At 43.3% G+C, this 66,635-nt stretch overlaps 1 protein-coding gene across 1 annotated transcript; it reads left to right on the forward strand.

Annotated features, from left to right (window-relative positions):
- Window positions 1-12,734: 12,734 nt before the first annotated feature.
- mlxipl (MLX interacting protein like) lies at window positions 12,735-52,749 on the forward strand (the record flags this gene model as incomplete). Its single annotated transcript, XM_083641567.1, has 17 exons — window positions 12,735-13,072; window positions 15,116-15,222; window positions 17,694-17,776; window positions 19,637-19,726; window positions 21,727-21,768; window positions 29,685-29,862; window positions 33,004-33,084; window positions 37,581-37,732; window positions 38,537-39,131; window positions 39,238-39,311; window positions 41,264-41,528; window positions 42,966-43,078; window positions 43,479-43,601; window positions 44,127-44,254; window positions 46,285-46,408; window positions 51,469-51,598; window positions 52,583-52,749. The coding sequence occupies 17 exons, from the start codon at window positions 12,735-12,737 to the stop codon at window positions 52,747-52,749; spliced, it is 2,790 nt and encodes a 929-aa protein (XP_083497693.1).
- Window positions 52,750-66,635: the final 13,886 nt, after the last annotated feature.

Consider the following 66,635-nt stretch of genomic DNA (forward strand, 5'->3'; position numbering starts at 1 on the left):
AACCCCCTCAAGGACCCCTGGGGGTCCCCAGACCCCACTTTGAGAACCACTGTTTTAGAAAGTTAAAAGCACCAGTTTTTATTGAGTTTTTTTTATATACAAGTAAAAGTCAAGCGACTTATCTTGTTGATAAGTTATTTTATTAGACTGTTAAAGTTGCTGTGACTTTGGAAAATTAAAAGATGATTGGTTTTCTATGGCAGAAGTGTGATGACTTGCCAAGGTCAACAGCCCTTGCAATGTGCAGGGAATAGCAAATTGATTTGGTAAAAACTGCAAATCACTCTAGGTCAAGAGGCTGACTTTTATTATGCTCCCTCCTATTCATAATATTCCCATGATGTCACAAGCATTTTCCTACCAATATGGCGCTACAATACACACAGCTCATTGGCTGTTTGTGTCACTTGATTGTAATCCACCTGTTAATTGATTACAATCACCTGTTATTTTCCTACCAAGATGGCCGTGTGGTGATGTAACAGAACACTATCAATTTATGACCAATTTGATGCTTTCTTTACATAGTGTACACTTGGATGCTTTCTTTACATAGTGTACAAGGTGACTGAACTGCTCTAAAAGTAACAAACTCCTTTTATGTTTGAGGTCAAATTGCCCCCAGCAATTTAAACCTACAAAATAGTATTGTAATTTAAAGTGACACCCAAGTTTACACTTCTCAGCAAGTAACACATAGCAGTTAATCAATAATGGAAAAACACCAGTAAAAAGTGAGTCACTGTGATGACCCTCCCACTCTCCTGGCTCTGCATCCTGCAGGAGCCTGGTGGGTGGAGTCATCATCGAGGCTGATGGAGTGCACCTGCCTGGTGGTGAACTGTGGGCTTTAAAAGCTGGCTGAGTTCAGTGCTGCTCTCCCTCCTCACCTATGCACACCTTTTTTGTCTTAGACAGCTGTGATCCACTAGCTGAGAGGACGCCCCTCTGTCTTCGTCAGTCAGGTCCACTTCCCTCTCCTTTCTGTTTGTGAAACAAACTGATGCTCTGGGTGGCAGGAGATCTTTCTGGTGAATGATTTCTTGTTGATACTCCACCAACTGCTGTACTTTGGCCTGAACCTCCGCCTCTGCATGCTTCAGGGAGCCGAATGCCCGCTCTCGTTCGTCAAACCCATTTCATTCGGAAGGTTTGTTTCTCCATTATGGACCCCATATTTTCTTCTTTCTCTGACTTTGTGACTCTGCTTATGTCGTCATCATATGCAATCTTTTGCCCTGCAGATCTGAATTTGTAGCTTGGTCTCAGACTTTAGGTGGTAGAGTATCAGGTTTTGCTGCTTCCCATCCTCGGCCTCGGAGATGGCCAGCTGTGAGCTCACTTCTCTCACCTGGACAGAGCGCACTCTGTCCTCTTCTGTCAGCTCATCCATGTTACGCTCCATAAGTGCGGAGTCACTCCTGAGGTGAGACAAACTAACTGCAGGCATGCAGGGGCTTATTTCCTCACTTTTGACAATTGAGACTTGACATATATTTACTCTCAAATCAAATGTCTTGTCAGTCTTGAAGTTGCAGGTGGAGAGCATGTTTCCAGTAAGCTGACAGAGCAGATGTCTTATTATCCAGCTGCCTCACAAGGATATATTTTCACTGGAACACAGTGGCTGAATCATTATGCTTACCATGATTTCCGCCGGTCAGCATCAGATACAAGTGTCCAGGCACCTGAGGCACGACGCCATTTAAGTGAGTCTTCTACCATTATCCTTTTCCCTTTTCAGTTGACCTGTATGTGGAAGTGTTTGTATATTAAATGTAGGCTATGTTTGTATTTTTAATGCATTTATCGAAACATGCTAAATATCCATAGCGTTGAGGGCTTGTGTGTGGTTGCAGGAAGGCAGCATCGGAGTAAATACCTGCTTGAACAAGCAGCCCCAGACCCTGAAACGCAGGTTAAATGCTGGACATTAACATACAATGTATATCTTTTATGGGAGTAATAATTTTGTAACGAATGATTTGCTAACATTTTTGTTCTGTGTTCAATGTGTCTCCTCTGGAATTTAAGGAGGAAGAGGTGAATCAAATCTTGAAGACCTTGAAGTTAAAGGTTGCGTCTTTGAGAGAAGGGTCGACCCTTAAGCCAGATTCAGAGACAAACGGGTGAGATGCAGTATTTATAACTGACCTCTAGGGGGAGCCGCATTATAATCTCATAAGGATGCTCTCAGGAATTGTCTATGCTGCTCCAACATGGCAGCCAGCCACACTGATGCAGTGGTCCAAAGCTACAGTAATGCACAGTAGGTGTGACTGGTGTGTAGGCTACAGTAGGTGGGAGTAAGTTTCAGTCTGTGAATCTGTTCTCTCGAACACTCTGTCCCATCAAAAATCACCTCTGCATACATAGCCTATAGGTTCCAGTATTGTAAAATGACCCCTCCATCTAAGAGTCCTTGTTTACCCCTGTCTATACAGCCAACAGATACACCAGCGCAGCAGACGTCCGTTGAGACACCTGTTCAAGAGCCGAAGATCGAAAATTCACATCATCACACTGTCTCTGCCATGACTGGACTTTTCTAACATTCCATGAGTATAGAGTGCTGTCAGTGTTGCTTTTGAAACTGCCTTTATTTCATCAGTGATGTCATATTTATATGGTCACCTATTTGTTTAGTCATGTCATTCATGATTCTTATGCTAGAACATGCATTTTTGTCCTTGGCTGCAGAAGTGTGATGCACATGTCACTACCTTTGTGAATTATTTCTTAACATGTCCGTGATGAGCGGAGCACTGTAATGTTGCCTTGAACTGCTGTAATTCATCCATGTGATGGAACTTACTGTCATTTTATTTTTAATTATGTTTACGTGTGTGTGTGTATAGCACTCTTTTAAGGCTGAATAAATGCATATTTTATATGGTCAATTATTTTGCTGTCCTGTAATGCTTCAGAACCAAGCTTCATGCCGAACTGAAACATGCATTTTTGTCCTTGGTTAGCTGCAGACTGGTGATGCACATGTCATTACCTCTTTATATATATTTCTTATCAAAATGTTTGCCTTGCTCTACCTCTACTGCAAGATGACAAACATGTCATATTGCTGTACATGTAGGAAGATCTGATTGACTTTGTAATTGCTCTGCATAGTCTTATTTAGCTCTCCTGCAAAAATTTGATATTCCTATGCCAGAGGAGGCAGATGATGGAAATCAACGTAACATAATCCTAATGGCAGACAATCCACTACCAGTCCAGGGGGTAGTTTATCATTAATTAAATCTTTATTCACTCCGGTTGAGGGGATATGGTAATCCTATGTAAAGATGTCTGGAGTGATGTGTGTGTGTGTGTGTATATATATATATATATGCTATTTTATCTGCAAGGGATCATTAATCAGGATCCATTATTCCCAGATCAAGGGGATTGGCAGAAAGGGCAGCGCATAGGAGTGCAGTAATGCCACAGGCTTGTGATCGGACAGGCTGACTGGCAGTATTGGCACAGTCTGGTAGCAGCTGCGGTGTCCCTGCCCCACTGCACAGGCCTGTTGGGGTCAGAGGGCAAACGGCTCCAGATGCTGGTGTTGATGGCCAGAGCAGCCAGGCCACAGTCAGTGGACAGCACCATCTCATGCCAGCATGTGGAGCAGGAGATGAACTTGTCTTCGAACAATGACCTGAGGCTTGATTCTCAGATTCGGACTCTAAGCCTATTATGAGAAAGAAAGACTAAGAAGCAGTTACTTTTTAATATGGGACACTTTTAGCTTGGGGCAAGGCCTCTTTGGGATTTATAGGCAATCAATAAAATCATTCCGAAAGCAACAGGTAGCCAGTGTAGGGAAGGCAGAACTGGTGAAATGTGGTCTTGTTTCCTGGTCAAAGTAAGAACCTGGCAGCAGTTTTGGATGAGCTGGAGGCGGGAGAGGGATTTGAGCAGGGAGTTACAGTAGTCCAATCGACTGGTAATGAAAGCGTGAATAACATTTTCCAGGTTTTTGGGAGAAAGAAATGCACTGATTTTTGAGGCGTAGGAATTTGGAACCATATCAGTTGTTGCAGGTGAGTCTATATGACCACTATGCACAGCAATTAGAATTACAAGGACAATCTGATCTTCGTCCACGCTCAATATGTGAAAGATATGAATCATGTTTCTGTCATCTTGCAGTAGAGGTAGAGCAAGACAAACATTTTGATAAGAAACAATCCATAAAGAGGTAGTGATGTGCATCACCATTCTGCAACTAACCAATGACAAAAATGCAAGTTTCAAGTTCGGCATATGATACATGATCCCCCCCGCCTCCGCCCAAAAAATATGACTGTATAAAATATGCATTTATTCAGTCTTAAAATAGTGCTATACACACACACACTCTCGTATACATTATGTAAACATGTAATGAACAATAAAATGACAGTAAGTTAGATCACAAAGCAACATGACAGCGCTCTGCTCATCATGGAATGTTTTCTGTTTCAGAACTGCAACCAAGAGTCATGGCAGAGACAGTGTGATGATGTGAATTTTCGATCTTCGGCTCTTGAAAAGCTGTCTCAACAGACGTCTGCTGCGCTGGTGTATGCTGCACTGGTCTGGTGTATGTTGGCTGTATAGACAGGGGTAAACAAGCAGTCTTTTAGATGGAGGGGTCATTTTACAATACTGGAACCAGTAGGCTATGTAAGCTGAGGTGATTTTTGATGGGACAGAGTGTTCGAGAGAATAGATTCACAGACTGAAACTTAACTCCCACCTACTGTACACACCAGTCACACCTCTATACCTACTGTGCATTAGCTTTGGACCACTGCATCAGTGTGGCTGGCTGCCATGTTGGAGCAGCATAGACAATTCCTGAGAGCATCATATGAGATTATAATGCTAGAGGTCAGTTATAAATACAGTATCTCACCTGCTTGCCTCTGTATCTGGCTTAAGGGTTGACTCTTCTCTTCTCAAAGGTGCAACCAAAACCACATCTTGCTTCATAAATACACATTGAACGATTTGTAGATCAAAAACACTGGTACATCAATATAGATACAAAATGTTCGTGTAGTTGGTATTTTTGTGTTATGTTAATACAGTATTTTACCTGTATTTCATGGTCTTCCGTTGCTTGTTTGAGCAGATATTTATTCAGATGCTGCCCTCTAGAGTCTGGCTTCAACTTTACTGCAACCACACACACACACACCATATACAATTTCTTTAAAGAAAAGAACCCTGTTTCAATATAAACATTATATACAAACATAGCCTACATTTACACAAAAAGTAAACTGAAAAGGATATGGTCGAAGATGACTCACTTAAAAGTCCTGCCAGGATGCTTTTATCTGATGCTGACCGACGGAAATCATGGCAAGAGATGTCCTCCACAGCAGCTTTGCAGGCACACAGAAGGGTTTCTGGACCCTATACAAGAGTCAAATTGTGGCAGTTGAGTTCTCATTTGCCTTTATATAATGACACGAAAGCTTACAAAAACAAAGGCCATTCTTTACCTGATTTGCCTGCTTGTGATGTTCGCGGGGGGCATCCTTCTCCGTTTGTAACCCTCGGTTACGCATCTTCAGCCTGGCTGTTTCTTCCAACATTTGGCACACCCATTCCAAGTAGCTAAGCCCAGAACCAGGACTCCACTCCCTCTCATCTTCACCACATGATGAAGGACCACTGTACCCTGAACATGCTGTACGAGTATGACGTGGAGATTGCAACCCTAAAAGACTGCTTTGTGACTGAGAGAGAGGCCTGCGCTTCCCTGAGCAGTGGGCTGCAGGCCTATTTTTGGGGAGGAAATATATGTCAGTCTCAATTGTCAAAAGTGAGGAAACAAGCCCCTCTGTCTGCAGTTTGTCTCACCTCAGGAGTGACTCTGCACTTATGGAGCGTAAAGTGGATGAGCCGACAGGAGAGGATGGAGTGCTCTCTGTCCAGGTGAGAGAAGCCAGTTCACAGCTGGCCATCTCCAAGGCTGAGGTTGAGAGGCAGGCCGAGTGGAGCAGCAAAACCTGCTATATACAGTCTGAACTCAACCAAGCTACAAACCAGAAGGAGCGCCTCAGTGAACAAATTCAGATCATCCAGGGCACAATTGCATGGATGGAGGTTGAACTAAGCAGAGTCACAAAGAAGAGAATCATAGACTAACAAAATATGTATGGGGTCCATAATGGAGAAAGAAACTGGAGAATGAAATCATGGATTTGAGCTGGAGAAGCAGAGGTTCAGGCTAAAGTAGGCTACTACAGTTGGCAGTTTATCAACAAGAAAGAGATCACTCACCAGAAAGATCTCCTGCCACCCAGAGCATCAGTTTGTTTCAAGAATGGAAAGGAGAGGGAAGCGGCAGAGCACCTGACTGACGAAGAAAGAGGGGCGTCCTCTCAGCTAGTGGATCACAGCTGTCACAAGTCACAGCGAATCACAAGTGTCTAAGACAAAAGGTGTGCATTGGCGAAGAGGGAGAGCAGCACTGAACTCAGCCAGCTTTAGCCCACCAGGTAACCACCAGGCAGGTGCACTCCATCAGCCTTGATGATGACTCCACCCACCAGGCTCCTGCAGGATGCAGAGCCAGGAGAGTGGGAGGGTCATCACAGTGACTCACTTTTTACTGGTGTTTTCCATTATTAACACTATGTGTTACTTGCTGAGAAGTGTAAACTTGGGTTTCACTTTAAATTACAATACTATTTTGTATGGAAGAAAAAAGGTCCATAGTGCTCGGAAGTCCAAAACCGGTGTGGTGAAGGTGCTCTTTGGTGAGGATCACAAAGGTTCAAAAAAGAAGAAAGGTCCAAGGCACTATCCTGGCATAAAGTAAAAAGCCTTTATTTACTTTAGATGGCTATATAATTTAGAAAGGTTTAAAAACATAGCTAGTGCATGTTAAAAGAGCTGGGACATGACCCACGCGTAGCGGCACAAACAGCCTTCTTCAGGGTATGACTATTTTGTATGGGTTTAAATTGCTGGGGGCAATTTGACCTCAAACAGGTGAAGTAAACATCAAAGATGCTTTGCTACAAGCAGAAACTGCAGGACATAAACATAAAAGGTGTTTGTTACTTTTAGAGCAGTTCAGTCACATTGTACACTATGTAAAGAAAGCATCCAAGTGTACACTATGTAAAGAAAGCATCCAATTGGTCATAAATCGATAGTGTTCTGTTACATCACCACACGGCCATCATGGTAGGAAAATAACAGGTGATTATAATCAATTAACAGGTGATTACAATCAAGTGACACAACCAGCCAATGAGCTGTGTGTATTGTAGCGCCATATTGGTAGGAAAATGCTTGTGACATCATGGGAATACTATGAATAGGAGGGAGCATAATAGAAGTCAGCTTTTAAAGCCCACAGAGTTCACCATCAGGCCCAGGTTAGAGATCTCAACGGGCCTGGAAATTCAAACCCGAGCCCGAGCCCGTCGGGCTTGGTCGGGTCTCGTCGGGCTCAGGCTGAAACTCTGAATTCTAAGCTGTTTGTGTGCATGTGTAAGCATGGAAGAGAAGGAGAGAGAATAATGAGAGAGTATCAATCTAGCCTACTGTAAAGACTTTTTTTTCCTTTTCCTATTTTTGCACAACCGGAGCCCGACCCGACCAATTATCATAAATTGTCAGGCCGGCCGAGCCTGTCGGGCTGGGTCGGGCTCAGGCTGACACTGAGAGCTCTAGCCCAGGTGCACTCCATCAGCCTTAATTGATTAGGTTAGGTTAGGTTAGGTTAAGTTTATTTGATATGGACATCACAGAGCATTGGAGATGAAACATACATGTATGCACAACAACCAGATACAATGTTAAGTGTTTATAGCGGAACGCTAATTTTCAACACCTGTCCACAGGCGACTCCTACACCAAAACACAACCCAAAATGTACATAGCCTACCCACAAAGAAACATAATCAAAATAAAACCACAAGAGTAAAGCTACACATACAAATGTATTGACAAGAAAGTCACTAAAATACACCTCAGAGGACATAACCAAAAAGAAACATAATCAAATATAAAACCACAAGAGTAAAGCTACACATACAAATATTCAAGGATGTACATACAATACAGTACACACAATGTACACACGTGTACACACAATACAAACATAATACACAGAGTACCACCAGAGGTCTACATGGGTATTAAGTGTGAGAACACAGTTGTTTCTCTTTTAACCATGACTTAATACCCCTGTTAAAAACATTAAAATCGTGTTGTTTTCAGCTCAGTAGGTAGACTGTTCCATAGTTTTGCTCCTTTAACAGAGAAAACTGATTGTCCAAACGAGGTTTTACACATCGGGACACAACAGTCTCCGTGATGACTCCACCCACCAGGCTCCTGCAAGATGCAGAACCTGGAGAGTGGAAGTGTCGTCTTGTCACATAGACTACTACTATAGCTCGATTAACTTCTTATTCGTTTTTCCATTATTGATTAATTGCTATCGTGCTATGTGTTACTTGCTGATGTTCTGAAGTGTAAACTTGGCTGTCACTTTAAATTACAATAATTTTTGTAGGTTTAAATTGTTGGGGGTCAATATGACCCCAAACCTAAAAGGCTACTTTTAGAGCAGTTCAGTATACTATGTAAAGAAAGCATCGAAAAACACAGTAAACCCAAGTGTCTTGTTCTAAATAAATTAAGAAGATTGCTTAAAGATCCCCTAAAGTCATCTTTAAGATGTATATCAAATACTCTACTTTGAATAATAAATTGGTTTTCCCCACAAAAAAAGTTTAATTATCTTGTTAAAATCCTTAAGATGACTTCTCCTCCTTCTGCCTCATTAAAAAAATCCAAAGCAACCAATCAGGGTTATCTAGAATGTTGTGGCATTAACCTAACTAGCCAATCACAGCATACAACACAGGCTTTCAACACATTCTCACTCCCAACTACTGACAAAGTGACGACAAGAAGGGTTCCTGAGTGATCTGCAGTATATGACGAGTTGGGAGTGAGAATGTGTTGGGGCTTTAATCAGTGGTGTAGTCTAGCTTAATGTAGTGGGTATCTTTAGTTAAAACTGGCTAAGTGGGTTCCGGATGGTTAGGTTAGGTTAGGTTAAGTTGATTTGATATGGACATCACAGAGCATTGGAGATGTAACATACATGTATGCACAGTAACCAGATACACAGTGTTAAGTCTTTATAGCGGAATGCTAATTCTCAACACCTGTCCACAGGCGACTCCTACACCAAAACACAACCCAAAAGGACATACTCAAAAAGAAGCAAAATCAAATCTAAAAAACCACATGAGTAAAGCTACACATACAAATGTATTGACTAGAAAGTCACTACAGAAAGTTACTAAAATACACCCCAGAGGACATACCCAAAAAGAAACAATCAAATATAAAACCACATGAGCAAAGCTATACATACAAATATTCAAGGATGTACATACAATACAGTATACACAATGTACACACAATACAGACATAATACACAGAGTACCACCAGTGGTCTACAAGGGTATTAAGTGTGAGAACACATGTTCCTCAGCCTCAGTCACAATTTGTGATGGAAGTGATGTCATTAGTGATGTAATTTGATGTCACTTGAGCAATTGTGATGTCATCGAAGTGATGTCATTCGAGCAATTGTGATGTCATCAGTGATGTAATCCTTCCTGGCTGAGGCTATACGTGGAGAAAAGGTACTTTCTCCAGAGTCTCCACGCGCGCTCAATTTCTTGTTATTATTTAGTTATTATTCATTATTATTTAATTTACAAGAAGTTAACGCAATTACAAAATCTTATTTGTTATTAGTTCATTCACAAGACATTAACATAATTAAAGAATGTAGAAGAGTGACTGCTTTGATCAGGTTCACTGTTATCTCTACCTAGCATACAAATAGTCATGGAACTTCTGTCACAAAACTATTTTGTTACATATTCTTGCACATTTTTAAGTACTCATTTTTAAGTACTCAAATCCTGGAGCTTTTCTTGTGGGTATACTGCATATATCTGCGTATCACGTAGACTACACCACTGGCTTTAACTGCTGAATACTGGACAGGAATTGGCTCCAGGATTCGTGATGTCATGAATCATGCTTGTTGAAAACTGCCTTTTCAGTGAGCACAGAGAAACTTTCCACTTTAGGCAGATGATTGTGAAAACAGCATTCTAGTGTCAAACTCTGCACAGACATCATTCTGCACAGTGAAGCTCAAACATCCACCTGAAGGAACAAGAAGAAGAAATGGTGGTCTCGACCTAGTTTCAAGATGAAGACCAGACACGCTACCTCATATCATATCACAATAGGCGTCAGCTCCTAGCCTGTGTAATCCTAGTGTGTCGTCCGCTGTGACGTGTGTCTCATCACCCCATCCTCAACAGCCAAATCAGCCCCTCAACTTGCCAATATGACGTCGGTAATGTTGTCAATGCCGAGGCTATGACGTGGCAGTATTTATAGCCAATCCCCTACAGGGGGGGATTCTCTATCCTAGCCCGAGCAGGTGCCCTCCTCTCTCACCTCAAGAAGAGAGGCATCTTACCATGGAGTCATTACGCCAAAGAACTAGTTGCCATGCCGCCATGCCATTTCATGCCATGCCATTCTTGAATAAAGCGTGCTTGTTAATTCTACCCTCTGGTCTCTCATGATTGAAATGATTTTTGACTTTAGGGGGTCTTTAAAAATGTTTCAGTGACCCACCCAGAGTGCTGTTCACTGACGATGGCCTGCCTGGCTGCTCTGGCCGTCAACACCAGCATCCTGAGCTGTTTGCCCTCTGACTGATACCACGGGAAGAGGGTTGATAAAGAGAGGCACACCAGACAGGTCAGCAGTCATTGTGTTCCATTCTTCACTTGGAGATGAAGGCATCTTCTCAGTCACCTCTGCCCCCATTGCCATGCTCTCACCCTTTATCGGCTCAGCCTCAGTGAATGCATCCTTACCAGCCTCAAACTTCTTAGTTGGCATCTCTGCCTGGTGGGCCCATGGGTGGGTCCAGCTAGGTGGCACTCTGGTGCACAGGCGGCTCACTGTGGACTTTGGTCCCTCTGGTTTGTGACCTCTGCATGAAGGACAGTGGCAGGTCCAGAACTGGCCCCATAGGGCTGCAAGGGGGACTCAGTGTGGCACCTTTATTTGGGGTGGAAGAGGGCATGGCTGTAGGGAATGCTTCAAATAGTTTGGACTGCTCTGCTTAATTCTGCAGTATTTCGCCAGTGATGGCAAGACCCTGTTTGAACTCGACCACCATGACAGCTTGAGTGGAGGCAGATACGTTGTAAGTGTAGTTCTGCAGGGGTATCCTGGGGTGATTATTAGCATCAGGTGGTAATAATCACTCAGAGTAACCCTGGGGTCCTAAACTGGAAGGTTGAGGTCGCAGTCCTTTCCTTTGGGTGCATTGCAGTAACATAATTGGGATTGGCCTTCCCCACATGCATCAAACTTTGAAGAATTTGTGCACCAGGTGGAGGCTGCAGCAGGGGTAGAACTGGAAAGTCATGGCTACCAGGCCCATGATACTCCACCCAGGAAGCCCAGTGTGTTAGAGTAAATATTGTGCCATAGCTACAACATTTAATCAAATTAAATTATGTTTTTATTTTGTTAGGAATTTCAAATATTTTGAGGAGTTGGCAGGCTGCTGGTAGTTTAGCAAAGGGGTTCTCAACCTGGGGTCTGGGGGCCACCAGGAGTCCTTGAGGCGGTTCCAGGGTGTCCCCAGCAAACGGATGAATTGTGAAACTTCAGCATTATTTAATTTACAAGAAGTTAACACAATTAGAGAATGTAGAAGAATGACTGTTGTGAACATAGTTTCACTGTTGTTTCTCTATACCGGCAATACAGTTAGTCTTGGAATTTGGGACAAAATAATGTCTATCAATAAAGATATTCTCAGATTTGGGTGTGAGAGACAAAATATCATCAAATGGGGGTCCGCGTGGCTCAAATGTCCTTGATATGAAAAAGGTTGAGAACCACTGGTTTAGCCTATTGAGATTTTAAATAAACACAATTTAACAAGAAGCCTAAACAGATCATAGGCTATAGGGTATTTTAGGATAGCCTATAGACTGCAGACTGATCGTGGTTTTGTTATAAATAAATAACTAAGTTGCATGTTAAGATCAATTAGCCTAATACTTGGTCTATTCCCTTGTGAAAAAGATTAGGCCTAATCCTATAATACATTTGAGAAGGACACTAGGCTATTAGGCCTACCTATACAAATATCAAGATGCTATATTATGTCCAACAGAAATAAAAGGACAAGTAGCCTACCTGTGTGTTGTTGTTATTCTTATTATTATTACGATTAGTATTGCTATTATTATATCAATGAATATGATAGTTATTTTTCATTAAGATGATTCATAACGCACTTTACCACCTAAAGGAAGTTAGTTGACATAATGGTAGTCTATTTCACAACAGTCCACACAGACACTAGATAAGGTAGAAGACAGTTGGCTCTCAGCCAACATTGAAGGGACTCAATGTTTTCCATAGACTGTGTTTTCCAAGCGGCACATTTAAAAGGGAAGAAAAGTGGAACTTGTTGGTTCAAAACAAACAGGGTAGAGAGAGGCGGAGGAGTGGTGGAGTCCAAACAAACAGGGTAGAGAGAGGCGGAGGAGTCCAAACAAACAGGGTAGAGAGAGGCGGAGGGTGGTGGAGTCAATCGAGGAGAAAGTTCACTGTGCGGTGGACAGTCAGTCAGCAGAGAGCGGGCCATGGCGGACAGAGGCAGAGCGTGTCCAGCGGCTGCGGGACAGAGCCAGCAGCTGCCTCCGGACTCCTCGGACTCGGACTCGGAACCCGCCGGGGCCGGGCCGCCAGCCTGTACCCGGCCTCCGGCCGGCTCGTTCCTCCGCACACAGGTCATCCACAGCGGACACTTCATGGTGTCCGAGCCCCACAGCGAGGCGGCGGTGCCGGTGCAGGGGTATGACTTTGACACGGTGAACAGGACGTGGTGCCAGACCTACCGCTACGGTCCGTTCAGCTCCGCCAGCCTGAGCATCGACCCCACTCTGACCCGGCTGTTCGAGTGCATGTCCCTGGCCTACAGGTGCGTCAGAGAGTAGCAGACAGCAGAACCCACCTCCACACAGTTTAGCTTTTGCGGTTTCTTTCCATTGAATAGAGGACTCGTAGTAGAAGAACGAACACTGTAAAATGGAGTAGCCTACTGTCTGTCTGTAGAAGAAACGCGTTGCCTACACACTTTACTATAGTACACACACCTCATGTATCTATAGACAAACCCCTCAGCCTGTTTGTGTGTAATGTTGTTGGCTGAGTTTATCAATCATATTTAGAGCTATCATAAATCTTCATGAGCTGAAGTCAGGCTACACCATAGCAATAGTGTCAAACTGTATGCAAATGTGGCTTATTTATTTATTTATTTATTTATTTATTTATTTATTTATTTATTTATTTATTTATTTATTTATTTATTTATGCTAGTGCAGATTTACCCCCCTTCAACTGAGTTTACCCAGCACTGCATGTAGGGCTGACATAAATCTGATTGAGGTTCAGTCATGGTATAACTACATCACAGTAAATATATTGTCAAGCTGGGTATTTTAAGACACAAATCGACCTTTTACTCTAGAATATTGTGCATATTAGTTATCATACAGTAAGTTTGTCAGTTGAGTCATTTTTAAAAGCCAAAAAAATAGTTTGCTTGTGTGTGTGTGTGTGTGTGTGTGTGTGTGTGTGTGTGTGTGTGTGTGTGTGTGTGTGTGTGTGTGTGTGTGTGTGTGTGTGTGTGTGTGTGTGGTGGATGAAGGGATTGCACAACAGCTTGGAAAATCTTCACAGAAAGCTGGACTTTGCTTCTAGTTGGCAGCATTGGGAAGATTACAGTGTAACTGAGGGAAAGGATAGAGACCAAACCGCAACTGATGCCTCTGGATTGAGTGCTTAAAAGGTTAGGCTGTAGCCAGGTGCTCTGACTTTATAATGTGCACATTTACAACTAGAGCTAGTTGTTATTATTTCCACTTGGACATTGGAAATGAAAAGTTATCATAATGGCCTTTCTGCAGGTGATTCTACTTTAGTTTAGTTGTGCAGCCTCCATGTTAACAGAACTTTTAAAATTGAATTTGAGATCAAACTAAAACAAGCATGCATGCAGCAGCCCTGAACAAACACCTGTTTGTCCTTAACTGGCTTTTTGCTTTCTGATCAAAACTGATCGAAAACAGGAAAAACGTTTCAGGAATTTGTCTTCAGACAGGTGTGCTTTAGAAAATATAGCTTCCATGTCACACAAACAACTTGTTCACAATGGCTCCCATCAACCTTTAGCACAAAGAAGCCAGTTCTTAACAGTTTCTGTGTACCAATCTTGATTTTTTTTTATAGTTTAATGACAGTTGCACAATAAATGAATCACATAGGCCTATACTCTAAGCCAGGGAAAGTTTGCTCCATAAAAAGAACCACATTTGTCTGTCTCAAATTTACTTTTATACATGCCATATTCATCACACAAGTAAAAAAAAATGTATAAACGGGCAATGTTTTTTTTATTTATGTATATGCAATATTTGTAGCAGCTAGGTGCCTATTTGTTCAACAGTGTTTTGCTGCATGCTATTTGTCGTTCACCAGACTGGTGTTCTGTTAATGGGCTCTTCTCCCATCATGTGTTAGCTCGCTGTGGTCATTTGCTGTGGCTCGTGCTTTGCAGTGTGTTACATGCATTAAAGTCCTTCCAGTAAAAGCATGTTGAAAATGATTCACCTGCTTCCTAGCAACTCCTGAGCAGCGATAGCATTAAGAGGCCTTTTCTCCCCGCTCTGTGTGCCGAGGGACACCAGAGAAGCAACAACAGCTTGACAGTGTACTGGTGAATAAGCTGATTGGGCACCATTATTCAAAATCAGGAAGGGTTGAGGGGGTGAGGCAGGGCGCTCAGTTCGTATAAAGAGTATAATTTCTGCATACGCATGCCCCTCGTATTTCTCCTTTGTTGTGGTGAGAGTGGTGGTTTCGAACATTGCACCCATGTGTCACAGTCACCTAATGCATTTTCAAAACTTGACAAGGTGTGTATGAATGGATAATTCATTTGTAATATGCTTATTCTCAGTGGTAAGATAGTCTCCCCCAAATGGAAGTCATTCAAGGGCCTGCGATTGCTGTGGAGGGATAAGATCCGTCTGAACAATGCGATCTGGAGGGCCTGGTTCATTCAGTGTGAGTCCAACACTCCTCTCCTCCTCTCCCTACTGCCCACATGTCCTCTCCTCTCATGTCATCTCTCCATTCATGGTAAAGGAGGAGGGCACTGACTTAAAGCATAGATATTATATTACTCTAGATGGGTCACCGCAGGCTCCGCCAATTCTAACAAATGGTAGCCGCAAGTCTCCTAAATGGGCGTGGTCAACCATTGGCTCATCGTGCGTTCATGTGCTCATCGGATGGTTCGATTTTCCAAGTGGGCCAGTCGTTCTTCCGACGCGCGGGTGTTCATGTGCTTGTAGTGTCGGAATGATCGGAAATATGGAAACCATAGCAATCAGGTGATGGGTTGGCTGAGACTAGCATCCCAGTGCAGAGTTATGTTGCTATCCACGTAGGCTGAAACAATATGGAACTTTATATTAGTGGTTTTGAACTAGACTGGTTGTAGTCTGCAAGCAATATCTGTGGGAATGTAACATTACTGGTGGGGGCGCACCATGCAGATAACGTTATTGCTCCTACCTGAGTTATTATCACGTAATAGATACGTTTTCTAAGTAAACTAGGACACTCTACGAGGACAGCAACTAATGGTAATAGCCTACCATATTAAACAACATGACAGTGTGTGATGTCATGTGAGCAATAAATAGTTGATGCAAAATACACTAATTACATAAAAAGTTTCTTACTGTCAACAAAACATCCAATCTTGTCCGCCATGTTTTGTGCATATATGACGTCAAGTCGGCAACTCGTGTACCAACATTCTCACAGAGTTGCCGACTTGTTGTTCCGACTTCAGAATCACGTTTTTCCGATGACTCCGACAGCACATGAACGCACCGCACCATCAGACCTGCCCAAAGTCTCCTAAGTGGGCGTGTCCAAAACCCACGTGACAAAATTACAGCAAGTGAGTTGACGTTGGGCCGTCTTGCTTGAATCCCATCGTCTTTGCTTAAAGCTGGAGTGCGTAACTTTTACATATAAATGAACGTCCATTACGTTCAAGCCATTGTCACACGAGTTCCCACAATGCTGAAGAAGCCTTTCGTCACCAGGTAACTCTCTCTGTATTTCACAATCCCAGTAGACCACAGTTTTCAATCTGTTGTCGTCCGGCGACATTCCCGCGCTGGCCTGGAGCATGTGTACCAGAGACTCCCGCTTGGCCTAGCTGTCTAATTTCCGGTTAGCCTTCTGCTAACTTGAATGGGGATAAATAATTGTCGTGCAGCTCTTCTAGACCTTACAGATGTTATCAGACCGAATAGATCCAATTCTGAAGTGAAACCAGAAGTAGCTCGGGCTTTGGCAGAGGAAGCAGCAGAAGTGAAACTGAAAGTTGTAGTTCCTTGAATGGCCGCTTGAGGCTGTATCCAAAAGGGAGTCATTCCCCCTTCCGCCCCATGTTAAAATGCCTGACTTTAATTGTAACAGGATTAAGCATGTTTACAGCCTGGTTCAAAACATGGTTTTGGCCTATATGGCTAATTTCACCTTTCATAATAACTGTACGGGCGCACATTTTTATAACTCGCCCATTTAGAGTAAAATAGACGATAGAAAAAGACTACCGGTATGTTTAGGGGATGACTGACAGGTCGCCTGTCCAGTGATCGTGCAGCTTGCCGATCACTGACCAATAGCAGGCGGAGCTGCGGCTCTGGGAAACCCCCCGTCTCGTGCCGTCTTAGGTGAGCTGCGTGAGGACAAAAAACAATGGTAGGCTACGTCCATATATTTACTGTCTATGAGTGAAACGAGTCATTTTGCACGAGCTGTGTGACGTTCAAAATGTATCCCTGGTTTACAGGCATGACGGAGTAGGCTACGGCGGAGCTATGACAAATGCTGCATTCATGTGCTGCTCGGATTGTCCCATTTCCCGAGTTGGGAAGTCGTTCTTCCTCAGTGTGTTCATGAGCTTTTAAGTCGGAATGTGGAAACAACATGGACGCTACACAGAAAATATGTTGTATTTTATTGCTCTGAGCGCTTAAACAACACGTTGATAGCTGTTTCCAGTTTCTACGTGACAACAAACAGCAAAAATGGCTGGGAGCTCATTTCACTGACACCACATAATGCAGCGCATGTACTCTCACTGCCAGAAGTGCCAGAAGGGGGAGACAACAAAAGTGACACACTCCACTCCAGCTTAAAACAGTAAACCCAGGCTGAAATTGCCACCGTTAGAAAATAAATACAAGTCCAGTGCTTGACTATTTGAGTGGCCTTTGCTAGACATAAATTAGGAGTTGAATTGTATCCACTTTTCATAGCTGCTTTCATTAATGAAATAACTGAGCTGTCATTAGTTTGTCAGTAGTCATTCCGTTGAAATCATAGACAAACCCAAGTAACCCGAGTCTCTGCTTCTAAACATTTTAGTCCAGTAAAAAACAGAAGAACATCATGTACAATTGACTGTGTAAAATCTGTTGAGGTTGTTGTTGCTTTATGCTGTGTTTTAGATGTGGAGAAGAGGAGGAACCCAGTGTGTGGGTTTGTCACCCCACTGGAGGGATCTGAGGCAGACGCACATCGCAAGCCTGAAGTGAGTCATTCTTCACCCAAATGCAGTTTTATCGAATCAGAGACCAACGAAGCAAAAGCACAACCTCAGTCAAAATGTTAAAGACCAAAATACCATCTCTGGAACACTGGGCTGTATTTAGAAGGTGAAAGCTGAATGTGCACACACATGAGGCTCTTTCACACACAGATCGCGCAAAAATTGCCGTTTAGGAGTCCCGTAAAGCCAGCCGCCTCGCCACAGAAATTGCTTTCACACAGAGCCAAGCAGCACGGCCACATTACCGTGCTGCTGTGTACTTTCAGGTGAAATCCCCTGCTCCCACATTGAAAGGCGAGCGGAGGGATTTCCTGCTCCTCCTAGCCCAAATGTATATTTTCATAGGTTAGTGTAGCCTAGGCTACTGTATGATGAACGAATTCATTCAACAAGACTTCCCTCCTAGTCTGCTGAGCAGGGAGGATAGTGCACTCGCATGGTGGGCGGGCAGATCGATATGGTGTCCTACTAAAATTGGAACGATACACGACCGCCCGCATATCAAACAGCTGCAGTCTGCATAACGTTCGTCGGGGGAATAGTATAGGCTATAAATGCACATGACTACTTAAACGTTAGTAGTTTTTGTAAGGGAATGCACAGAGCTGATTTCGAGAGGGAATAACCTCAGACCAACTCGCCACAGACAGCTATAGCCCTCTGAAGCTTATTATTATATCCGTTAATTGTAGCCTACCTACTAATGTCAACATCGTTTGAGCATAAAGCCTAACCGCACGGAGCATTCCTCCTGGCGTCCGTGCAGTCATGCACTTTCTTGATACATGAGGTGATTTCCCCTGTAATTTTTTTTATGAATGAGCAGACCATTCGCACCTTTTCCGGCTCGCTGCGACGACCTTTCAAGTGGAGGCGGGTTGCCAGGTAACCCGGCGCTGTTACTACCTCCCGTCGCGGGACAAAAGGCGCAAAACAATTGTCCACCAAAGCGCGTTCACGACTTTCACATCGGAGGGGCTAATCCTATTTTCCGTGCATTTTTCGGCTTCCAAGGCCGGTGTGAAAGAGCCTATAGTTTCCAGTTGAAAAGCTCATCACATATTAGCCCTGTTCGGCTGTTCGAAACTGTTCCATAGTACAGAAATAGTGGACTTTATAATAATTAGGAGGAACCCATATACATATATATATATATATATATATATATATATATATATATATATATATATATATATATATATATATATATATATATATGAAGAGTTCATTTGCAAAAACATGTAAACGCCATTCTTAATTTTGATACTCCCTGGAGTGCACATAGAAAACATTAGAGGTGATTTATGTGAAAATTATCAGATGAATATGTTTTAGTTATGATTGATAATACAAATTTCCCCAAAATAAATAGATTACAGTATAAATACATCAATATATAAAATGAAATGATAAAAAAATCCAAACGGAGATACCTGTTTTTGCAATATATATATATATATATATATATATATATATATATATATATATATATATATATATATATATATATATATATATATATATATATATATATATATATATACTGTTAATTTGATTTACTATATAGTCTACTATAAAATACCCACAATCCACAATGCATTGCGATTTCTAGGGAACAGTGAATGTACCCTACATTTTCTCCCGTGTACCACAATGCAACGCGGTCGTGTCCAGGTAGTGTCTGAATCCGAAACTCATTCTCCATATATGATAAACACTACATATAGTGAGTGAGTGAATAAGTGAACCATTTTGGACACGGCTGTTATTAATTTTTTTTAATGTGATTTTGTAAACCAAATCAATTTGGATTGATTGTGTATTTCTGCTTCATGTCAACAGGCGATTGTGTTAGAAGGCAGCTACTGGAAGCGCAGGATTGAGGTGGTGATCAAGGAATATCACAAGTGGAGGATTTATTACAAGAAGAGGGTGAGTACTAAACCCCTTCCAAACATGCAGTGAAATCCGGATTATAACCAGCTGCTAGCCGGTCGGCCTGCATGTTTAGAAACAATTAGCCGCCTTATGCGCACTCCTGCAAGTGCGGATCATGACCATCTTCAAGATTCAAGATTCAAGATTTTTATTGTCACTCCGTGGTACAAGTATCACGTGTGAAATTCTTGTGCTGTGGACTCCGTTTACAACATAGTACAAATATAACAGGGCATATGAGTGCAAAAACAACAAGAGACACAACAAGCAATAAGGCAGTAGAGTGATAAGACAAGTCAGAGACAGTGGCATATTCACTGCACATAGGTGCACATGTCATGTGCATACTTTAGACGTGCTTAAACATTTTAAATTCGACGTATTTGATGTACAGGTGCAAATAGCATAGACCTAATTAAACATACAATTAAACATTAGACATACATAATGGTAGCAACTACAGTACGGTACAGTACAGCTACTACACTATTTGTGTATGTTAAGGAGTCTCGTGGCCTGCGGGAAGAAACTGTCCCTCAAGCGATTTGTGCGTGCTTTTGGGACCCTGTATCTCCTCCCTGAGGGTAACAGGGAGAACAGGCTGTTGTGGGGATGGTTTGTGTCTTTGATGATCTTCAGGGACCTCCTTAGGCACCGCTGGTTATACAGTTCCTGCAGTTCTGGCAGCTCACATCCTGTTACGTGCTGGGCCGCGCGTCTCACTCTTCGTAGCGCCCTGCGGTCCATGGGGGTACAGTTCCCGTACCAGGTGGTGAAGCAGCCAGTCAGCAGGCTTTCAATGGTCTGAGACCCTAGTATAGGATCCGCATTATTGGAAAAACGGCTATTGTTTAACACCGGCAGGTCATGATCCGGATCATGTATGTCTGAGTGGGCGGGTGGTTAAATGGCACTTTACAAACCATTAATGTCCCAGTGATCATTATTTTCATGAATGGATGTAGCGTTAGTTACGTGGCTGGATTATTTGGAAGAGAGCCAAATTAGGTGAGAAAACAAGTAAAAGTTTAATCGTTTCTTTCTCCCCCATCTGCCAGTTTAAAAATGCAACAAGGAGATGATAGCCTACTGCATAGGCTAAAGTACCCGCTAACGTTCATGTAGCCTATTAATTAATTTATCGTTCGGGCAATCGCTTATATCAACGAATTAAATGAGCAAACTCACGGTGAAAGCGTCTGAGGAAGAGCCTGTGTGGCTCGAAACGTCACACTGAAATAAATCACTGTCAGGTATTTTGATCCAGCACCCAACCCAGTGGGTTTTTTGGATGTGCGTGTTTTGTTTATCCTCTTCATTAGCCTACTACTATAGCCTACTGCATAGGCTAAAGTACCTGCTAATGTTCACGTAGCCTATTAATTAATAATTAATCGTTCGGGCAATGCTTATATCAACGAATTAAACGAGCAAAATCACGGTTTCCTCAAGTGCTGCAAACGGCTTGAATGGTTTATTTTCCTCCCGACCTGTCTGTCTTGTAGGCTATGTAAAAATACAAGAGTTGCATCAGCCTATATCGAGACATATGGCCTAACTTTTGTGGGGAGAAATCGATTGAAAACTATAGTCAGATATGACTTGAATGCCACTTGTAAAATCATCCACAGTGTAATGTTAGTGCGACCACTATTTTGACTGGCGGCTTTTGGGCGATGTAACAAGCTAGGCAAGCACTCACTTTTTTGGCACATTGCCACCCCACGTTATCGCCTGAATGCTGAAATGGATCCTCCGTTAAAACGGCATGTTTTTTAATCGAGTTTGGTTAAGAATTCGCTAAAGCTGTTTCCACATCACATTTATTTTGATCAATACACCCTTTTTTTTGATGAGAATTGATCATTTTTACTGGGTGAAAAAATATATGATTCTAAGATACATCCTAGGATGCAAATTACATCTCCAGTATATATTTTTTGTTTTTATTTATATTCCTAATTCTGGACTGTTTCCCTTATTTTACTTTGTAGGTTCAGAAAAACAAGGATGATCTCTTATCAATGCTACAGCAGGTAAGAGGAAAAATTCACCCAATTCCTGTTTTACTGGTATTTACTTTTTTCTATTGTAGTCCTCACTCAATAGCTTTTGAAAACATACTAGCACATACAGCATTCTGCAGTTGGTCTTTTGTGTATGTATTGGGGACCCACTAGCATTTTTTACCTTTGAAGGTGGTTAGCGCTCACCATATGATCCTCAAAGTCCTCCAGGCAGCTATTTATAGCACATGGATTTAGTTTGCCTTGGTTAACCAGAGAGGAAAAGAGACGATGAAAAGAAAAGAGAAATAGAAACGTGTGAAACAACTTGCGTCACCGGCCCACATTTGCAGGCAATTGACACATATTGACATTGAGGGGTACTTATGGTTTGGAAATAATAGAATAACACATGTGAGAGCACCGTCCTAGAGCGTCGGGTGGAGTGGGGATTCTTGTCAAATCATCGCTATTTTCTGAATATAAGATTTAAATAATTTCAATAATAAGTCTAATAATAATAATTCAAATAATAAGTCTATGGATGGAATTATTGGGTTATCTTTTGAACATAGGAATTCCAAATACTGTTTTGTTATATTCTCATGTTACTTACCTCCAGAATTATCTCCATGGGGCAGAGATGCATCTAGTTTTTATTTGTCATTTGCTAAGTCAAGTTTATTTATGCTCAGAAACGGATGCCATCTATATTTGTGGAGACGTAAATGTAGGAGGACTAAATTATTTCATCCCTGATATTGATAGTATCCCACCCCGAATTGCTCTGGATGATTATGTGAATAAGCATGGCCAAACATTGCTTTAATTTTGAAGGGACTCTAAAATGTGTGTGGTCAATGGTAGAATCTGCCCTCTGGATGATAATTTCACATCAGTATCCTCAAAGGGCAAAGCGACTTTTGATTACATAATTACCCCTTTCGACTGCCTGGACAATTGTTTTGAGTTTAAAGTTTTATTGGCAACTGAAATGGCAGAAAATGCTGTATGTTTGTTTTGGTCTAATAGGAGATCGTTGTCGATTGCCAGACCACTCTCTGTTGTTTATGAAATTTTATGTTGACCTTGCAAAATCAACTTCTGATAATGCTGCTTCTTCTCCTACGCAACTTACTAAAGGACGGCTTAGGAGAAATGTTCCTGAGGCCTTTTAAGTTCCAATAGGGCTCATGCAGCAATGGAGAAATTGATTAGAAAATTAGAAGTTTCTGCCCAAAAGCAAGATGAATTAGATAAATGGTATGATGAATTATGTAAACTGATTCACACAGAATTAGGGAATACTGATATAGACAAAATAAATAGACCTTATAAGCCATATAAATCACATAAGCCATATTGAAATCAAGAATTAGGCACTTTATGGTCCGAGATGCGTAAGGCTGAACAATTATATTTACGTTCTGAAGGCAAAGACCAAAGAATCCAATGTAGAATTGCATTCAAAAGTATACAACATCTGTTTGATAAGAAGCTCAGACTATACAAAAGGAGGTACCAGAGAGCTTATCATTAAACTTAGAACACACTCAATTTAATAATCCTCAGTGCTTTTGGAGTGAGATTAATAAACAGGGGCCCAAACGTCATCGGAGGATTCCTATGGAAGTTTGGCAAAGGCAAGAATTCTCTTCAGACAGAGAGAAGGTGCTTGGGGAATGGGAGAAGGGATTCTCTGGTCTTTTCTCAAAAAATGATACAGGTTTCAATGAGAGCTTTTATGCTGAGATGTGTTCACAGAAGAGAGACTTGGAGGACCAACACAGTGACAATGATTTGAACAGAGAGCTGAGTAGGGAGGAGGTTCAACAAGCAATTGACATGGCTAAAGTGGAGGATGAAACCCATTTTCTACTGTACTGCCCATTCTATGACGACCTAAGAAAAACACTCTTTGAGAAAGTACCGTCACACAATAAACCAGCGGTTTGTTCCAAGCCAGAGTGATCCTTGACTCGCTCTCACACCGAGATATTTATTTTTCGCTCTGTCGCTCAAGTCAACCCTTTGGAATCGCTCTGTCGCTCTGTTTAAATCGCTCATCAACAGGCACACGAAATGACGGACATGTGGGGGATATAACGTTACGCAATGTCATGCTGTTTGTCCACTACGAGCCACCGTCATTGTTTACAAGCTAAGCCTATCAGCGTGCTCCTAATGCGAGCTGCATACCGGTAGTACAGACTTCACTTCATGTCAGCTGTCAGCCTGTCAATGTGGTTTGTTGCCACACAATAAACCAGCGGTTTGTTCCAAGCCAGAGTGATCCTTGACTCGCTCTCACACGGCAGCCAATCAGCATTGAACAGCGAGCGACTGATGCCAGCGTATTTTCGCTCGAGTTGGGATATTTCATCTTGAGCGACGAGCGTATTTTCTCCCTGTCGCTCTGTCTCTGCCGCTCGGACGCCCAGCGATTATTCTCCCAGGCGAATATACGCTCAATCGCTCGTTTGCATTGACTTTGTATGTAAACTCGACGGCAGCAACAAACTTTAATAGGTCGGTGTGAACGCAGCTTAAGAGAGGAAAAGCTTTGGGTATTGAAGAACTGTACAGTGAGGTGCTTAAATCTCCTAAATTATTTGATGTTCTGTATGGTTTATTTAAATGCTGTTTTAACCATGGTATTTTGCCTTCCACCTGGCTTAAATCCATTATAAATCCTATCCCTAAGTCTCCTAAAGATGATCCAAGTCTACCATTAAACTACAGAGGTATGAGCTCGGCAAAGTGGAGGATGAAACCCATTTTCTACTGTACTGCCCATTCTATGACGACCTAAGAAAAACACTCTTTGAGAAAGTACCGTCACATGTAGGTCTGTCCCTGGATAGCGATATAGTTAAATGGTTATTTGATAACCATACATTTGCAATATCTAATTATATCCATAAAGCCTGGAACAGAAGGAAACATGCAACGTATGCATACCAACTTGTTTTCATGCCTGAGCATTCTTAGCACATGTTTATATTGTACTACATTGCATCACCTTGTCTAGCCGATAACAGCCAAGTCTTCTGTCTTTATTCTCTCTTTGTTCTTCTTTTCTCTCTGTCTCTTTCTGTCTTGCCCTCCTTCACTCTCTATCTTAAATACTTAGGCTACTAAACTGTTTTTGCAGGTTTGATTGGAGTCATATACATGTTGTATTTATACTGTTTATAATTTTTTTGTGGAAAAAGTGTTCTCTTTCAAATGTGTCTGAATAATCCCGTAAGGGATGGGCTGTGTTGGGGCAGCCAGGCACGAAAATAAAATTATCATTCATTCATTCATTCATTCATTCATTCATTCATATTGATTGCCAGCGGCAACAATGCCTCTAATCTCTCCTTAGGCTTTATCTTTATTCAAGTAAAGTGGCTTCAGAATTTAATGTCATTTAATCAAATCTGACCTACTTCCAGCAGTGCTTTGTGAAGTTGAGCAGCATCGGGGGCTGTGAGGTGGTCGGTGACGTCACAGTGGCAAAAACAAACAAAAGATGGTGAGGAAAAGAGAGAAGGTTGGAGAAAGGCAGAGGAAGGAGCGCGAACCCGGGGAAGCACCTCAGTCATGACAGTATTCATATGAGGGGGTGACCTCTGGCCTGTGCCCTCTCAAACCACACTGCCCTGTACATAACTGTCCCACCCCACTCCTTAAGGTCTTTGCGCAGTCATTTTTTTTCATCCAAAATTGTTGCACGTAAAAAAAAAAAAAAAGGGCAACTCATATTGTGTGAATCACGTTTACACGCTGACTCAGAAAATTTCGTCCGTCATTGAAGTTTTCGGAACTGCGTTTTTCGCATCAGTCTCTTTTGACCATGTGTGTCCTGTGTTTGGGGAGATGATGTGGAAAATAGCTTTTTCAACTTTCACAAAGTATCAAAATACAGTCCTGTTTGATGTAAACCTATACAAACATTTAACCTCGCGAGGCAGCTGGATTTACCAGATCACACAAGAAATCCATCTTGCCGTGCTCCAAGCTATTGGTTTATCTCCATCCAAGCAGTGGGCCGGACCAATTAGCGTCCAGAGGCATCTAGGTTTGCCTCAAAAACTCTCCTTCACAAACTAGATTTTATTTGCCATGCTGCTATCCGCTTTGTGACTGGATCTGCATTTAACACTCACCACTGCTGCCTGTAGTCTCTGCTGAACTGGCATTCACTCCATTCTCGCAGACAAACTCACTGGTTTTTATTCATTTACAAAACTCTCATAGGTAAAACTCCGTCGTATCTACAGTCACTTCTTAATATCCACAACACAAATCGCAGCCTGCTTTCCAGTAGCTCCATCAATCTCCTCATACCCAAAGCCTGTACCTCCTTTGGTCGTTCCTCTTTTCAGTTTTCTGTTGCAGATGACTGAATCATCTGCAACAGACCTTAAAACTGAACTCATTCATTCCGCTCTCCTCTTTCAAAAACTCACTACAATCAATATTACAACATCATTGCACTTGCTTTTAGCTATCTGCTTCTTGATATATGTCCCTATTGTTTTTAGCTATTTACTTTTAATATATGTCACCGTAAATATTGTAAATATTACTCTCTTTTAGGATTGGTATGATGTGTATAATTGTATTATTTGTTTCTATGTTTTTCTTTATGTTCATTTGTTTTCTATTTGCCTTTTATGCTGCCTCTTGGCCAGGTCGTTATTGTAAATGAGAACTGGTTCTCAATTGACCTACCTGGTTAAATAAAGGTTAAATAAAAAATAAAAAATAAATCTACGGGCGGGATTTAGGTGTAATGACAGCGAGAACGAGCCTGTGATAGATGGTGATAGACACATGGTTCATCCAATCACCTGCCAGCTATATTTTGAATGTGTCTGACCGTTTCGAAACAGTTTTCCAAGGATGAGTTCCGGATGGTTCTGTGTACCAAACCATCTGACAGCATAACGTTAACAAACATGCTGTCAGTCCTCCTATAAAGTCTCAAGATCTCTTCAGATCAGTGACTCAAAACATAAACAGACCTGAAGCCATACAAAACAAGTCATAAGCAAGTAGATTATGCAACCTATAGTGATAATCATCAGAATCATCATATAAAATTTAGTAAGTGGGTTCTGTCTGCGATTTGTGAGAATTGTGATGATTTTGGTCAGTAATGATGTCATCACTGATGGTCACTCGAGCAATTGTGATGCCACTGATATGACAGCATCAGTGATGTCACTGGCAATTGTGATGTCATCACTACTGATGACTCACTGACGTCATCAGTGATGCGCACTCCATGATGATGTCATCAGTGATGTGAAGTTGGGCAATTGTGCGCTGCGCATGCCAGTAGAGCAGCAGCCGAGCTGCGGGTGGGCTGCGTATGCGACCCCGTGCAATGTGCGAGCTGCAGGGCGGGTAGTCTCGCTGGCCAGCCTCCCCTCCCTTCCGTGAGAGGAGTCTGGCGGCGCTGGTCACCATTCTGGAATTGCGATGGGTGGCGCTTAGTGGCAGTGCCCTTAATTGGAAAATAGTTTCAAACAATCCAACTTGCCATTTTCAGCGTGTAGCAACGAGCTAGCGTGTAGGTTTCTGCCGTTAGCTTGCTAGCTAGTTAGCGTTGTTGTTTTCACTGCGGCAACAGGGGACTATTTACAGCAACACACAGGGAGGAGGGAGCGGAAGCCGCTCTGATTGACATGGTCGGAGCCAATGACAGAGCTTCTTAAGTGGGGAGCGGAAATCCGGCAGCGTCTGAAATCCACGCTTCCAATGGGAGAGCAGCTGTAGAGCAGGGGAGGGCTTATGCCAGCAGCCTGTTTCCATGCAGCCAGACTCCTCTCCCGGAAGGGAGGGGAGGCTGGCCCGCGAGACTACAGTGCGGACGACCCCGCGTAGCGGGCGAGCTGCAGGGCGGGCGAGGCCACGTAGCGAGCGAGCCTAGTGATATAAATTTACTATATATTTTTGTAATTGTGTCCCCACTGTAATATTTTGTATCTTGCATTGCTGGCAATATGAACTCATGTGACAAGACACATTTTAGGATTCTGACATTTCAGTGTGATCTGATTAGAGCTACGATTATTATTATTATTATTAATTAATTTCCAACATCTTTTTAATAATCCATCATTTAGATTTTTTCCCAAGGGAAAAATATAATATTCTTTAGTTCCAGCTGCTGAAATGTGAATATTTTCTGGTTTCTTTAGTCTTCTATGACAGTAAACTGATGTCATCTTGGGCTTTGGGGAAAAAGTGATCAACATTTTTCACCATTTTGTGACATTTTATTGATCAAACGAGTAATCAATTTGTCGAGAGAATAATCAACAGATTAATCGATGATGAAAATAATCGTTAGTTGCAGCCCGAGATCTCATCGCATTTGATTTCATCACATTATTATGATTACTAATCATCCGTTCTCATCATTTAAACACAGAATTCGATTTAATGTAACATGTAATTACAGCAAAGTAAATAGAATTAAATGTGGTGCGATCAACTTAAAAGCGAGGCCTGTAACTAAAAACGGAGCTCAAACTGTCACATTTACGTCAGTTTGTGAAAGCGCTTGAATCAAATAAAATAGTGTAAATAAAGGATGTGGGAAGTGACGGGCTGGGAGGTGTTAGTATTGTTCTCTGTGTGTATGTTGGTGGGGGGCTCAGGTCTTCCTGCTTGTCCGCACGTGTGACTGCCAGTAGGTCACGGACAATAGGCTGCTGCTCTTATTGAAATGGTGAGACATCAAAATAAAGAAATGAACAAAGCCAACATAATGATAACTTGTAGGGGGCTAGTGTTTTTGAACAATATGGCAAAACTGCTTTTTCATCACGTACTGCACGCACACACACACAGAGAAACCAAATCTTACTAGTTAATTTCCGCCTGTACACACACCTTCTCCCTCGGGGAAAATAGATCAGGAGATAAATAAATGACAGGGAAGGCTTGTCGTGAGCTTAGACGTAATCAAAACGCTTTCTGACTCACTTTGGGCTTCCCTATAAATGTGGCCTCTTATAGACGTGAGGCAAAGCATCTCAAACACAGGTAGGCAACCCGGGCTCTGGATCTGCATTTGCTGTGAGTGTTTTTGCTTGGTTTTCGGAATAGAAAGAAAAAATGTGGGGCAAGAACAAACTTCTGGTTGGTTGGTTTTCTACATTATATCATATCTTATCTAAATGACAATATGTCATTTTGCTTTTGTGTATCTGGATGTAAAGCTTGAAATTAATTGTTTCCTTGCTGTTTTGATATTCTTTATACAAAGTGGAGCACACCCCAAAAGGTTGAAGAGGTGCAGACTAGCTAAGATAATATAAAGAAAGGAAAATTCTCCTTTGTTGTGTTTTATGTTTTCATATTCTTTTAACAAGTTTTTCAAGTTTTTTTTTAGCAAGCATGATTTTGTTAGCTTCTTATTGAACAAAGGGTATCATTTAGTAAATAGTAAATAGTTGTATAGTGTTTATCTGCATTTCTTAGTGCACAAAGATGGCAGTTTCATGCTCTCAGTACTTTTCATCCACTGTAACCTATCGCAGTAGTTCCCAAAGTGGGGGTCGGGCCCCCCAGGGGGGTCGCGGGACACCACTGGGTGGGTCGCGAGATGATTTCCAGAATGTGTGAAATTAGCCTAAAGAATGTGTGAACTACAAAATGTGTGAAATACAATTGAAAAACTATTAAAAGAGCACATTCATTTTTTTTTATTTTTTTTTTACGAAATGCACACTAACATTAGTATGCTTCAACCACCTCCGAGGATAGTGGGGGTCACGAGCCTCTGGCACCATTATTTTGGGGGTCGCGGGCTGAAAAGTTTGGGAACCCTTGACCTATCACTCGTTTTTGTAGTAAGCCCTCTATTGGTAGGATGAGGGATTGATTTGTATGTGTATGTTGCTTCATGTAAGAGGGTCCTATGAATGTCTCGATGTCTCCAGGGTCAGATCTGCCGGGCCGAGCTGGAGAAATGGTCCAATCAGATTTACCAGGAGCCTGTGGCTGTGCCGGAGCAGGCCCACATGTTTGACCTGGACTGCTTTCTGTCCGACATCTCTGACACCCTGTTCACCATGACGCAGAAGCCATGCCCCTGGGCCAGCAGCGACCGACACAACAGTGAGTAGTCACACCCTGTTCACCATGAAGCCATGCCCCTGGGCCAGCAGTGACCCTAACCCTAACCCTGACCCTAACCCTAACCCTGACCCTAACACTAACCCTGACCCTAACCCTAAAGGCACCTTCAGAGGCTGTAGCAGGTTCATTTTTAAATCTAGAGTGAATATACTGTCATGCATCAGGCAGTCTACAGTGTTAGAGTGAAGATGCTGTCATGCATCAGGCAGTCTGCAGTGTTAGAGTGAAGATACTGTCATGTATCAGGCAGTCTACAGTGTTAGAGTGAAGATGCTGTCATGCATCAGGCAGTCTACAGTGTTAGAGTGAAGATGCTGTCATGCATCAGGCAGTCTACAGTGTTAGAGTGAAGATGCTGTCATGCATCAGGCAGTCTACAGTGTTAGAGTGAAGATGCTGTCATGCATCAGGCAGTCTACAGTGTTAGAGTGAAGATACTGTCATGCATCAGGCAGTCTGCAGTGTTAGAGTGAAGATACTGTCATGTATCAGGCAGTCTACAGTGTTAGAGTGAAGATACTGTCATGCATCAGGCAGCCTGCGGTGTTGAAATTTCCAATGCTCAAAGCACTTGGGGCCGCTCGTTCTGAGTACAATAAGCCTACGGGCAACAGTTTTATTTGACAAAGATAACGGATTACTTATTTGAAAAAATAACTAATGGGGGGATTACTTGAGCAAAACTAACATGTTCCGTTGCTCGTTACCTCAAAAAAGTAATCTGAGTACTGTAACGCGTTACCAACGCTGATGCAGAATAGATAAAGGGACAATTATTTTTTTCATCATTGTAAAGCCACAGCATAGTAAAGAGGTGTGTTCTTCATAGAGCTAGCCTCTTAATTTTGCTCTCAAAGTGCACCAGATTGATACATTTTAGTTTAAAATGTACAAAATCTTCTTCCCGGAGGGGACAGCCCCCAGGCCCCCCTTCTGGGTTATGCATTGCTGTCTCATTTTGCACCCCCTGGTTGCAAAGCCTAGAATCGCCCATGGATATGGGTACAACGTTGGTAATATTATCAGTGACATCAATGTCACATGTAACAGTATGCTGACTTTTCCCCTCAGAAGTCTGACTTTAATCTGAGAATTCAGATTTTAATCTCAGAATTCTGACATCTCAAAATTATGACTTTAATCTCAGAATTATGACTTTTTTCTCGAAATTCTGACATTAAACTGAGAATTCAGATTTTTTTTTTTATACTTTGTTTTTATTCAGTTTTTCCATTTTTAAATGCAAAGGAACAGACATACATACAGTACACATGACAGAGACAGACATTAGTGGAGGGAACAAATACAAAATCAAATACAATAATAATAATAATAGGTCTTGAAGGAGCACATCCTTTTTCTTCACATCTAGTTTACAGAATTGTTGTGGGTTGCATACGAGACAACAATCACATCCAATGGGGAATTATCACATGGAGAGAACGGGAGAGGAAAAATAAAACAAAAACAACAACAAAAACACAGTATGTAGAGTGAATGGATCAACTGTAGGTTACCCCTCACAGAGGTCCCTTGATCTACCCAGATACAGAGGCCATCTCATCCAGTGGTTTTGTCCAATTTGTCCATGCATACGAGAATTCTGACTTTAATGTCAGAAGTCTTCTGACTTTTTTCTCTCCAAAATTCTGACTTTTTTCTCTCCAAAATTCTGACCAACTCAGAATTCTAATTTTATTTTCTGAATTCTGACTTTATTCTCAGAATCCTGACTTAAACTCAGAACTCAAATACATTTTTCTTTTCTTTTCTTTTCTTTTTTAAAATGTGTGTGGTGTTTAGGGTTAGGGTTTTTTATTTTATTTTATTCATTTATTTTTCAGGTGGCCCCTTTTGAATTCCAGGCAACCCCACAGGGTCGCGACCCCAAGGTTGGGAACCACTGATCTCAACTCCATTAAACAGTTGAAAGTGCTGAATTATATGATGGGCAACTGGTGGCCTGTGGGCTGCATGACAGGCTGACATGAGTAGCAATGTGTCTTAGGGTGGTTTCACTCTCGGGACCCGGGGCCGTTTCCGAGCACACTTGTCCCCAAACTGACCCCAGGTCCAGTTCATTTGATGAGTGTGAGCGTTGCTTTCCGTGCCCGGGCCGTGGAACAGAGAACCGTGACAGGGTCCAATTGAAAAGGTGGTCTGGGGAACGCTTGGGCGTGCCCAGGGACGGAACACTTGCGAATGTGAACGCCAACCATAACTGAACCACATAGATACATACGGTGAGGTGTACTTGATGATGCAAGTGTTCCCAAGCACAGAAGAAATGTGTAATGTGAAAGCTGACCAGCGGGGGAGAGGGGAGGGAGGGCAATCATACTCGGGCACGGAACGAAAGCAATTGTTCCCAGTGAGAAAGCCCCTGGTTTGAGTATACAGTGTTTATCTTTTTCCATACATGGCTGAAGCAGATTTAAAAAACCCTGGCAGAAGGCTAGTTCATTTTTGCTTTTTCACCCAATACATTTTAACTGTCATAAATCATATCACCAGCTCACAATTTAGATGCTAATTATCTATCTAAAACTTCTGTTTTTAGGGTTGTGATTAGGAGGAGAAACAACAAACAGACATGAACTGGCAAGGTTTTGTCCATTTATGCCATGCTGGAACAAATACATTAATAATGCATGTTGTGCATCATTTTTCAAATCCAAAATGTGTTAGTTAGCAGCAAACACCTTAGCAGCAACTATTCTGAGCATTTCATCTATCTCAAAATAAATTGATCTACAAAGATAAATGTGGATTATGTCGGAGAGATGGTGTCTTTTAGAGTAGCGATTACACATACTCACACATACACATGACACACCTCATGGCTCCCTCTTAGGGACTACTACAGAGTTGTTTTGGGCCGCTGCCACAGTCAGCTGCAGCAGATGTCATGTGGGTCAACAAGTCAGGAAAATGAAGCCATCCCACAAATAGGGAAATTCACATGGTGAAAGACGAGCTTTCACTCAACCACACAGAACCAGATAGACATGTGTTGATGCAGCCATCTCTCTCTCTCTCTCTCTCTCTCTCTCTCTCTCTCTCTCTCTCTCTCTCTCTCTCTCATTCATGTCTAATATAATGTGCTCTCTCCCTCTTCAGCATACACCAGCAATGCAGATATGATCCAGCCAGGCCTGACCCCACTGCAGCCTAACCTGGATGATTTCATGGATATACCAGGTACCTATTCACTCACTCACTCACTCACTCACTCACTCACTCACTCACTCACTCACTCACTCACTCACTCACTCACTCACTCACTCACTGATTGTCTGTCTGTCTGTCTGTCTGTCTGTCTGTCTGTCTGTCTGTCTGTCTGTCTGTCTGTCTGTCTGTCTGTCTGCCTGTCTGTCTGCCTGTCTGTCTGTCTGCCTGCCTGTCTGTCTGTCTGTCTGTCTGTCTGCCTGCCTGTCTGTCTACCTGCCTGCCTGTCTGTCTGCCTGCCTGTCTGTCTGTCTGTCTGTCTGCCTGTCTGTCTGCCTGTCTGTCTGTCTGTCTGTCTGTCTGTCTGTCTGTCTGTCTGTCTGTCTGTCTGTCTGCCTGCCTGTCTGTCTACCTGCCTGCCTGTCTGTCTGCCTGCCTGCCTGTCTGTCTGTCTGCCTGCCTGCCTGTCTGTCTGCCTGCCTGCCTGCCTGCCTGCCTGCCTGTCTGCCTGTCTGTCTGTCTGTCTGCCTGCCTGCCTGCCTGTCTGTCTGTCTGCCTGCCTGTCTGCCTGCCTGTCTGTCTGTCTGCCTGCCTGCCTGTCTGTCTGTCTGTCTGCCTGCCTGTCTGTCTGCCTGTCTGTCTGTCTGCCTGCCTGCCTGTCTGTCTGTCTGTCTGTCTGCCTGCCTGCCTGCCTGTCTGTCTGTCTGCCTGTCTGTCTGTCTGTCTGTCTGCCTGCCTGCCTGTCTGCCTGCCTGCCTGCCTGCCTGTCTGTCTGTCTGTCTGTCTGTCTGTCTGTCTGTCTGTCTGCCTGGCATCCACCATGAAACTTAGTAGAAAGGTTGGTGGAGGAATGCATGCCCTCTAGTTGCCCTCTAGTTGCTGCTGTTTCTGCTAGTTTAGTTGTAGCAAACCATCAACCCTCTGGCTACAAGTCAGCCTTTGTAACCTCCAAGTAAGCTGCTGCCCATTGCTGTGATACTGTATGGTGTGTGTGTGTGTGTGTGTGTGTGTGTGTGTGTGTGTGTGTGTGTGTGTGTGTGTGTGTGTGTGTGTGTGTGTGTGTGTGTGTGTGTGTGTGTGTGTGTGTGTGTGTGTGTGTGTGTGTGTGTGTGTGTGTGTGTGTGTGTGTGTGTGTGCATGTAAGTGTTTGTTCTCACAGCACTGACAGCAGAAGGATCAGCTGTCTGCCTCTCTGGGTCACGAGGGCCAGGGGAGCTGCCGGGCGGCACTGCCATGTCTTTAATTTATGCACAGTCAAATGGAAATATTCTATTCTTACTGAGATGAAAAGACAGAAAGACTGCTATGTATGATCACATTGTGCCACACTTTTTGCTGTGTTTTTGTCGCTTTGCTCAGTGGCTCAAAACTTTGAATTTGGTCAGGTCAGATGTGGGAGTTGGGTCAATCTGACAGACCAAGTTGGGTCAATCTGACAGACCATGTGACTGGCAGGAGTCAAACAATAGGCTCGTTTGAGATGAGCAAATTCTGCGCAGATTCGACCAGCGCCTTGCTTGCCCCGTTGCATGATGGTTAGAAAGTTGTCCGACTTGCTCCGCCCGCCTGCGTGAGCCACGGGACTCTCGTGAGAGCGAGGCGGGCGCAGATTTGGAGCGAGGTGCCGCAGTTGCTCCCCACCAACTGCGCCCGACTGCGGATGACAGAGGATGACGAGAAACGCATCAAGCTGAGCGCCCATTGGTTCAACACAGGTGCATCACAAACCCACAGTGAAGTGTAGAAACTTCAATTTTATATCTATTCCAAGCTGTCACTCTACATTTTACATAAATACCACCTGTAATGCCTACATTAAAATTAAAATAAAGAATCTGAAGGGCTGGGTCATTTGAGCAGTGAGTGTGGGTGGCGCTAATGCATGTTTTAATCTGTTTACAAACCGCTGTTAAACAAAACTGTAGAAGAAGAAAAGCAGCAGTTAGTGTGCTGCGGGGGTGTTCGACTTGTTGATGCCTCGCCTTGACTGTGCTCGTCTGCTTTCCAGGCGAGGCGGCAGTCAACTCAAACGAGCCTAATGTGACTGGCAGGAGTCAAACCATGTGACTGGCAGGACAAACCATGTGACTGGCAGGACAAACCATGTGACTGGCAGGAGTCAATCAATGTGACTGGCAGGACAAACCATGTGACTGGCAGGAGTCAAACCATGTGACTGGCAGGACAAACCATGTGACTGGCAGGAGTCAAACAATGTGACTGGCAGGACAAACCATGTGACTGGCAGGAGTCAAACCATGTGACTGGCAGGACAAACCATGTGACTGGCAGGAGTCAAACAATGTGACTGGCAGGACAAACCATGTGACTGGCAGGACAAACCATGTGACTGGCAGGAGTCAAACCATGTGACTGGCAGGACAAACCATGTGACTGGCAGGAGTCAAACCATGTGACTGGCAGGACAAACCATGTGACTGGCAGGAGTCAAACAATGTGACTGGCAGGACAAACCATGTGACTGGCAGGAGTCAAACAATGTGACTGGCAGGACAAACCATGTGACTGGCAGGACAAACCATGTGACTGGCAGGAGTCAAACAATGTGACTGGCAGGACAAACCATGTGACTGGCAGGAGTCAAACCATGTGACTGGCAGGACAAACCATGTGACTGGCAGGAGTCAAACAATGTGACTGGCAGGAGTCAAACCATGTGACTGGCAGGACAAACCATGTGACTGGCAGGAGTCAAACAATGTGACTGGCAGGACAAACCATGTGACTGGCAGGACAAACCATGTGACTGGCAGGACAAACCATGTGACTGGCAGGACAAACCATGTGACTGGCAGGACAAACCATGTGACTGGCAGGACAAACCATGTGACTGGCAGGAGTCAAACCATGTGACTGGCAGGACAAACCATGTGACTGGCAGGAGTCAAACCATGTGACTGGCAGGACAAACCATGTGACTGGCAGGACAAACCATGTGACTGGCAGGAGTCAAACAATGTGACTGGCAGGACAAACCATGTGACTGGCAGGACAAACCATGTGACTGGCAGGACAAACCATGTGACTGGCAGGAGTCAAACCATGTGACTGGCAGGACAAACCATGTGACTGGCAGGAGTCAAACCATGTGACTGGCAGGAGTCAAACCATGTGACTGGCAGGAGTCAAACCATGTGACTGGCAGGACAAACCATGTGACTGGCAGGAGTCAAACCATGTGACTGGCAGGACAAACCATGTGACTGGCAGGACAAACCATGTGACTGGCAGGAGTCAAACAATAGGCTCGTTTGAGATGAGCAAATTCTGCGCAGATTCGACCAGTGCCTTGCTTGCCCCGTTGCATGATGGTTAGAAAAGTTGTCCGACTTGCTCCGCCTGACCGACTGCGTGAGTCACGTGACTCTCGCGAGAGCGAGGCGGGCGCAGATTTGGAGCGAGGCGCCGCAGTTGCTCCCCACCAACTGCGCCCGACGGCTGCTGACAGAGGATGACGAGAAACGCATCAAGCTGAGCGCCCATTGGTTCAACACAGGTGCATCACAAAGCCACAGTGAAGTGTAGAAACTTCAAAACTTCAGAAATCTATTCCAAGCTGTCACTCCATATTTTACATAAATACCACCTGGAATGCCTACATTAAAATAAAAATAAGGAATCTGAAGGGCTGGGTCATTTGAGCAGTGAGTGTGGGTGGCGCTAATGCATGTTTTAATTTGTTTACAAACCGCTGTTAAACAAAACTGTAGAAGAAGAAAAGCAGCAGGAAGTGTGCCGTCGGGGGTGTTCGACTTGTTGACGCCTCCTCTGACTGTGCTCGCCTGCTCTCGTCTGCTTTCCAGGCGAGGCGGCAGTCATCTCAAACGAGCCTATTGTGACTGGCAGGACAAACCATGTGACTGGCAGGAGTCAAACCATGTGACTGGCAGGAGTCAAACCATGTGACTGGCAGGACAAACCATGTGACTGGCAGGAGTTGACAAATGCCTGGCAGCAATACAGAGAGCTGCACAAACCTTTGGGCAGGGACACATTGTTTGTTGTTTTGGCTCAATGCTCTGATCTCTTTGGATATGAAATGAAACCATGTCTATGAGACTGACAGCATTACTTTCAGCCATGCCGGTTAAAGAACGACAGTACAGTCTGGTGTATATGTGTTTGGGCAGATTAGCAGATTAAGTCAAATAATCGTCTTTATCTCTATGTAACCAAGCGATCTATCAAAGTACAAAGAAAAAAAAACTCATAACCATCATAAGGGACCCTATATTCAGGTGCTCTTGAATTGAATGGTGAAGTTGATGGTTGGTTATGGTTAGCTAAATGGCTGCTAGTAGTAAACACATTTCTACATTATCTAATGTAGTAAGAGTAAGGAACCACTGTACAGGTAGCTCCTCGGTAAGCAAGCAAGGCAGACTTATTCTATAGATACTGCAGTGTATTGAATAAATTGTCAAATGCATAATTCTGTATTATTGACAGCTGTATCAATGCTAGCGGCACGTTTGTGACTGACTGATATCTTTGTTTGTTTTTCTCAGATATCTTCATGAGCTACCGGGGCCAGCCCTCTGAGCAGGCTGGATTTGCTGACTGTGACTATTTTCAGAGCTCGTCTAGTGGAGCATTTGCCACAGTTCCCTCCTCTGGGGTAACAACTCCCCAGCTCCTTATCGACACCCCGCTGGCTCAGGTACAGTTCCCTCCTCTGGGGTAACAACTCCCCAGCTACTTATCAACACCCCGCTGGCTCAGGTACAGCTAGTATTGACAGCAGCTGCTCCTTGCTTGAGACATGTATTCTTGCAAAAGTATTGTGATGCTTATCTGTAGCAACTAATATTAGTTGAATGTTTAATCAATAAAATAGATTGGGGTGTCTGGGTAGTGTAGAGGTACAGTAAGAGCACTCACCTACCACCGCGGAGATCCGGGTTAGAGCCCTGCACGGGCCTCAAATCTAGGCCCTAGCCCAGCCCAGGCCCTACATGTTTGGGTCCGAGCTCGATGTGAGCCCTACGGCTTGTCAGAATTTCGGGCCCGAGCCCGGCCCCGGGCCTACCCCCCTCCACCCGAACCTTATGTGTTTCGGATAGCCTAAGCCTATATCAAATCAACACTATATAAAAAAAACTGCATTAAAACACTAAACACCACATTGTATCAGTTCAAACGTAAAACAAAAAACAAAAAAACACACAGGCAGGCCCGGGCCTGGCCCCGACCCTAGCTAGTGATGTGAAACTGGGGCCTAGCCCGGCCCTAGGGTCGGGAAGCTGGTTGCAAGCTGGTGGGGTTATGAGTCCTGGTACTAGTGCCTCCTCTGGTCGGTCGGGGTGCCTGTTTGTGGTGAAGGGGGGAACTGGGGTGAATACAATGTGAAGTACAATTGTGGAGAGAAAAAAAACAAGGAAAACTTATTGTGATGCTTTTACAGTTGCTACAGAGCAACTAATATTAGTTGACTGTTTAATCAATAAAATAGTTTGAATCTCTCACCAACCTCTCATCTGACAATCTGTCTCAGCCTTCCTCATGCAGCGCCCGGGCAGAGGCCAGGTCAGGCCAGGACTGCGGTGAATACCACACCTCGGGCATCGTATCTGCGGCCATGCCCTACGGACATCAATCATACCCCGATCCACCCGTTTCTATAGCAATAACCAGCATGCAGCAACCCGTCTCCGCAAGTACCAGTCCTTTTTTATACCCAACGCCATGCCACAAGTACGGTGATTACACGACGACAGTCAGCGCTGTGACCTCCACTGTCATCACTCACACTGCCTCCACCGCGGGGTCAGAGCAGCACCGGGCTCACGGCTACCCTCACACAGCGGACACGTACCCCCAGGCCCCCTGCCACTCTCTGAACTACCTGCCTGCGTCTGAGCCACTACACGCAGCCCTGCCCTCTCACTGCTTCTCGGTCCCAGAGCAGGTGGGCGTCACAGGGGTCAGGGGGAAGCACAAGCAGAAGACAGGAGGGATGAGGTTGACTGGTCCCTCTGTGGCTGCGTCTGGCCCCTCACCAAACGCCCCTCCGCCCACCAGCTGCCTGGCTAAACTGCTCTCCTCCAGCGCCCACGAACGTCAGTAAAGTTTCTCCACTCGGAAAAGAATGCATTGCGTATGCAGTGGAGTGATGCATGTGTCTGTCAGCAGAAATGTGCTAACTATGGGCTGCTGTGCTTGCAGGGAAGCCATCGCTGGGATTTGACACTACTTCAGTGGCAGCCAAATGTCAAAGGCCATCATCGCCTAGCTCCTCGGTAAGCCTTACCTTTCTTTGTATCACAAGAGCATTCTTGGTTTCCACTGACAGTTGGCCTGGCACAACATTTCAGAAAGAATTTACCCGTTCCACTTAAAGCTGCATTAGGCAACTTTGCTGCCCCAATTGGCAGCAGAAGGTAATTGTTTGGATTTTTGAAGGTTCGTAGGACTTTACCAAGGAATGATGTAAGTTGACATACTGTAAGTAAACTGCACACTCGCAGTGTTAATTTTGGCAGCTATTTTAGATTTAGTCTTAGTCTTAGTGTTTGGACGAAAACACTTATTACGGTAGTTTTAGTCACATTTTAGTGATTTCTATCCTTGATAGTTTTAGTCTAGTTTTAGTCGACGACAACGCAAAACGTTTTAGTCCAGTTTTAGTCGACAAAAAGTAATTACTTTTAGTCCAAATGTTTTCTGTCTTTAAACTACAGTAATTCAATTAGGCCAATAGGTATTGTAAATTGGATTCAAGTTGTGATTTACACCTCTATCACTGATGTGACGAAAGTGGCGTTGAGGTCATAAAATATATTGAAAGGGTCTTAAAAAAAAACGTCTTAAAAGGTATTGAATTGAATGTAACAATTCCTGCATATACCCTGGTAGGTGAGCAGAAGGTTTTTAGTCAATCCGGTAATGAATGTGTAGTGTAGTTGGATGAGAATGGGGGTGATGTGATTGGGGGTGTGATTTGGTGCGGTTTAACGATCTGGGCAAGTCTGTTGAGCAGGTTGGTGGGAAGGCCAGAGACAACAGAATTGCAGTAATCAATCTGGGATGTAACAAATGCCATCATTAGTGAGTCCAGCTTCCTCTGGATGTGCCTTGAGTTGATGGTTTAGAAGAAAGTTTTGTACAGTATTTCACGCTTAAGTTTCCATTAGATTTCCCGCCAGTGACCATACCCAGTGACCATACCCAGTGACCACACCCAGTGACCATACTCAGTGACCATACCCAGTGCAGTGATCATACCCAGTGACCATACCCAGTGATCATACCCAGTGACCATACCCAGTGATCATACCCAGTGACCATACCCAGTGACCATACCCAGTGATCATACCCAGTGACCATACCCAGTGACCATACCCAGTGATCATACCCAGTGACTATACCCAGTGATCATACCCAGTGATCATACCCAGTGACCATACCCAGTGATCATACCCAGTGACCATACCCAGTGATCATACCCAGTGACTATACCCAGTGACCATACCACACCTGAAAATTAATTTGGCCAAATAGGGCGAATCTACAAGGTCTCAGTGAGGAGGGGATGGGACACTCTTCTCAGTCACAGCCCCAGTTTGTAATTTAGGCTGGTAAGACAAGTGTATTTTAACATACATACATTGATGCAGCGTTATACTTACAAAACATTTTGCTTACTCTTATAGGAACAGTTGGAAAACTTTAATGGTGATGGAATTGGAAGCCAAACAAATTATGTATTCAGTTAGCCAAAAGTTACACAAATATATCTAGTCTACAAATTAATATTTTTAAAATACATAATGCCTGGCTGTAGCTAAAAAGGTCAAGGAATGAACACTTGTTCATTTTCAAGTGCTCCAGTGACCTCTGGTGTTCAACTGACTTAAATATAAGTTGGCTACCTTTCTGACAATACCCACTATATTTGTAGTGGAGGTTCGGAATGGTTCCGTAATCACATATAAAGTTGACTCAGGTATTGCTGCCCCATTTCTAATATAATTGTAGGTTACTCTAGTGGAACTTAATTTGAATAGTCCTGTCTGAGGGTCCTGTGAAACAACGTACAGCTTGATAGTTTTTCAAATATTAGAGTTATACTGTATAAAAACCATCTTCTATCACCAAGTGCTCATTGGTGTGTAACTTGTTGAACATCCTCTCAGGAGGAAATGGTCACTCTCAACTGGATGACATTTCTAAATGGAGCTTGTTTGTTTAGCAGTCAGGCAGTAGCATGCATGTTGGAGGAGCCTCATCCCAGCTGCAGCACGGGCCCAGTTGGCCCGCAGGGATCCCGCTGTTGTCACCGCTGCACAGCCACAGCCCTGCCCTGGGTCACGGCGGGCCCCAAGCCAGCACCTCCAGGGGCTCGGCGGTGTCTGCCCTGCTCACCCACACCTCCAACAACACAACCCTCCTCATTCCCAAGACTGAGAAACTCTCCCCTGTACAGATCTACGGCACTGAGAGGAACAGCTTAACAGGTGGGTCCACATTGTTCCAAAAAAAATAACATTAAATTATCCATAAGGTGATGAGAACAGACACAGGGCCTTTGGGTAGTGTAGATCTAAAAGCACTCACGTCCCGCCGTGGAGACCCGGGTTCAATTCCTTTGTAGCAGTACTTCCGAGTTCCTACAGACACAATTGCTGGTGGGGTATGAGCAGGGGCGGACTGGGATCATAATTCAGGCCGGGCATTAGATACCAAGCAGGCCAGGCCGATACGGGCCGACGGCGTTTGAAGCTCAATTTGGGCCGTTTGAAGCCCAATTTGGGCCGTTTGAAGCCAGATTTGGGTCGTTTAAAGCCAGATTTGGGCTGTTTGAAGCCCGATTTGGGCCGTTTGAAGCCCAATTTGGGCCGTTTTCATTCATTTTTTTTCATTCATTTACCTTTATTTATTCAGGAAAGGTCAGTTGAGAGCGCAAGCCCTCTTTTACAATGACGCCCTGACATTGAAGAACAATTTGGGCCAAGTCCAATTTTACAATGAGATGCACCCACTTTAAACCTGAATAAAGTAATAAAACCACTAGTAAACCAGTAGGCGGCGCCTGGCCTGCTGTTCAGTGAGTGGCCTGGCCTGGCCTGCAAAAAAAAAAAAAAAATTTTTTTTTTTTTTTTTTTTGCAGGCCAGGCCAGGCCAGGCCACCGGGCATTTGCCCGACGTGCCCGATTATGCAGTCCGCCACTGGGTATGAGTCCTGGTCGCTGCAATATCGCCTTCTCTGGTCGGTCAGGGAGCCTGTCTAGGGGGAGGAGAACTGGGGGGAATAGCATGATCCTTCCATGTCCTACCGGTGAAACACCAACTTATCCATAAAGTTATGAGAACAGAGACACCAAAACCATCCGTGTCCCTGGCAGACTGTTTGCTCCAGTGCTCCACTTTAGCTTTAATAAGCTTTAACGTAGAAGACTAGCATTATCTGAAAAGTGAGACAGTGAGAACTTCTAGCAGCTCTACAGCTAAATAACAAGTAATCTAAGCAGTTTTATGTAGGAAATTGGTAAAACTTGCAGGACAACTTTTCTTAAAATGAACATGTGATGGCCGATGGGAGACTAGTGTACAGCAAAAAAATATATAATAATAATAATAAAAAAAATCACTGAGCAGGGAATGAATGAATATGGTTTCTTATCTAAAGTAAACCTCATTACTGTACATCATCTAATATGTTGAGTTAATGAAATTTAATTTTTTAAATGTATGGATCCACAATGCAATAGGCACACAAAGTACCACAAATTGTGGCAATCAAAATTTTAATGTATTCCAATATAAACAGTATTTCAGTAGAGCCAGATAAAAAATTGGGTATTAACCTGCAGGGATTTATTAGGTACATGATAGGGAGTACATGATGTGCTGTAGGTATAAAGGTGCGCTGTCATCATCTCTCTTTATTTTAGTTAGTTTTTCTGGACATCCAGGGCAAACATCACCAACAAACCCTCTAGAGAAAGCGTCCAACCCTGAGTCCCCACACTCCTTCTCTGGACATGGAAAGTTGGAATCACATAAGGTAGTAAATATTGTCTTTGAAAATCTCAATACACAGATTCTACCTCATGGCGTGTCATAGGCCCTTTTCACAGCAACCATTTTGAGGTGGTAAAGCAGGAAGTAAAGCAGGTATAACCAATAACATTAATGATGGCCCTGGCACTGGAACACCTACAGTAAATGGGATGGAACAATCAATAATGGTATTGCTTATACAGTACCTGCTTTACTTCCTGATTTACTACCTCAAAATGGTTGCTGTGAAATGGGTCTATAGTTTACAAAACTTTCACCAAATATCAAATAGCTTGTTTTTGCACTCAGCCATGTGAGTGCTAAATAGCTGAAAATTGACAAATGTCGACTCGGCAGGGGAGTCTCAGTGTGATGTACTGATTGGAAAGCTCTGCTGTCTTTAGCAGACGGAGACCAGGAGGATCACTCACATCTCAGCTGAGCAGAAGAGGCGTTTCAACATCAAACTGGGATTTGACACTTTACATAACCTTGTGACAACGCTCAGCTCTCAGCCAAGCATAAAGGTACTGTGAAAGAGGGAGCAGCCCAGTTAGAGATAGAAGTACCGTATGCCGGTCGTCTGGGTAGTGTAGAGGTAAAAGCACTTGCCTACCCCCGGGACCCGGGTTCAATTCCCGGCAGCGGTACTTCCGGTTTCGTCAGATGTTCCTACAGACACAATTGGCCGTGTCTGCGGGTGGGAAGCTGGTGGGGTATGAGTCCTGGTCGCTGCACTAGCGCCTCCTCTGGTCGGACGAGGCGCCTGTTTTTTTGGGGGTGAATAGCCTTATCCTCCCGGATAAGCGGCTGGTGACTGCACATGTATCGGAGGTAGCATGTGCTAGTCTACAGCTCTCCCCAGATCGGCAGAGGATGTGGAGCAACGGGACAGCAGGGGGAATTGGCCAAGTACAATTGGGGAGAAAATGAGAGGGGAGGAGTACCCATACACCATGTAAACGCAGCCAACAGAAAACATCAAATCATTATGGATGTGAGCTCAGTGACAGAAAACTGACATGTGGTCATTCCTCTGTCTGCCGGCACAGATCAGCAAGGCCACCACCCTGCAGAAGACTGCTGAGTACATCAGCAAGATGCAGCAGGAGAGAGCCCAGCTGCACGAGGAGGCCCAGAGACTCCGAGAGGACATCCAGCTCCTCAACTCTGCCATCAAGTGAGAACACTGGCCTTGTCTGTCTGTGCAGCAGGCTCATGCACTGGATAGGTTTAGGCCAATAAATTGGTTTGCCAATATATCTGCAAACCAAAGCAAAAACCAAACTTAAAACTTTCTGTGTACATATTTTTTTAATTTAATTGTTGTTGTTTTTTCCTTGTTTCTTTTCCTAAATTACTTAAATAATGTGTTTCCCATACCACTAAATAGGTAGGAAGGTTACTTTGCCTTAATAGGTGCTAACCCTAAAATAATTTAATTAGTTTGTTTCAGAATTTAGTGGCCCGGGCATCCGGGTAGTGCAACGGTTAGGCCATGTTCAAACTGCAGGCAAATCCGATTTGTTGCTAAAGTCATTATCTTGATTGGTTTCCCAAATCTGATTTGGGAGACTGTCCGCACTGCCACAAATCTGATTTGGGCAAGTGTCCAGACACAACCAGCCTATTTGCATAGGTTGCTATGCTAACGACATAGGCGTCAGTAAACAACTACCGGTAGCTCTGAAAGTGCTTTCCAATGCAGAAGCACGAGAAATGACCATCATCTCTCGCCATCCAAACAATCATGCTCCTGAAAAAGACATAATTGCTCTCCCGTTTATAGTCTTCAAAATAAAAGAATCCCCTTTCCTGTACTGTGTAACACTGAACATGTAGAGCCTCTAGACACGAGGCAACTAAATCAATTCCATAAAATGCTTACATGAATGTTAAAAAAGTCACAGTGCCGAACTCCTCGACGTTTGGCAGTGCAGCAGCAGCAGCCTGGGAAAGACAGGGATTTCATTTTGAAGGTTATGACCAGAAGTAGTGTATTTAACTCCGGCCGGCTGGAGGAGCCGCGCTGCCGCTGAGAGGTAGTTGTGAAAAATAAATGTCGATAACGAAGAAAGTACACATTATTTCCTATTTTCAGTGAGTAAATGTTTGTTTCTATCTATGAAGTAGCTCCATTATGATTGAAGTTTGCTAGGTGCGCTGTGTTTCTGGCAGTGTTTGCATGTCTGCTCTCTGCTCTTCAAGCCCCCGCCCCCTGCAAAAGACACTCTCAAATGCGATTTGGGTGATTCCGCACTGAAGACACATCAGTCGAAAGCAGATTGGAATCCATTTGAAACTACCTCCATATGTGGTTTGGGACAAGTGACACAAATCAGATTTGGTGCTGTTCAGACTCATAAAACCAATCTGGATAGAATCATTATAGGTAATTTATTAAAGCTCACAAATCGGATTTGGCCTGCCAGTCTGAACGGGGCCTTAGTCTTGCTTTTCAGACTATCTCTGTTTCGCGCTGTACCAGCGCAGGAGAGAGTCTGGCTTCTCATACTCTCACTCTGGGATAGCGGGGGGAAAATGCGTCGTTATCTTACAACCATCCACCGAAAGTACCAAGCAAGCCTTCTTTATTGCACAATAGGGGGCTAGCTTGCTACCTAGCGTTGCTGTTGCTGTTGTTGTTCCACAGCGGTAGAGGCATTTGAGAGCGGACACGCAGGGAGTGTAAAGGGATTTCCCTTCGCTCTGACTGAAATGGTCAGAGCCAATGGCAGAGCTTGCAGGGAGCAGAAAGGGATTTCCCTTCCACTGCTATGTCACACATGATATACTGTACAGTGTGCATTGCATAAAGTGCACATCAGTGCTTAAGAAAGAAAGGACTGAATCCGTATTCATTAAATGCTGTTATAAAACACTTGCTCAGGTGTTATCCATTTGTTACAAACTGGTGATCAAAAGATGTGTTGCCTGATGATTTCTATTACAAACTGAGACACTGGAGACCAAAGTGTTAATTCATTCCAAAAGATATCTTATGTTTGTTTTCTGTGAATGCTTATCATCACCTCCAGTGCTGATGCACAGTAGTGCGGGTAATGTTTATCCTTAACTTCACAGATAGTGAAAGTAGGAAGTAATAAGAATGTAATGTCCCACCTACTAACCATTTTAAACAGCAGGTGCTCCAGGATCTATGACAGTCGTAGCATTGGGATCTTCAGTGTCAAATGTCTCCTCATGCAGCGTGTGCCAGCAGCAGCTGCCAGCCACCGGTGTGCCCATCACTCGCCAGCGCTTTGACCACATGAGGGAGAAGTTCAGAGAGTACGTCCGGACTCAGACGCTGCAGAACTGGAAGTTCTGGATTGTATCCTTTAGGAATATACTGTAAACCAGGTTGTAAGAGGCACACATTTATACAAGGCAGGCCAAACATGAAACAAAACCTCCAGACCGTTTAAAATAACCAATTCTTAATTATTGCCTCTCTCTATCTCTCTCTATCTCTATATCTAGAATAAAAGAAGAAGCTTCCATATTAAACACACCACATGCTTTGCTGGTGATAACTGCTCAGGCAGGCATTGAAGCATCCTCCACACAGACATGAGACTGTCTTTGCATCCTGTTGGAAAATATAAAAGTAGAAAAATACAACAAATATAAAATTTTTATTCGATTTTAAGCAGAGTAATATTATTACTCTGCTTAAAATTGAATACATTTTTTTTTATAAACAAATTTTATTGCAGGGTAGTACAATACAGCAATAGTTGACTACATACAATGTTTTTCAATATTTCCCAAACATTCCCACCCCACCCATATCCCCCATGAGCTGCTTGACCATAGTGTATATATAAGGCAGGGTTTACTTGGCTTGTATTTCCAAAAATGGAGCCTATACATGAATTTACTACATAGCCAAATATCCAAATATACACTTGTGTATATGAGACTACGTCACAAAAGAGTAAGTGTGAATAAACACACACTAAAATCTAATTTCTGCATGAAAATTCTACTGAAGTATGTGCCTTACTATCAGAAATAACATGTTTTGCTCCCAATTTCATTTGTCCTCAAATAAATTAGTAACTAACAAGTGTTTGATCAACATATACAGTACGTATAAGAAATAGGTAAGATAAGATAAGATAAGATAAGATAAGATAAGATAAGATAAGATAAGATAAGATAAAATAAGATAAGATAAGATAAGATAAGATTATACTTTATTGTCCCGTAGGGAAACTTGCATTGGGCTCCAAGCCACTGCATTACACAGCACAGCACAACATCATCACACAGTGAACATGCACGCATACATACACACTACACAGTACACAAAATGTGCATAAATCACATATAGTGACAGTAGTGCTAAAAAAAATGGTAAAAGGTAATAAAAAAGAAACAGATATATTAAAAAAAAATGGTATAAGAACTGAGTAGAAAAGCAATAGGATGCTTATCTTGAAAAGTAATGAAGAAAATGTCCCCTAAATTGGAAAGATTGAGAGTCCTAGCACCACAAACATTTTCTCCAGTACTGTACTGGAGTAAATTACCAGCCCTGATCTTTGTGCAAATAAGTAGAATACCATAATGTTGTGGTCATACAGATTACATTATTCAAGTGGGGCATCTCCAGCTCTAATGTAGCAGATAAAACAAAAGCCTGTCTGTAGGAAATGCCGGCAGGAGAGAGAAAAAAACACATTAGGTTTAATCCATAAACCTTCCCTTAATTATTATCACCGAATCCTTGACTGGGCTGCATTAAACTCCTTTTCTACCATCCTTATCTTCAGCCGAGATAAGAGCCTCACATCACCACACACTCATCTCTGTGTTGCATAAAGCGCCTCCAGGGTGTTTCCTTTCCATGAATATTAAGGTATTCTCACTGGTCCCTCAGGTGCAGTTACATGACTGCTGATATTCTATTAAATCCATACAATATTACTGGGGAAGGATGCTTTATCTGTATGGGGATTCAACAAGCCAGTAATAAATTCAAGATAGCATCTGGGTTTGACCACTAGTTTTCTATCTAGCTTAGAAATGGTGCTCTCCAACAAAATGGATGGTACATGGACTGCATTTATATAGCGCTTTTATCCAAAGCGCTTTACAATGTGCCTACATTCACCCATTCACACACCGAAGGCGGCAAGCTGCCACGCAGGGTGCTGGCACAGCCATCGGGAGCAATTTGGGGTTCAGTGTCTTGCCCAAGGACACTTCGACATGCGGACTGGAGGAGCCGGGGATTGAACCACCGACCCTCTGGTTAGTGGACAACCCGCTCTACCTCCTGAGCCACAGCCGCCCTAGCTGTTTCAAAGCCTTTCCTCAGTCTTTTTTTTAATCTACCACTAGTTCATTGCTAACAGTCAAAGATAGAGAAAAAAGAATTAAGCCAACACAGTCTCACAGAAAATTGTAAAATAGCAACGTTTTGGACCAACGTTGCTATGTTACAATTTTGGCTCGAAAATTGTAAAATGGTAACGTTCTGAGATCTTAGGGTTAGGGTAGGGGGAGGGGTTAGAAACAGAAAATCTCTGTAAACCACGCCCAAACCACACCCACCCCTGTAGAAACGTACGTTACCATTTTACAATTTCGGAGCCGACATTGTAACATAGCAAGTTGGTCCACAAACGTTGCTATTTTACAATTTTTTTGGACATCGGGTTGAATTAAGCAGTACATGATTTAATTTCCATTGGGTTTAGAATTGCAGGTTGAGATCTAAAATTGTGGCTTTAACCTTTCAGTTTAACTTCCAAAACCGCAATCTCTATAAAGTGCTAACTGCTGACAGTGTGTGAGAATTGCACAGTGAGCCATGGTAGGGACTCTGGAGTGTTATCTATCTATATATACAATTGAGTATGTGGACTTTGTGGCCCCTATCGTTGCATCGGCGCAGTTTCTAGGCCGAGCGGCAGGCGCAGATCAAAGCAGTGGGCGTGGAAAGGCGCACTTGATATCGTCGTGCTGGCGCTAGATGCAGCCCAAAGCATTACAACCACGCCTTTTAGGCGTAAAATTATGCACCGTCATGCTCATTGGATAAGTGCAATAAACGAATCGCACGCTTGCCTTTTTAGCTCCAATTCCAGTGATCCCGCAAAACCAGACGAAAGCCAAACGCTCTGCCCCCCCCCCCTCCCTTCATCCAGCCTGTCTGTCTGCATTATAGGCTATTGTTCCATATTATTATGCTTCTCAAACCAATCTAACTGCAGTTTCAATACTGCAAGCATGTAAATACGCTACACTATAGCAAGATCAAAGTGAAAATAATGTTCTATGCATCAGCTAGAAAAATATAGCCTATTAGATTGGTGAAAGTTTGTCCAGAAAGATATCATTTTCTCTCGCCTGCTGCAGGAAGGATGATGCACATAAATATACCCTACATTATGTCAAGTCATTGCATAAATGTGTTTTTATTGTAAAACTAAATGTGAAATAGGGCCAAGTTATTGGAGGAACATCACAGTATAGCAGATGCCATTAGAAGCGCGTTCCGAAGCGCATTCCGCTGTTACTTCTCTAAATCACGTTAACTCGACAAGGGGTATATATATGCCCAGGAGGACATATATGTTTCACATAGGGTGGTGTTTTCATTTCGATTTTTTATTTGGTCCAATATTGAAATGTTGACAATGGCAGGCTGTGTTACCATTACACATTAATTTAGAACTACCTTTTATATCTATTTTGGCTCATTTGGTGGCTATTTAGTAGCAAATGAAGAAACACAATGCATGCTGGGAACTCAGAGAGAGAGAGAGAGAAGGGTGACAGAGAAGAAGCAGTGAAGGCAGAGAATAGGCCTGCTTTTCAAAAGCGCAAAGCGCTAAATGTACGCCAGATCCCAAGATATCACTAGGCTGGTATTTAGCGCCGACACGCCCACTTTGGGACTGCGCCACGCCCATTCGGCCTAAAGCGCATTTGGCAGCCTAAAGCCTATTGCTATCTTGCCGAAACAGGCGCAAGGCACGTTTTTTTGCGGTTAAGGCCCGTAATAGCGCCGATGGCCTGTGGGAGAATAGAGCCCTGTCTGTTTGTTGGTTCAAGTTCTGTGTTCGGCCACAGCTATGCCGTTTTACGTGCGATCGGGGCGGAAACCTTCGGGGGTTTAGAGCAGGGGTGGGCAATTATTTTTCATGGGGGCCACATGAGAAACCCAGATTGTTGCCGGGGGCCGAACAAATATTGTCATGCTGTAACCCATGGATGGGTAATTTTGATGATAGAGAGGGCCACAAAAAATGTCCTCGCTACCAGGTTTTGCTGAGGGCCGAACGGCGGCAGCGCGAAAAATTTGGTGCATTTGAAGCCAGGTTTAGAGGAATAACTCATTTTAAATTAACAGTTGTGATGTCATTATTCAGTCTTAACCACCCATATTTGATCCTTTTCTCACTCACTCCTATGTCACCACCTGCTCTCAGGGCTTGAAATTAACTTTTTTGACCACCTGCCAATATGGCTGCTAGATTTTAAAGTTACCAGCCAATTAGAATTTCCACTAGCTGAAATGTTTTTCTTGAAATAAATCAGAATATGAGTGGGTTAATTTAAGCGTAAGTATCAGTAAGTGTCCCGGGATGATCAAAGCCTGTGTTGAGGGTCACAAGAACAAAAATGCAGTCTTGAAGCTAAATAAATCCAAAACCAATGAGTTATTTGAGTTTTCTACTTCAATGTAGCCTTTTAGTCATAAAGATTATTGAAAGATATTCCATATTCCAGACTGAAATGCTATAACAGAAGTGGAGTATTGGCCAGAATATGACATGAACATTTGGACACTTATTCAGCGGGTATCTTGCATGTTGCGTTCAGGTGCACTGTGTGTGTAAAAGAAAAAAAAAAAAAAAAAAAAAAAACTTTTTTTTTGCAATTCCATCGCGGGCCACACAGAGCCATATTTTGCCCATGTGTGGTTTAGAGGGCATCCGTGCGGGTGACCTGACAGAGCAGGATTTTTTATTAGGCTAATTAGCTAATGATGTGATGTCATCAGTGATTATGTCAGAAATTATGTCATAAGGGCACACACACACACACACACACAAGGGTGCATTGTGACAAGACATTGCAATAACACTTAGTGAGCAACACACACACATACACACACGCCAATAGAGCAGGCGAGGCCAAGCTACTGCGCGGCCTCGCCCAGGCATCAAGCACGGGTAGTGCGTGAGATGCCTAGTGTCTGAAATTTCTATAAAATACTGAGTACTTACTGAATACTTAGCGAAAGACAGCATTTGAGACACTTTATGCAATGCTCACAAACAACTCAAGGTTTGTTATGCAAATAAGCTTTATGAACTACATATCTCATTTTATGGTGCACTATCCAGACTTCTTTCCTCAACCCAGCATCAGTTCAGTATCATCATTGAGCCTCTGTTTGAGTCCTATAACGGAATGGTGTCCACTGCCAGTGTGGAGGACCTGTGTCGATCTACCCTGTCCTGGCTGGACCAGCACTGCTCCCTGCCTGCCCTAAGACCCAGTGAGTCCAAAACCAATGAACGTTTAGAACCAATCTTTATCCAAGTAAAATTACAGATTTAGAGCAACTAACCAGGTCCATAGAGTACCTAAGTCTCGTCATCGCGAGATTGTCCATGGGACCTGAGAGAGTGAATTCTCCATTCATTTCCCCATAGATGTTTCCTAAAAATCTGTCCTTTACTTGCGATAAACGATATTAGTTGACAACGTTTCGGTCCTTAGACCTTCATCGTCCTTACACCTTCATCGTTCTTAGACCTTCATCGTTCTTAGACCTTCATCGTCCTTAGACCTGATGAAGGTCTAAGGATGATGAAGGTCTAAGGACCGAAACGTTGTCAACTAATAACGTTTATTGCAAGTAAAGGACAGCGGGAATCCTCTTTTCTCTGGCCTTTGGACTTCTCCTCCAACCTGTCCACAAGAAACTTAAGGTGTGCATTAGATCCTTTTGTCAAGTACTGTGAGACTCATTCAAAGATGTGATATTCCACAAATCTGATGAACAGGGGCTAATATCCCCTCCCCAGGCCTGCAGAAGCAGTCAGCACTTACAGGCACTGCAGTACAAATTACACATTGTTCTTCACCTGTAATAAATGATGTGTAAATCATTTACAATTCATTTACAAGGCTTTCAGCATCCTCTAATCTAAAGTGTAAACAATTCATCTGTGAAATGTTCTATGGTCCCTGGTGATTCTGAATATTGCTGAATCACTTGGTGTGTCCAAGTAAAACTCTTTTTAGAAGCAGTTTACCAAATGTCTATGGGAAATTGGGAATGAAATCCCTTGGTCTCATGCCAAACCCGGACTGCCAAACCAAGACTTATAGGCACTATTTGGAAAGTAAAGTCCCAGATCTTTCACGTTGTCCCTTTACATTACCTGTAACTTGTGGTGTGTGTGTGTGTGTGTGTGTGTGTGTGTGTGTGTGTGTGTGTGTGTGTGTGTGTGTGTGTGTGTGTCCGTGTCCTCAGTGGTTCTGAGTTCACTCCGCCTCCTGAGTATGTCCACGTCCATCCTGACAGACCCCAGCCTGCTGCCAGAGCAGGCCACCCTCGCTGTCACCCAGGGTGCCCAGCCGGCTTCCGCCCTGGACCACTCCCTACAGCCCGCTACTCAGGACAGCTCGCACCCCATGTGACTGTGAAGAACACACTGTGGGAACTTTATCCAAATGCTCATGCCGACTGCAAGGCAGAGGAGGCCCGGCAGAGAAAAAAAGACTCAAAATAATCCCATTCCAGTAAAACTCACCAGCTGCTGAATGAATGTATTCCAGTATGCCCAAAGGTTACAGCAACTATGTAAAGGAATCTCTGCCTAAATTCAAATTGAGCTATAACATACACTTGTAATTATTATAAATCTAAAAATCATACTTGCTCCTTTTCCTCCGTGAAGCAGAGATTCACACAGATGAGTGGTGCATGTTTCAGTCAGTTTGCCTTTGACATGATTTAGTAACATCAGTGGCATTTAATCAGAGAAACCTTGAAAATCTCAGGTTAATGGGTGTCTGGGTAGTGTAGAGGTAAAAGCATACCACCGTGGAGACCCAGATTCATTTCCCGGCAACTGTACTTCCAGCTTGGTCAGATGTCCTTACAGACACAATTGGCCATGTCTGTGGGTGGGAAGCTGGTGGGGTATGTGTCCTGGTCGCGGCACTAGCGCCTTCTCTTCTCTGGTGCCTGTTCTGGGGGAGTAACTTGAGCCACACGTTAAGTCCTGCTGGTGAAGGTCCTCGCTGCCAGGTGAAAAGAAGCGGCTGGCGACTGCACATGTATCGGAGGAAGCATGTGCTAGTCTACAACTCTCCCCAGATTGGCAGAGGGGGTGGAGCAACGACCGGGACAGCAGGGGGAATTGGCCAAGTACAATTGGGGAGAAAATGGGAGAAAAACTGAAAAAAGGTGATAAAAAAGAAAATAATCTCAGGTTAACTTTGTCTGTGCAAAATGTATCATTGCTTTTAATTGCTAGTGTTTACTAAGCACAATATTGTCTTTGCGTAGGCTATATTGTTGAACTCTTAAGGTAAATATCATACACCAGGTGATATGTACAGGTTTTTTATGCCTCCGCGGCGATAGCCAGGCCGTATGCATTATGGATTTGGGTTGTCCGTCCGTCCGTACATACAGTATATCCGTACGTACATACGTACGTCCAATGTTCGTTAACGTGATATCTGAGGAACGCCTTCACGGAATTTCATCAAATTTGCCTTAAACGTCGACTTGGACTCAATGATGTGGTGTGGTTTTGGTGGTCAAAGGTCAAAGTTCAAGGTCACTGTGACCTCACGAATGCCATTCCCAAGTTCATTAACGCGATATGTCAGGAACGGCCTGACGGAATTTCTTCCAATTTGGCTCAAACTTCAACTTGGACGCAAGGATGAACTAATTAGATTTTGGTGGTCAAAGTTCAAGGTCACTGTGATCTCACGACCGCTTGTTTCATGCTAGTTAATGTGATATCTCAGGAACGCCTTAATGGAATTTCATCCAATTTTCCTCAAACGTCCACTTGGACTCAAGGATGACCTTATTAGATTTTGGTGGTTAAAGGTCAAAGTTCAAGGTCACTGTGACCTCATGAACCCCATTTCTAAGCTCTTTAACATGATATCTCAGGAACGCCTTGATGGAATATCTTCCAATTTGGCTTAAACGTTGACTTGGACTCAAAGATGAACTAATTAGATTTTGGTGGTCAGAGTTCAAGGTCACTGTGATCTCACAACCGCTCGTTTCATGCTAGTTAATGTGATATCTCAGGAACGCCTTCATGGAATTTCATCCAATTTTCCTCAAACGTCCACTTGGACTCAAGGATGACCTTATTAGATTTTGGTGGTTAAAGGTCAAAGTTCAAGGTCACTGTGACCTCACAAACACCATTTTCAAGCTTGTTAACGCGATATCTCAACAACACCTTGATGGAATGTCTTCCAATTTGCCTCAGACGTCCACTTGGACTCAAGGATGAACTGATTAGATTTTGGTGGTCAAAGTTCAAGGTTACTGTGACATCATGACCGATTGTTTCATGTTCGTTAATGTGATATCTCAGGAACGCCTTAATGGAATTTCATCTAATTTGCCTCAAGGACTCAACTGAAGGATGAACTGATTACATTTTGGTGGTCAAAGGTCAAGGTCGCTGTGACCTCTCGAACGCCATTTTCAAGCTTGGTAACGCCATATCTCAGTAACACCTTGATGAAATTTCTTCACATTTGGATTTTTTTAGGTACAAAGGCTGCCCTAGATTAGTGGTTCCCAAAGTGGAGGCTGGGGACCACCAGGGTTCTGAACAGGTCCCAGTAAAAGGAGGTGGTGTATTAGCACAATGAGATAATGTATAAATATGTGTCACCCATGTCCCCTCTCTTCCTACAGCTTAGAAAGTTATTCAATGTCATACCAAATCACAACAATGATAACCTGAGCACTAGGGCATCAATTCACTAAACCCAAGTTATCGCAGAAGTATGGTCTAATAACATTTGACACCAAAACATGCTTCTATTGGCTATTTGTTGGGGCAAGTGGGGATATTACTGATAAATTATTAAACCTAAATCTCCAAAATATCTTGCCCAGATGCTCTGAGGGAAATTGGTCCTGATTGGTCTCTGATGTGATTTATTTTATGACTTCCAAATAGATCTATGGAATTTTGGTAACACTTCAGATTAGGGAACATGTGAACTATTAACTATCGATTTTCCTTCAATAGTTTCACAATTTCTCTCAATAAATGTGATACTAGTGCCTTACTGCCTTGTAAGCCCCATACTGAGCAAAGCAGACTAAAAGCCCAATGCATGTGCATTGACTGCTATAAACACAGTCTAAAAACAGGTGTACTACTAGAACATTTAAATAGACTGGAACTATCATTAATGTTAATTAGTTACACCTGTTTGCCCTGCTTTGAGACCTCAAAATGGCTCCTGTGAAAAGGTCCTAAAACCCATACTTAATGGTACTTGTAGAATACAATAGTGCAGAATAAGGTGCTAATAACATAACAACAACTAACATAATGTGTTACTGTCATTGTATTACTTTCCCACAGTAACTAGTAATCTAAAAGATTGAAATTTCCAAAACAGTAATTATATTACAGTTACTATTAAATCCAAATAATTTCAAGTTACTGTATTACTTCCTCCATTGCTAAAACCAAGTGTGGAGATAGGTCTGGCTATGTGAGACTAGTAGGTTGCCAGAATGTGATTCGTTTTTTTGTCCTAGGTAGGCAAATAAATAAAGTTTGGCTGATTGTTGACGATCTCCTGTAAGGTTAATTATTGTTCCCATAAAGTGGATTAATTGTAGTTTAATTTTTTGTTTTTTTAGGGGCAACACATCACAAATGTAATTTATTACTTTTAACAGTAACACAGTAATATATTACCAGTAGGATTTCAGTAATATTATACCCGTCCAAGTAACGCAAGTTACTGTACAACTTGAAACTGAGCAGCTGTCATAGGCCGGGAGCTAGCTGTTTTTGAATGGAGTTTGGTTAAAGATTCGCTAAGCACAGTGCCGACGACGACTCATGACAACTATTTGCCTTGTAGGGAATAACGTGCATGCTCCCGCACCCCCTCCCCCCGCCCACTGGCAGAGAGAATACTGACCATTTCCAGCTGTTTCTAAACAAAGAAGACCCCTCATGTTTAAAAAGGTGAAACCGGAAAATATCCTGCTAGCCGCTAGCCAGACATGATCCAGACTTCATGTTTAAAAGCCACTATAGAGTGCCAAAGTCACGCCCTCTTTCACCTTCAGCATAGGGCTAAAACTATAATTTAATATATATATATATATATATATATATATATATATATATATATATATATATATATATATATATATATATATAATTTAGCCTTTATTTAACCAGGTTTGTCCCCAGGTTTGTCCCCATACTATTTTTATACGCATTTGCCTTCGTATCATCGAAGACGCCGTGACTTTGGCACTCTTTTGTTATGGGGGTGTAGAAGCCCCTCCCAGCAGACAGAGGGCGCTGCGGCGCAGACGGGGTGTAGCAGCGCAGTGAGGGTTTTTGTTACAAAAGCTGCTTAGTGCGCTGTCCACTTCAGCACCACAGAAGACAGGCAGGCAGCACACAGCGAGGCGAGGCAGCAGCCAGGCTAGCAGAGAAGAAACCTACCGCACAGCATCACTCAGCACCGCAGCACGGTGTCCGACATACACACGATATACGCAAACAACATTCGCAACTGAGAGCCGTGAAATACGACGATACCTCCGTGGGAAAGACTGCAGAAAAAGGTAAGAGTTTTCGAAGAAGCTGAAATTGGATCAAGTTGCTGGACGCAGGGATAATGCTGTAGCTGCCTTGCCCTTCTGGTAGGGCTTTTCATAGAAGCACATCATCAACGCTGTTGTGTTTGCGTTAGCTCCTGGGCATGTTGTTATGTATCGTATTTCATCCTGCGGCGAGTTTTTTAGATGGAGAGAGAAGATTGAGTGTTGGAGGGCTGAATGCAGACCGTGTTTTTGTTGTTGCGAAGGCTTTCCTCGCTTTGCAGATGGTGCTGTTTTATACTCGTCGATTTCCGTTGCTGCACTGTTGCCAGCTGGCGTTTTTTGTTCTTCTTCATCATCCATAGTCCTGATTAAAGGGTATTAACGTTTGTCATTGTTGCCTTATATCTGTGAATTCAGGGATTTGTTGGTTGGTAATCACCTCAACTCTGTTTACACTTTTTTTATTTGCTGAGTTCACCGTCCTTGTTAGGATGACATAAATCTTGATGACAAACAGTAAAGGTAGGATATAACGTTAAGTAGCCTACCAAGCGGATGTTAGTATGTTGGTGGTGGTGGTGGTAGTGGGGGCGGGGGGCAGTAAAGTAGACCTATAATTGCTTTTTGTTATTGATGGTGGTTGTTTGTCTCGTGATTATCACCGACTGGATGTCATAAATGTACCCCTTCTTCTTATTTACCATGGTTGTGTTTTGTAAATAAGCTAAAGGTAAATAATAATCTTGCTGCTGGCTGTATTCTCCATTCTATAAACAAAAAATGGTAGAAAGTGGTATTATTTTAAAATTAATCAATTGAAAATAGATTAGAAAATAGACTCACATTCCTTGTCCAATATTAACAATGACCTTGACACATTATTTTAGCCAATAGTGATGGAGAGAACTTCACCGAAAAATAATGCTGATATATTTTGCACATGATCTCACACATATCCACGACAGTTTTGCAGGCATTAATTTATTTCGACGGTTATTGAGAGTTAAGTTGGGGACCAGTGATATTTTGTGCATGCATGACATCACTGGCCCATATCAAATCAACTCAACTCTCAATAACTGTCAAACTAAATGAATGCCTGCAAAATGGTTTACAGTTTTTGGATATGTGTGAGACTGAGATCATGTGCAAAATCATAATAAATAATAAATCAGCATTGTTTTTCAGTGAAGTTCTCTGTTTTCTTGACATTGTTCATTTGCTGTCATTTTTCAGCAGTGTGTTGAGTGTGCAGCACAGCTTTTCTTGCAGTGCTTCCAGGCTAAATGGTGAACTCTCATGAAGAGCCTAAAAGGCATGATTTAGCCTGACTGTAAATTGCTTGTAAATATTTTGTGGAGGCGATAACTGCGCAATAAGGGAATCCTGTTTTTCACAGCTTTGATTAGAAAAAATAATCTTTCATATGTTCAACAAGAAGAGACCAGCTCTTCCCATGCTTAGGGATGATTTGAAGGTTTAAATTGCAAAACCATTAAAATGTAGATCACATTTTAGGCATCATGCAAAGTGACTTCATAAACACCTGGGGCCAGTTGTACAAAGCACCTTAAGTTAAGATGTTCCTTAGAGTCCGAGTTAAGGTGTCCATAAAATAAAATCGGTTGCACAAAACACCCTTAAACATTTAAGGAAAACATAAGCACAAGATTTAAGGGTGTTTTGTGCAGCCAATTCTATTTTATGGACATGTTAACTTGTACTCTAAGGAAAATCTTAACTTAAGGTGCTTTGTGCAACCGGCCCCTGGGCTGTGAGCATTTCTGTAAGTGTCCCAGGCAGGCCATCATATGCATAAACAACTATTATAGCAAATACCATTAACAAATATAGGAATATTACATAGGAGCAAAACAAACAAACCACAAAGTACAATTAGGTCACTGTAAACTAATTAGAGTAGGATACACAGTATATCCCAATAGGAACATCATAGCGATTTTTTCATTAGGGGGCCTCAGTTATAGTGGCTAGTGACTAGCTTATGCCCTGTCCCCTATGCATGAAATAATATACTATCACACAACATAGTAGTGATAGAAAAAGTCACAAGTTGTATTGTGATATAGCTTACAGCTTGGCAACAAAACATCCATAAAATAAAAAGAATCGCAATTCATGCCAACGTAGCAAATCACTGTTCTCCTTATTTATCTATCCCGCTTCCTCGTGTTGAAAAACAGCTTGTGAATCAGTAATCAGCGCTCGGCGTGTGACATACTGACATGCGGCTTGGGTTCAAAGGAAACAGCAGCAGGAGTGACAGGGCGGTGACAGCTGTGTGGAACTTCAGCAGAACTGCCATGAGCTGGCACTGCCGAACAAAAAAACAACAAAAACAATCAACCCAAATGTGGCTTATAAACATGCTTATAAAGCAACCTTCCGTTTGGTCACGTGAGGTGTTGGGCGCCCAGGGAAATAGACCCGGGTAAGAGGCTGATAGAGGGATTAGCTTGTATAAGGACGCGGTTGCTCGTAGAGGTGAGAGAGAAATGTCATCATCTGTCTACCCAACAATCACTCCCAGTATATCTTTCTGTTTACTTCTCTCTCCATAAAGCATCTGCCTCCTGCTCGCACTACATTAGCATTGTTCTTCAATGAGCAGTGATACCCCCCCCCCCCCAACCACTCCCACCCCACCCCCCATGTGCATCGTCTCTGTGGTCCTCCTGGCTGTCCCTCCTCACCACATACAGCCTCTGTCAGCACATACCTCCCCCCTCCCCTTCTTCTCTCCTCCCCTGGCAGACACACACTGCTCCTCCTCCTGTCCTACTTCCTTCATCCTCGGCTCTCCTGAAGGGCGAAGCGGCTGCCGGTGGGGCCTCGCCTCGGGGGGCCGAGCGGAGACAGTTGAATGGGCTGGAGAGGCAGCACGGAAAGCTACTCTTTTTTATCAGGCCCCGATGCGTAAGTGCTTCAGCAATCTACACGATAGCCAGAAGTCGTCTCACCACACATCCAAATTGCTAGTATGTTCGAGCACAGCGGGGGGAGGGTGGAGGGGGTTAGGGTGGGCTCTCTCTGCTGATTCCAAGGAAGCCAAATAGAGTCTGGTCTCAAAGAAGCCAGGCAAACATTATTCTCCTTTTCCCGTGCACTACGCTTAAGCTGTAGGGGGCGTGGACTTTAGAATCAGTGGTTATTGTTTCAGTTTGGATGGTAATTCCTTTATGTTTCATTTAAAAGGCTTCTCAGTGTGTCCCCTGTCTCAAATCCATGGAGACACATTTCTAGTTAAAGAGTTGTAACTATGATGTTTTAGTGCTCTCTGTCAGTTGGGTAGGCTGGATGTGAAGTGGCCTTTTAAGACACCTTAAAAGGTGCCTTTTCCTTTTGTAGAAAGAAACTTACCATGGCTCCTTTGGTAGAATGAAGGATTACAGAAGAATCAAACTCCCTCAACATTGACTGGAGAGAAAGTTGAAATACAAAAAAGCCTTAGTTTGTCAAATGGAAGTAGGCTAGGCCATGCATTTTCTTGTTACTTCAATGTGAAAAGCATCAGTAAAGAATAATTATATTTCTTTCATTTTTGTTCAGCCAATTGTTTCTGCACTGCCGGAAAAATGTTTAGCAACTTTGGTTGGATAGTTATTTTCCCTAATTTCTTTGCACAAAGAAAATAATTAGCTAGCAATTCTCTGCTGTAATGCGGTTTGTTTAGATGGCAAATTAAATGATTTCTGATGATGTAGATATGTAGTAGATATGTAAATGTAATTATTCAGTTGATTCTGAATGTTTATGTAATTGTTGAGCTTCTTCTGAGTGGGAATCACAAATATCACTAAGAAATGCTTTGAACTTGGCGCACAGCAGAATGCAAAGTTAATTAATTGGTCCCAATACAATAACTGTGACATCAACAGTGTCCAGCAGAAATAAACGTAACTACTTAAGACTTGATTGAGGGACGTTTTGGGTGTTTTTACTGTGCGTTTGTCCCTGAAGTCAACCATCAAGACACATATGTGACATTACCACAGGACAACACAGTTGGTGCCAGAAAGTTTAAACAATCACACAGCAAAGGATTTGAAAGTCAATTTACAATACTTTTTCTGTGATTGACTGCCCACCTGCACTACCGGAGTCGTCCTGAATGCTGTTAAACTCAGCCATCTTGCGCTCCAACAGTTATTCACAGCTACTATGCGACCCTGGTCTGATACAGATCAATACCAGCACACTCAATCCTGGCTGTGGTCCTTGAGAGGCTGTTCTGAGCTGTGTGTTGTTGTGGGATGTTGCAGCCCAGTCAGGAGCAGAATGCGGCACCTTGCGCTCTTCCATTAAGGTCACCTGAGATGAATTATCACTGTAAGCAGATCCCTGTCCCCTTGGCTTCCCAGCGGGGCCCTGTCACAGATCCCTGTCCCCTTGGCTTCCCAGCGGGGCCCTGTCACAGATCCCTGTCCCCTTGGCTTCCCAGCGGGGCCCTGTCACAGATCGCTGTCCCCTTGGCTTCCCAGCGGGGCCCCGTCACAGATCCCTGTCCCCTTGGCTTCCCAGCGGGGCCCTGTCACAGATCCCTGTCCCCTTGGCTTCCCAGCGGGGCCCTGTCACAGATCGCTGTCCCCTTGGCTTCCCAGCGGGGCCCCGTCACAGCGCGCAGGTTGACAAAATAGCGCACCGCTCTTCCCCTGTTAAGGCGCATCCATTTTTAATCCTCCTTGTTTAAGCAGATGCACACAGGCACTCTCTCTCTCTCTCTCTCTCTCTCTCTCTCTGCCTGATTCTACTCCCAGCTTCGCTTTTCCTGTTTTATCACATTTCCCACATTCTCTGGGTGGAACATGGGGCCTGGGGTTTAGCTGCCCAGCAGCTCTATAGGTCTCTCTGTCAGTCGGTCGGTCGGTGCACAAAAAGTTCACCACCCTTTGGCGGCCACAGTTTTTGCCCTAGGAGGCTGAAATTTGGTGTGTGTGTGTGTGTGTGTGTGTGTGTGTGTGTGTAAAGGTGTGTGTTTGTGTTCATGCCAATCGGCCAAATCTTAAAATGCAGGGTGGCAGAGTAAAGTGGGCTGTCACTGCCATCCTGCACTTAGTAAATTTGCAATGTGGTCGCAGCTATTGTGTATTCGCTCTTCTAATAATAATAATGGGATTTATATAGCGCTTTTCAAGGACTCAAAGACGCTTTACATTAGACACTAAAAGGGCGGGGGCGACGGAGGTGCAACCGACAATGGACAAGCACGACACAGACACACAGGGATAGGCAGGGGGAACTTAAAGTTGAGCTGAACCCAAAAATTACTTTTCTTTTCTTTTAGTTCAAATACCTGGGTATGCAGTGCACCTATTTAATAATGTATGCAAAAAAGAAAAATCACAAAAATCTAATTTCTTTAATTTTTCACACTTTTTCACATCAAAAGTAAATTTTTCAAGATTTCATTCATAACAGTAATCTACAGTTTGCTGACGTCACCTAGTACTATCAAATTTCTACCCCATTTCAACCAATCATATCACGACATGGCAGCTGTCAATCAAATCTTCATTTCAGGATAATTTTCTCTTCCAAATGAAGGAGAAAATGGCGCCTAGTGCCTGTCATCTGGCAGAATTCCTATCCCATAAACTAACTACTAACTTGGCCAATTGTATGAAACATGAACAAAAAACAAAAACGGTACTGTCTAAGAATGCAAAGGCATGGCATTGCAATATCGATACTTGGCGTCCAAATATTGATACAACCCTCTATCTATCTATCATCTATCTATCTATCTATCTATCTATCTATCTATCTATCTATCTATCTATCTATCTATCTATCTATCTATCTATCTATCTATCTTACCAGAGAAAAGCCATGTAGGAAAGATCTAGAGCAGGGGTCAGCAACCTTTTTGGTATGAAGTGCCACTTTCAAAATTTCTTGTCCATCAGTGTGCCACACCAAGATTAATGACTCGCACATCAAAATTTAAATTGCCAACAGATTTGCAATTTTATTCCATCCCAAAAAATCTGGATATTCAAATTCAAACTTCAGCAATAATCTAAAAAATATATATTAAAAAATATATATAACAGTTGCCATTGCAGAGTGTTCCAAATACCAGCAAAGGCCAAAACTGTACTGAATTATTGGTCTTCAACAATAACCTAAAACAAAAATAGATCAAATATATGCACAGCTCCCATACAGTTTTTCAATTAAATCCACTCTTTTACAAAGTGTTCACCCCCCCCCCCCCCCCCCCCCCCCCCACACACACACACACACACACAGAGGACAGGAGAGCAGGAGTCCATGTGTGGTTCTCAGTGCAGGTCTCTCCCAGAGTAAGCTATTGACTGATGCGAAAAATGCAGAAAATCGAACCTCGTCCGAAAACTTAAATGACGGATGTTTTTTTAATTGACGGACTTGTGTCAATGATGATTGACACAAATGAGGTCGTATTCTTTTTTTTCCCCCCGTGCGTCAATTTCGGTAAAAAAAACAGACTCGTGTGCAAAGACTACATGCCATGAAACTGAGCTAGACAGGAAAGCCTCCTTAATGTATTCGCCATCGGTGAACGGTTTGCCATGTTTTGCAATGCAATGAGCAGTGGTGGTTTTTAGCAGTGACAAAGGTTTTGAGGGTGTTTGTTTCCTGTACCTGGACACGGAGCGTTTTACAGATTCAGCCCTGTCTGTCTCATCCTTGAAGACGTTCTTGTGTTTCGTGTCAAAATGGCGTTTAACACTTGTCGTTCGGCACACAACACTTTCCAGACATAAGCTGCACACAGCACGGTTATTCATATGCACAAACCCCCTGTCCTCTGTCCACGATGGCTGGAAAGGCCTGGATCTTTTAGCCAGAGGACCTGCCATTGTTTGTCTTTAGCGCGTAGCACTATCTGAGTTCTGCTGCTGGCCAGCTGTGTATCTGAAATGTTTGGAATGCAAGGAGGCAACCAATCAGAGGTTGTGGCGCTACCGTAAAGACCATACATGGGCAACATACGGCCCGCGGGCGCCCCCTGTGTGGCCCGCGATGGAATTGCGCAAAAAAAACAAAAAAAAAAAAAACATTTTTTTTTACAGTGCACTTGAACGCAACATGCAATATACCCGCTGAATAAGTGTCCAAATGTTCATGTCATTCTGGGCAATACTCTTCTGTTATAGCATTTCAGTCTGGAATATGGAATATCTTTCAATAATATTTATGACTAAAAGGCTAAAAGTAATCTCATGTGTAAGAAATGACTGTTCTACATTGAAGTAGAAATTTAAATAATTAACTTGTTGGTTTTGGATTTATTTAGCTTCAAGTTGTTCAAGTGTTCTTGTGTGACCCTCAACACAGGCTTTGAGAATCCCGGGCCACTTACTGATACTTATGCTTAAATTAACCCACTCATATTCTGGTTTATTTCAAGAAAAACATTTCGGCTAGTGGAAATTCTAATTGGCTGGTAACTTTAAAATCTAGCAGCCATATTGGCAGGTGGCGAAAAAAGTTAATTTCAAGCCCTGCAGGGAGAGCAGGTGGTGACATAGGAGTGAGTGAGGAAAAGGATCAAATATTGGTGGTTAAGACTGAATAATGACATCACAATTGTTAATTTAAAATGAGTTATTCCTCTAAACCTGGCTTCAAATGCCCCAAATTTTTAGCGCTGGCGCCGTTCAGCCCTCAGCAAAATCTGGTAGCGAGGACATTTTTTTGTGGCCCTCTCTATCATCAAAGTTGCCCATCCATGGGTTACGGCATGACAATATTTGTTCGGCCCCCGGCAACAATCTGGGTTTCTCATGTGGCCCCCCATGAAAAATAGTTGCCCACCCCTGGTAAAGACCCTAAATAACAGGCCGTGCAACATTTCTACAAAAACACTCAAATGCTGCTGTGCACTGGCGTGTCACTGGTTAACCCTTTGCGTGCGAGAGGTGGCACGCGTGTCATAGGTTGCCGACCCCTGATCTAGAGGATCACTCTGTTGGGCTTCTCTGTGCCAAGATTACTTGGCGCTGTAGCCTAAAATGGCCCATTAATCATCCTAGCATAGCACTGCTAGCTTCAGTAGTGTTGTTATTTCCATCAGTGCTGCTCACGTTTTTAGCTCCAGTGATGCTGCTCATTGCTACTCCACTGCTCGTTGACGATGCTACGCTATGTGCTGCTCTGCCGGCGTTATTGTTGTTAAAATAGCTTCTCGTTACCATTGTTAATTTATCCCTATTTCGTGAAGTTATTCCTAGGATGGCGAAACACAACCAAAGATGGAGACGCGTGGCATGAATGAATGACCCACCCTGCTCCGCCTGTGATTGGCTAATACGTTGCCTTCCTTAGTTGGGATTGGCCAGGTTTTAGGCATGAGGAGTGAGATTGGTTAGAGTAATATCAGGGTAAGCCAATCAGATGCAGAGTAGGCCGGGGGGTCATTCCGTCATCACACAGACATTTAAAGAGACAGTACAACAGTACAAGGTCTCATGTAGGGGGGGACAACAGCTTTTCGTTCAGGGCGGGCACAGCTGATTCAGTGGGTGGGCCCGGCCCCCCAATGCCCGCCCTTGGTTACGGGTCTGTTACTGAGGTAGGCTAACAACACAAAACAAAAACTGAGGTAGGCCAACAACTGCGAAGCTAATGTCAGATCACTCTATCACAGTCCGTCTGTTTATTTCCTCACAATAAGGCCTTGGCCACACTGATCCGTGGTGTCTGTCCGTGTGCGTTCATTTCTCTGTTCACTTCCATTCATTTTCAATGACAGCGGTCCGACTCTCCGTGGAGAACTCAGAAGCGTACGTATCCAGCAAAGTTGCATACGTTTTGATGGACAGAAAGTTGAAGAGGGATGAACTTTTTCTGGATGGACGTATCGGATGGTCGGATGGTCGGATAGTCACTGTCCGTTTAGCCAATCAGAGTCGAGGTCTCGAGAGGAGGCGTTCCGAGATTTGTTTCAACTTTTCAAAGATGGTGGCCGAGGCAGTGAAGGACGCTATAATTAATGCTGTGTACACCATCCCGCTGTTGTACAACGTGATAGTCAGTGTCACCGTCTGATTTCACCATCTAATCTGGTAATTCGGTGGCATTTTATTGCCACATAAGTAACGTAGCGCACAGAGCTAACAGCTAGCTGACGCCAGCTTTCTTCTTCTCTCAGTTTATAGGCGGTAGCTGACGCCAGCTTTCTTCTTCTCTCGGTTTATAGGCGGGTCGCTGACACCTTCAAGGTGCTTACCGCCACCTGCTGTACAAGTAGGTTACTTGTACATGCAACGGACATAAATCTATCCGTCTATCCGTTCTGTCCATTTTCTGACGGATCAGTGTGGCCAAGGCCTAAGTGCTCCATGCAGGCAGCGCTTTTTCCATGCCAAAACGCTAACGTGCAAACAGCCCCTATACTACAACAGATCACCCTTGCTCTGTCATTATTACCTTTGTAATAGATATTCTTACAGGCATATGGCTAATGTGAAATTAACTGCAAACTTAGGTTTAGCTTGTGTTGTGTTTCCACTCCGCCCCCACCCCCACCCCCCGGCGAGTACCCGATTACTCGCTCATAATAGAAGGAGAGTACTCAAGTATTAAAATTACTTAAAATGCCCATCCCTAATTTTTAATGTATATCATGTCTGATAACATCAGTATCTTAGCTTGCTAATCTAAAACTGTCGGCCATTTTGCCCACATTAATCCCACGTGCCCAACATACAGCCAATTA

The sequence above is a fragment of the Poromitra crassiceps genome (genome assembly GCF_964638095.1).
Source record: "Poromitra crassiceps genome assembly, chromosome: 1".
In the NCBI taxonomy this organism is placed as follows: domain Eukaryota; kingdom Metazoa; phylum Chordata; class Actinopteri; order Beryciformes; family Melamphaidae; genus Poromitra; species Poromitra crassiceps.